The 72,089-nt window shown below is 56.0% G+C and overlaps 2 protein-coding genes across 2 annotated transcripts in view; both read right to left on the reverse strand.

Annotated features, from left to right (window-relative positions):
- Positions 1 to 27,132: 27,132 nt before the first annotated feature.
- Positions 27,133 to 37,167, reverse strand: LOC140717582 (glycoprotein hormone alpha-2-like). The gene is made up of 4 exons (XM_073031154.1): positions 37,036 to 37,167; positions 30,225 to 30,335; positions 28,917 to 29,101; positions 27,133 to 27,314 (listed from the first exon to the last, which is right to left on the reverse strand). Exons 2-4 carry the CDS (start codon positions 30,313 to 30,315, stop codon positions 27,216 to 27,218), a joined length of 375 nt encoding a protein of 124 aa, XP_072887255.1. The 5' UTR covers positions 30,316 to 30,335; positions 37,036 to 37,167; the 3' UTR covers positions 27,133 to 27,215.
- A 27,198-nt stretch (positions 37,168 to 64,365) lies between these two features.
- LOC140717874 (uncharacterized) overlaps positions 64,366 to 72,089 on the reverse strand; it is a 107,121-nt gene continuing 99,397 nt past the window's right edge. Inside the window, exons 10-11 of the mRNA XM_073031599.1 lie at positions 69,240 to 69,357; positions 64,366 to 65,012 (exon numbers count right to left, since the gene is read on the reverse strand). Coding sequence (XP_072887700.1) covers positions 64,964 to 65,012; positions 69,240 to 69,357 — 167 coding nt within the window. The 3' untranslated portion in view covers positions 64,366 to 64,963. The remainder of the gene's footprint in view (positions 65,013 to 69,239; positions 69,358 to 72,089) is intronic.

Raw genomic sequence — 72,089 nt, forward strand, 5'->3', positions numbered from 1 at the left:
CACCAGCGACAGACCCGTCCCCACCGGTACCACGTACCCCGGTGTCACACAGTGACGGACCCGTCCACACCGGTACCGTACCCCGGTGTCACACAGAGACGGACCCGTCCCCACCGGTACCCGTACCCCGGTGTCACTCAGCGACGGACCCCGTCCCCCCCGGTGTCACACAGCGACAGACCCGTCCCCACCGTAACCGTACCCCGGTGTCACACAGCGACGGACCCCGTCCCCACCGGTAACCCGTACCCCGGTGTCACACAGTGACAGACCCGTCCCCACCGGTACCGTACCCCCGGTGTTACACAGTGACGGACCCGTCCCCGCCGGTACCGTACCCCGGTGTCACACAGCGACAGACCCGTCCCCACCGGTACCGTACCCCGGTGTTACACAGTGACAGACCCCGTCCCCACCGGTACCGTACCCCGGAGTCACACAGTGACGGACCCGTCCCCCCCGGTACCGTACCCCGGTGTCACACAGTGACGGACCCGTCCCCATCGGTACCAGTACCCCGGTGTTACACAGCGACGGACCCGTCCCCCCCGGTGTCACACAGTGACAGACCCGTCCCCACCGGTACCGTACCCCGGTGTCACACAGTGACGGACCCGTCCACACCGGTACCGTAACCCCGGTGTCACACAGAGACGGACCCGTCCCCACCGGTACCGTACCCCGGTGTCACTCAGCGACGGACCCCGTCCCCCCCGGTGTCACACAGCGACAGACCCGTCCCCACCGGTACCGTACCCCGGTGTCACACAGCGACGGACCCGTCCCCACCGGTACCGTACCCCGGTGTCACACAGTGACAGACCCGTCCCCACCGGTACCGTACCCCGGTGTTACACAGTGACGGACCCGTCCCCGCCGGTACCGTACCCCGGTGTCACACAGCGACAGACCCGTCCCCACCGGTACCGTACCCCCGGTGTCAACACAGCGACGGACCCGTCCCCACCGGTACCCAGTACCCCGGTGTTATACAGTGCCAGACCCGTCCCCACCGGTACCGTACCCCGGTGTCACACAGCGCCCAACCAGTCCCCACGGTACCGTACCCCGGTGTCACACAGTACCCAGGACCCGTCCCCACCGGTACCGTACCCCGGTGTCACACAGCGCCCAACCCGTCCCCACTGGTACCGTACCCCGGTGTCACTCACCGCCCAACCCGTCCCCCCGGTACCGTACCCCGGTGTCACACAGCGACAGACCCATCCCCACCGGTACCAGTACCCCCGGTGTCACACAGCGACGGACCCGTCCCCCACCGGTACCCGTACCCCGGTGTCACACAGCGACGGACCCGTCCCCCTCCGTACTGTACCCCGGTGTGACATCAGCGCCCAACCCGTCCCCACCGGTACCGTACCCCCGGTGTTACACAGTGACGGACCCGTCCCCACCGGTACCCGTACCCCGGTGTGACACCGTGACGGACCCGTCCTCACCGGTACCGTACCCCGGTGTCACACAGTGACGGACCCGTCCCCACCGGTACCGTACCCCGGTGTTACACAGGGACGGACCCGTCCCCGCCGGTACCCGTACCCCGTGTCACACAGCGCCCAACCCGTCCCCACCGGTACCGTACCCCGGTGTCACACAGCGACGGACCCGTCCCCACCGGTACCGTACCCCGGTGTCACACAGCGACGGACCCCATCCCCGCCGATACCGTACCCCGGTGTTACACAGCGACGGACCCGTCCCCGCCAGTACTGTACCCCGGTGTCACACAGTGACGGACCCCTCCCCGCCGGTACCGTACCCCGGTGTTATACAGTGATGGACCCGTCCCCGCCGGTACCGTACCCCGGTGTCACACAGTGACAGACCCGTCCCCACTGGTACCGTACCCCCGGTGTCACACAGTGACGGACCCGTCCCCACTGGTACCGTACCCCGGTGTTATACAGTGACAGACCCATCCCCACCGGTACCGTACCCCGGTGTTATACAGTGACAGACCAGTCCCCACCGGTACCGTACCCCGGTGTCACACACTGACGGACCCGTCCCCGCCGGTACCGTACCCCGGTGTCACACAGCGACGGACCCGTTCCCGCCGGTACCGTACCCCGGTGTGACACAGTGACAGACCCGTCCCCACGGGTACCGTACCCCGGCGTTACACAGTGACGGACCCGTCTCCACCGGTACCGTACCCCGGTGTTACACAGTGACAGACCCGTCCCCACCGGTACCGTACCCCAGTGTCACACAGTGACGGACCCGTCCCCAGCGGTACCGTACCCCGGTGTCACACAGCGACGGACCCGTCCCCACCGGTACCGTACCCCAGTGTCACACAGTGACGGACCCGTCCCCACCGGTACCGTACCCCGGTGTCGCACAGCGACGGACCCATCCCCGCCGGTACCGTACCCAGGTGTTACACAGTGATGGACCCGTCCCCCGCCGGTACCGTACCCCGGTGTTATACAGTGACGGACCCCGTCTCCACCGGTACCAGTACCCCGGTGTTGTACAGACCCGTCCCCGCCGGTACCCGTACCCCGGTGGTTACACAGTGTCAGACCCGTCCCCGCCGGTATCGTACCCCGGTGTCACACAGCGACGGACCCGTCTCCACCGGTACCTGTACCCCGGTGTTACACAGTGACGGACCCGTCTCCACCGGTACCGTACCCCGGTGTCACACAGCGACGGACCCGTCCCCGTCGGTACCGGTACCCCGGTGTCACACAGTGACAGACCCGTCCACACCGGTACCGTACCCCGGTGTGACACAGTGACGGACCCCGTCCCCGCCGGTACCGTACCCCCGGTGTCACACAGCGACGGACCCGTCCCCCGCCGGTACCGTACCCCGGTGTCACACAGCGACGGACCCGTCCCCACCGGGTACCGTACCGTACCCCGGTGTCACACAGCGATGGACCCGTCCCCCCCCGGTACCGTACCCCGGTGTTACACAGCGACAGACCCGTCCCCACCGGTACCGTACCCCGGTGTCACACAGTGACGGACCCGTCCCCCCCTGGTACCGTACCCCGGTGTTACACAGCGACAGACCCGTCCCCACCGGTACCGTACCCCGGTGTCACAGTGACGGACCCGTCCCCACCGGTACCATACCCCGGTGTGACACAGTGACGGACCCGTCCCCCGCCGGTACCGTACCCCGGTGTCACACAGTGACGGGACCCGTCCCCCCCGGTACCGTACCCCGGTGTCACACAGTGACGGACCCGTCCCCGCCGGTACCGTACCCCGGTGTCACACAGTGACGGACCCGTCCCCGCCGGTACCCGTACCCCGGTGTTACACAGCGACGGACCCGTACCCGCCAGTACTGTACCCCGGTGTCACACAGTGACGGACCCGTCCCCGCCGGTACCGTACCCCGGTGTTATACAGTGATGGACCCGTCCCCGCCGGTACCGTACCCCGGTGTCACACAGTGACAGACCCGTCCCCACTGGTACCGTACCCCGGTGTCACACAGTGACGGACCCGTCCCCACTGGTACCGTACCCCGGTGTTATACAGTGACAGACCCATCCCCACCGGTACCGTACCCCGGTGTTATACAGTGACAGACCAGTCCCCACCGGTACCGTACCCCGGTGTCACACACTGACGGACCCGTCCCCGCCGGTACCGTACCCCGGTGTCACACAGCGACGGACCGGTTCCCGCGGTACCGTACCCCGGTGTGACACAGTGACAGACCCGTCCCCACGGGTACCGTACCCCGGTGTTACACAGTGACGGACCCGTCTCCACCGGTACCAGTACCCCGGTGTTACACAGTGACAGACCCGTCCCCCACCGGTACCGTACCCCAGTGTCACACAGTGACGGACCCGTCCCCAGCGGTACCGTACCCCGGTGTCACACAGCGACGGACCCGTCCCCACCGGTACCGTACCCCAGTGTCACACAGTGACGGACCCGTCCCCACCGGTACCGTACCCCGGTGTCCGCACAGCGACGGACCCATCCCCGCCGGTACCGTACCCAGGTGTTACACAGTGATGGACCCGTTCCCCGCCGGTACCGTACCCCGGTGTTATACAGTGACGGACCCGTCTCCACCGGTACCGTACCCCGGTGTTGTACAGACCCGTCCCCGCCGGTACCGTACCCCGGTGTTACACAGTGTCAGACCCGTCCCCCGCCGGTATCGTACCCCGGTGTCACACAGCGACGGACCCGTCTCCACCGGTACCGTACCCCGGTGTTACACAGTGACGGACCCGTCTCCACCGGTACCGTACCCCGGTGTCACACAGCGACGGACCCGTCCCCGTCGGTACCGTACCCCGGTGTCACACAGTGACAGACCCGTCCACACCGGTACCGTACCCCGGTGTGACACAGTGACGGACCCGTCCCCACCGGTACCGTACCCCGGTGTCACACAGTGAGAGACCCGTCCCCGCCGGTACCGTACCCCGGTGTCACACACGCGACGGACCCGTCCCCCGTCGGTACCGTACCCCGGTGTTACACAGTGACGGACCCTTACCCCCGGTGTCACACAGTGACGGACCCGTACCCCGGTGTCACACAGCGACGGACCCGTCCCCGCCGGTACCGTACCCCGGTGTCACACAGCGACGGACCCGTCCCCACCGGTACCGTACCCCGGTGTCACACAGTGACGGACCCGTCCCCACCGGTACCGTACCCCGGTGTCACACAGTGACGGACCCGTCCCCCGCCGGTACCGTACCCCGGTGTCACACAGCGACGGACCCGTCCCCGCCGGTACCGTACCCCGGTGTCACACAGCGACGGACCAGTCCCCGCCGGTACCGTACCCCGGTGTCACACAGCCGACGGACCCGTCCCCCGCCGGTACCGTACCCCGGTGTCACACAGCGACGGACCCGTCCCCGCCGGTACCGTACCCCGGTGTCACACAGCGACGGACCCGTCCCCGCCGGTACCGTACCCCGGTGTCACACAGTGACGGACCCGTCCCCGCCGGGTACCGTACCCCGGTGTCACACAGCGACGGACCCGTCCCCGCCGGTACCGTACCCCGGTGTCACACAGCGACGGACCCGTCCCCACCGGTACCGTACCCCGGTGTCACACAGCGATGGACCCGTCCCCCCCCGGTACCGTACCCCGGTGTTATACAGTGATGGACCCGTCCCCACCGGTACCGTACCCCGGTGTCACACAGTGACGGACCCGTCCCCCCCGGTACCGTACCCCGGTGTTACACAGCGACAGACCCGTCCCCACCGGTACCGTACCCCGGTGTCACACAGTGACGGACCCGTCCCCCCCGGTACCGTACCCCGGTGTTACACAGCGACAGACCCGTCCCCACCGGTACCGTACCCCGGTGTCACAGTGACGGACCCGTCCCCAGCCGGTACCGTACCCCGGTGTCACACAGCGACGGACCCGTCCCCGCCGGTACCGTACCCCGGTGTCACACAGCGACGGACCCCGTCCCCGCCGGTACCGTACCCCGGTGTCACACAGTGACGGACCCGTCCCCGCCGGTACCGTACCCCGGTGTCACACAGCGACGGACCCGTCCCCGCCGGTACCGTACCCCGGTGTCACACAGCGACGGACCCGTCCCCGCCGGTACCGTACCCCGGTGTCACACAGCGACGGACCCGTCCCCGCCGGTACCGTACCCCGGTGTCATACAGTGACAGACCCGTCCCCACCGGTACCGTACCCCGGTGTCAGACAGCGACGGACCCGTCCCCATCGGTACCGTACCCCGGTGTCACACAGCGACGGACCCGTCCCCACCGGTACCGTACCCCGGTGTCACACAGCGACGGACCCGTCCCCATCGGTACCGTACCCCGGTGTCACCACAGCGACGGACCCGTCCCCTCCGGTACCGTACCCCGGTGTCACACAGTGACGGACCTGTCCCCACCGGTACCGTACCCCGGTGTTACACAGCGACGGACCCGTCCCCACCGGTACCCGTACCCCGGTGTGACACAGCGACGGACCCGTCCCCACCGGTACCGTACCCCGGTGTCACACAGCGACGGACCCGTCCCCTACGGTACCGTACCCCGGTGTCACACAGTGACGGACCTGTCCCCACCGGTACCGTACCCCGGTGTCACACAGTGACAGACCCGTCCCCACCGGTACCGTACCCCGGTGTCACACAGTGACGGACCCGTCCCCGCCGGTACCGTACCCCGGTGTCGCACAGTGACGGACCCGTCTCCACCGGTACCGTACCCCGGTGTCACACAGCGACGGACCCGTCCCCGTCGGTACCGTACCCCGGTGTCACACAGTGACAGACCCGTCCACACCGGTACCGTACCCCGGTGTGACACAGTGACGGACCCGTCCCCACCGGTACCGTACCCCGGTGTCACACAGTGAGAGACCGTCCCCGCCGGTACCGTACCCCGGTGTCACACAGCGACGGACCCGTCCCCGTCGGTACCGTACCCCGGTGTTACACAGTGACGGACCCGTACCCGGTGTCACACAGCGACGGACCCGTCCCCGCCGGTACCGTACCCCGGTGTCACACAGCGACGGACCCGTCCCCACCGGTACCGTACCCCGGTGTCACACAGTGACGGACCCGTCCCCACCGGTACCGTACCCCGGTGTCACACAGTGACGGACCCGTCCCCGCCGGTACCGTACCCCGGTGTCACACAGCGACGGACCCGTCCCCGCCGGTACCGTACCCCGGTGTCACACAGCGACGGACCAGTCCCCGCCGGTACCCGTACCCCGGTGTCACACAGCGACGGACCCGTCCCCGCCGGTACCGTACCCCGGTGTTACACAGCGACGGACCCGTCCCCGTCGGTACCGTACCCCGGTGTCACACAGTGACGGACCCGTCCCCCGCCGGTACCGTACCCCGGTGTCACACAGTGACGGACCCGTCCCCGCCGGTACCGTACCCCGGTGTCACACAGCGACGGACCCGTCCCCACCGGTACCGTACCCCGGTGTCACACAGTGACGGACCCGTCCCCGCCGGTACCGTACCCCGGTGTTACACAGCGATGGACCCGTCCCCACCGGTACCGTACCCCGTGTCACACAGTGACAGACCCGTCCCCGCCGGTACCGTACCCCGGTGTCACACAGTGACGGTCCCGTCCCCCCGGTACCGTACCCCGGTGTTATACAGTGATGGACCCGTCCCCACCGGTACCTTACCCCGGTGTCACACAGTGACGGACCCGTCCCCCCCGGTACCGTACCCCGGTGTTACACAGCGACAGACCCGTCCCCACCGGTACCGTACCCCGGTGTCACACAGTGACGGACCCGTCCCCCCCGGTACCGTACCCCGGTGTTACACAGCGACAGACCCGTCCCCACCGGTACCGTACCCCGGTGTCACAGTGACGGACCCGTCCCCGCCGGTACCGTACCGACCCCGGTGTGACACAGTGACAGACCCGTCCCCACTGGTACCGTAACCCCGGTGTCACACAGTGACAGACCCGTCCCCACCGGTACCGTACCCCGGTGTGACACAGTGACGGACCCGTCCCCACCGGTACCATACCCCGGTGTTACACAGTGACGGACCCGTCCCCACCTGTACCGTACCCCGGTGTCACACAGTGACAGACCCGTCCCCACCGGTACCGTACCCCGGTGTCACACAGCGACGGACCCGTCCCCCCCCCAGTACCGTACCCCAGTGTTACACAGTGACAGACCCGTCCCCGCCGGTACCGTACCCCGGTGTCACACAGTGACAGACACGTCCCCCGCCGGTACCGTACCCCGGTGTCACACAGCGACGTACCCGTCCCCGCCGGTACCGTACCCCGGTGTCACACAGTGACGGACCCGTCCCCACCGGTACCTTACCCCGGTGTTATACAGTGACGGACCCGTCCCCACCGGTACCGTACCCCGGTGTTACACAGTGACGGACCCGTCCACACCGGTACCTTACCCCCGGTGTTATACAGTGACGGACCCGTCCCCACCGGTACCGTACCCCGGTGTCACACAGTGACGGACCCGTCCCCGCCGGTACCTTACCCCGGTGTAACACAGTGACGGACCCGTCCACACCGGTACCGTACCCCGGTGTCACACAGTGACAGACCCGTCCACACCGGTACCGTACCCCGGTGTCACACAGTGACAGACCCGTCCCACCGGTACCGTACCCCGGTGTCACACAGTGACAGACCCGTCCACACCGGTACCGTACCCCGGTGTTACACAGTGACGGACCCGTCCACACCGGTACCGTACCCCGGTGTTACCACAGTGACGGACCCGTCCACACCGTACCGTACCCCGGTGTTACACAGTGACCGACCCGTCCCCACCGGTACCTTACCCCGGTGTTACACAGTGACGGACCCGTCCACACCGGTACCGTACCCCGGTGTTACACAGTGACGGACCCGTCCACACCGGTACCGTACCCCGGTGTCACACAGTGACAGACCCGTCCACACCGGTACCGTACCCCGGTGTCACACAGTGACAGACCCGTCCCCACCGGTACCGTACCCCGGTGTCACACAGTGACAGACCCGTCCACACCGGTACCGTACCCCGGTGTCACACAGTGACAGACCCGTCCACATCGGTACCGTACCCCGGTGTCACACAGTGACAGACCCGTCCACACCGGTACCGTACCCCGGTGTCACACAGTGACAGACCCGTCCCCACCGGTACCGTACCCCGGTGTCACACAGTGACGGACCCGTCCACACCGGTACCGTACCCCGGTGTCACACAGTGACGGACCCATCCCCAGCGGTACCGTACCCCGGTGTCACACAGCGACGGACCCGTCCCCGCCGGTACCGTACCCCCGGTGTCACACAGCGACGGACCCGTCCCCCACCGGTACCGTACCCCGGTGTTACACAGTGACGGACCCGTCCCCACCGGTACCGTACCCCGGTGCAACACAGTGACAGACCCGTCCCTCCCGGTACCGTACCCCGATGTTACACAGTGACGGACCCATCCCCACCGGTACCGTACCCCGGTGTTATACAGTGACAGACCCGTCCCCACCGGTACCGTACCCCCGGTGTTATACAGCGACGGACCCGTCCCCGCCGGTACCGTACCCCAGTGTCACATAGCGACGGACCCGTCCCCACCGGTACCGTACCCCGGTGTTACACAGTGACGGACCCGTCCCCCCCGGTACCGTACCCCGGTGTCACACAGTGACGGACCCGTCCCCACCGGTACCGTACCCCGGTGTCACACAGTGACGGACCGTCCCCACCGGTACCGTACCCCGGTGCAACACAGTGACAGACCCGTCCCTCCCCGGTACCGTACCCCGATGTTACACAGTGACAGACCCATCCCCACCGGTACCGTACCCCGGTGTTATACAGTGACAGACCCATCCCCACCGGTACCGTACCCCGGTGTTATACAGCGACGGACCCGTCCCCGCCGGTACCGTACCCCGGTGTTACATAGCGACGGACCCGTCCCACCGGTACCGTACCCCGGTGTTACACAGTGACGGACCCGTCCCCCCCGGTACCGTACCCCGGTGTCACACAGTGACGGACCCGTCCCCACCGGTACCGTACCCCGGTGTCACACAGTGACAGACCCGTCCCCACCGGTACCGTACCCCCGGTGTGACACCGTGACGGACCCGTCCCCACCGGTACCGTACCCCGGTGTCACACAGTGACGGACCCGTCCCCACCGGTACCGTACCCCGGTGTCACACAGCGACGGACCCGTCCCCACCGGTACCGTACCCCGGTGTCCACAGCGACGGACCCGTCCCCGCCGGTACCGTACCCCGGTGTGACACAGTGACAGACCCGTCCCCACTGGTACCGTACCCCGGTGTCACACAGTGACAGACCCGTCCCCACCGGTACCGTACCCCGGTGTGACACAGTGACGGACCCGTCCCAACCGGTACCATACCCCGGTGTTACACAGTGACGGACCCGTCCCCACCTGTACCGTACCCCGGTGTCACACAGTGACAGACCCGTCCCCACCGGTACCGTACCCCGGTGTCACACAGCGACGGACCCGTCCCCCCCGGTACCGTACCCCGGTGTCACACAGTGACGGACCCGTCCCCATCGGTACCGTACCCCGGTGTCACACAGCGACAGACCCGTCCCCGCAGGTACCGTACCCGGTGTCACACAGCGACAGACCCGTCCCCGCCGGTACCGTACCCCGGTGTCACACAGTGACGGACCCGTCCACACCGGTACCGTACCCCGGTGTCACACAGAGACGGACCCGTCCCCACCGGTACCGTACCCCGGTGTCACTCAGCGACGGACCCGTCCCCCCCGGTGTCACACAGCGACAGACCCGTCCCCACCGGTACCGTACCCCGGTGTCACACAGCGACGGACCCGTCCCCACCGGTACCGTACCCCGGTGTCACACAGTGACAGACCCGTCCCCACCGGTACCGTACCCCGGTGTTACACAGTGACGGACCCGTCCCCCGCCGGTACCGTACCCCGTGTCACACAGCGACAGACCCGTCCCACCGGTACCGTACCCCGGTGTCACACAGTGACGGACCCGTCCACACCGGTACCGTACCCCGGTGTCACACAGAGACGGACCCGTCCCCACCGGTACCGTACCCCGGTGTCACTCAGCGACGGACCCGTCCCCCCCGGGTGTCACACAGCGACAGACCCGTCCCCAACCGGTACCGTACCCCGGTGTCACACAGCGACGGACCCGTCCCCACCGGTACCGTACCCCGGTGTCACACAGTGACAGACCCGTCCCCCACCGGTACCGTCACCCGGTGTTACACAGTGACGGGACCCGTCCCCGCCGGTACCGTACCCCGGTGTCACACAGCGACAGACCCGTCCCCACCGGTACCGTACCCCGGTGTCACACAGTGACAGACCCGTCCACACCGGTACCGTACCCCGGTGTCACACAGAGACGGACCCGTCCCCACCGGTACCGTACCCCGGTGTCACTCAGCGACGGACCCGTCCCCCCCGGTGTCACACAGCGACAGACCCGTCCCCACCGGTACCGTACCCCGGTGTCACACAGCGACGGACCCGTCCCCACCGGTACCGTACCCCGGTGTCACACAGTGACAGACCCGTCCCCACCGGTACCGTACCCCGGTGTAAACACAGTGACAGACCCGTCCCCACCGGTACCGTACACCGGTGTCACACAGAGACGGACCCGTCCCCACCGGTACCGTACCCCGTGTCACACAGTGACAGACCCGTCCCCACCGGTACCGTACCCCCGGTGACACACAGTGACAGACACGTCCCCACCGGTACCGTACCCCGGTGTCACACAGCGACGGACCCGTCCCCACCGGTACCGTACCCCGGTGTTACACAGTGACAGACCCGTCCCCGCAGGTACCGTACCCCGGTGTCACACAGCGACAGACCCGTCCCCGCCGGTACCGTACCCCGGTGTCACACAGTGACGGACCCGTCCACACCGGTACCGTACCCCGGTGTCACACAGAGACGGACCCGTCCCCACCGGTACCGTACCCCGGTGTCACTCAGCGACGGACCCGTCCCCCCCGGTGTCACACAGCGACAGACCCGTCCCCACCGGTACCGTACCCCGGTGTCACACAGCGACGGACCCGTCCCCACCGGTACCGTACCCCGGTGTCACACAGTGACAGACCCGTCCCCACCGGTACCGTACCCCGGTGTTACACAGTGACGGACCCGTCCCCGCCGGTACCGTACCCCGGTGTCACACAAGCGACAGACCCGTCCCCGCCGGTACCGTACCCCGGTGTCACACAGTGACGGACCCGTCCACACCGGTACCGTACCCCGGTGTCACACAGAGACGGACCCGTCCCCACCGGTACCGTACCCCGGTGTCACTCAGCGACGGACCCGTCCCCCCGGTGTCACACAGCGACAGACCCGTCCCCACCGGTACCGTACCCCGGTGTCACACAGCGACGGACCCGTCCCCACCGGTACCGTACCCCGGTGTCACACAGTGACAGACCCGTCCCCACCGGTACCGTACCCCGGTGTTACACAGTGACGGACCCGTCCCCGCCGGTACCGTACCCCGGTGTCACACAGCGACAGACCCGTCCCCACCGGTACCGTACCCCGGTGTCACACAGTGACGGACCCGTCCACACCGGTACCGTACCCCGGTGTCACACAGAGACGACCCGTCCCCACCGGTACCGTACCCCGGTGTCACTCAGCGACGGACCCGTCCCCCCCGGTGTCACACAGCGACAGACCCGTCCCCACCGTACCGTACCCCGGTGTCACACAGCGACGGACCCGTCCCCACCGGTACCGTACCCCGGTGTCACACAGTGACAGACCCGTCCCCACCGGTACCGTACCCCGGTGTTACACAGTGACGGACCCGTCCCCGCCGGTACCGTACCCCGGTGTCACACAGCGACAGACCCGTCCCCACCGGTACCGTACCCCGGTGTTACACAGTGACAGACCCGTCCCCACCCGGTACCGTACCCCGGAGTCACCAGTGACGGACCCGTCCCCCCGGTACCGTACCCCGGTGTCACACAGTGACGGACCCGTCCCCATCGGTACCGTACCCGGTGTTACACAGCGACGGACCCGTCCCCCCCGGTGTCACACAGTGACAGACCCGTCCCAACCGGTACCGTACCCCCGGTGTCACACAGTGACGGACCCGTCCACACCGGTACGTACCCCGGTGTCACACAGAGACGGACCCGTCCCCACCGGTACCGTACCCCGGTGTCACTCAGCGACGGACCCGTCCCCCCCGGTGTCACACAGCGACAGACCCGTCCCCACCGGTACCGACCCCGGTGTCACACAGCGACGGACCCGTCCCCACCGGTACCGTACCCCGGTGTCACACAGTGACAGACCCGTCCCCCACCGGTACCGTACCCCGGTGTTACACAGTGACGGACCCGTCCCCGCCGGTACCGTACCCCGGTGTCACACAGCGACAGACCCGTCCCCACCGGTACCGTACCCCGGTGTCACACAGCGACGGACCCGTCCCCACCGGTACCGTACCCCGGTGTTATACAGTGCCAGACCCGTCCCCACCGGTACCGTACCCCGGTGTCACACAGCGCCCAACCAGTCCCCACCGGTACCGTACCCGGTGTCACACAGTACCAGACCCCGTCCCCACCGGTACCGTACCCCGGTGTCACACAGCGCCCAACCCGTCCCCACTGGTACCGTACCCCGGTGTCACTCACCGCCCAACCCGTCCCCCCCGGTACCGTACCCCGGTGTCACACAGCGACAGACCCATCCCCACCGGTACCGTACCCCGGTGTTACACAGTGACGGACCCGTCCCCACCGGTACCGTACCCCCGGTGTCACACAGCGACGGACCCGTCCCCACCGGTACCGTACCCCGGTGTCACACAGCGACGGACCCGTCCCTCCGGTACTGTACCCCGGTGTGACACAGCGCCCAACCCGTCCCCACCGGTACCGTACCCCGGTGTTACACAGTGACGGACCCGTCCCCACCGGTACCGTACCCCGGTGTGACACCGTGACGGACCCGTCCTCACCGGTACCGTACCCCGGTGTCACACAGTGACGGACCCGTCCCCACCGGTACCGTACCCCGGTGTTACACAGGGACGGACCGTCCCCAGCCGGTACCGTACCCCGGTGTCACACAGCGCCCAACCCGTCCCCACCGGTACCGTACCCCGGTGTCACACAGCGACGGACCGTCCCCACCGGTACCGTACCCCGGTGTCACACAGCGACGGACCCATCCCCGCCGATACCGTACCCCGGTGTTACACAGCGACGGACCCGTCCCCGCCAGTACTGTACCCCGGTGTCACACAGTGACGGACCCCTCCCCGCCGGTACCCGTACCCCGGTGTTATACAGTGATGGACCCGTCCCCGCCGGTACCAGTACCCCGGTGTCACACAGTGACAGACCCGTCCCCACTGGTACCCGTACCCCGGTGTCACACAGTGACGGACCCGTCCCCACTGGTACCCGTACCCCGGTGTTATACAGTGACAGACCCATCCCCACCGGTACCGTACCCCGGTGTTATACAGTGACAGACCAGTCCCCACCGGTACCGTACCCCGGTGTCACACACTGACGGACCCGTCCCCGCCGGTACCGTACCCCGGTGTCACACAGCGACGGACCCGTTCCCGCCGGTACCGTACCCCGGTGTGACACAGTGACAGACCCGTCCCCACGGGTACCGTACCCCGGTGTTACACAGTGACGGACCGTCTCCACCGGTACCGTACCCCGGTGTTACACAGTGACAGACCCGTCCCCACCGGTACCGTACCCCAGTGTCACACAGTGACGGACCCGTCCCCAGCGGTACCGTACCCCGGTGTCACACAGCGACGGACCCGTCCCCACCGTACCGTACCCCAGTGTCACACAGTGACGGACCCGTCCCCACCGGTACCGTACCCCGGTGTCGCACAGCGACGGACCCATCCCCGCCGGTACCGTACCCAGGTGTTACACAGTGATGGACCCGTCCCCGCCGGTACCGTACCCCGGTGTTATACAGTGACGGACCCGTCTCCACCGGTACCGTACCCCGGTGTTGTACAGACCCGTCCCCGCCGGTACCGTACCCCGGTGTTACACAGTGTCAGACCCGTCCCGCCGGTATCGTACCCCGGTGTCACACAGCGACGGACCCGTCTCCACCGGTACCGTACCCCGGTGTTACAACAGTGACGGACCCGTCTCCACCGGTACCGTACCCCGGTGTCACACAGCGACGGACCCGTCCCCGTCGGTACCGTACCCCGGTGTCACACAGTGACAGACCCGTCCACACCGGTACCGTACCCCGGTGTGACACAGTGACGGACCCGTCCCCGCCGGTACCGTACCCCGGTGTCACACAGCGACGGACCCGTCCCCCGCCGGTACCGTACCCCCGGTGTCACACAGCGACGGACCCGTCCCCACCGGTACCGTACCCCGGTGTCACACAGTGACGGACCCGTCCCCGCCGGTACCGTACCCCGGTGTCACACAGTGACGGACCCGTCCCCGCCGGTACCGTACCCCGGTGTCACACAGCGACGGACCCGTCCCCGTCGGTACCGTACCCCGGTGTCACACAGCGACGGACCAGTCCCCGCCGGTACCTGTACCCCGGTGTCACACAGCGACGGACCCGTCCCCGCCGGTACCGTACCCCGGTGTCACACAGCGACGGACCCGTCCCCGCCGGTACCCGTACCCCGGTGTCACACAGCGACGGACCCGTCCCCGCCGGTACCGTACCCCGGTGTCACACAGCGACGGACCCGTCCCCGCCGGTACCGTACCCCGGTGTCACACAGCGACGGACCCGTCCCCGCCGGTACCGTACCCCGGTGTCACACAGCGACGGACCCGTCCCCACCGGTACCGTACCCCGGTGTCACACAGTGACGGACCCGTCCCCCCCGGTACCGTACCCCGGTGTTACACAGCGACAGACCCGTCCCCCACCGGTACCGTACCCCGGTGTCACACAGTGACGGACCCGTCCCCCCCGGTACCGTACCCGGTGTTACACAGCGACAGACCCGTCCCCACCGGTACCGTACCCCGGTGTCACAGTGACGGACCCGTCCCGCCGGTACCTGTACCCCGGTGTCACACAGCGACGGACCCGTCCCCGCCGGTACCGTACCCCGGTGTCACACAGCGACGGACCCGTCCCCGCCGGTACCGTACCCCGGTGTCACACAGTGACGGACCCGTCCCCGCCGGTACCGTACCCCGGTGTCACACAGCGACGGACCCGTCCCCGCCGGTACCGTACCCCGGTGTCACACAGCGACGGACCCGTCCCCCGCCGGTACCGTACCCCGGTGTCACACAGCGACGGACCCGTCCCCGCCGGTACCAGTACCCCGGTGTCATACAGTGACAGACCCGTCCCCACCGGTACCGTACCCCGGTGTCAGACAGCGACGGACCCGTCCCCATCGTACCGTACCCCGGTGTCACACAGCGACGGACCCGTCCCCACCGGTACCGTACCCCGGTGTCACACAGCGACGGACCCGTCCCCATCGGTACCGTACCCCGGTGTCACACAGCGACGGACCCGTCCCCTCCGGTACCGTACCCCGGTGTCACACAGCGACGGACCCGTCCCCACCGGTACCGTACCCCGGTGTCACACAGCGACGGACCCGTCCCCTCCGGTACCGTACCCCGGTGTCACACAGTGACGGACCCGTCCCCACCGGTGTACCCCGGTGTTACACAGCGACGGACCCGTCCCCACCGGTACCGTACCCCGGTGTGACACAGCGACGGACCCGTCCCCACCGGTACCGTACCCCGGTGTCACACAGCGACGGACCCGTCCCCTACGGTACCGTACCCCGGTGTCACACAGTGACGGACCTGTCCCCACCGGTACCGTACCCCGGTGTCACACAGTGACAGACCCGTCCCCACCGGTACCGTACCCCGGTGTCACACAGTGACGGACCCGTCCCCGCCGGTACCGTACCCCGGTGTCGCACAGTGACGGACCCGTCTCCACCGGTACCGTACCCCGGGTGTCACACAGCGACGGACCCGTCCCCGTCGGTACCGTACCCCGGTGTCACACAGTGACAGACCCGTCCACACCGGTACCGTACCCCGGTGTGACACAGTGACGGACCCGTCCCCACCGGTACCGTACCCCGGTGTCACACAGTGAGAGACCCGTCCCCGCCGGTACCGTACCCCGGTGTCACACAGCGACGGACCCGTCCCCGTCGGTACCGTACCCCGGTGTTACACAGTGACGGACCCGTACCCCGGTGTCACACAGCGACGGACCCGTCCCCGCCGGTACCGTACCCCGGTGTCACACAGCGACGGACCCGTCCCCACCGGTACCGTACCCCGGTGTCACACAGTGACGGACCCGTCCCCACCGGTACCGTACCCCGGTGTCACACAGTGACGGACCCGTCCCCACCGGTACCGTACCCCGGTGTCACACAGCGACGGACCCGTCCCCGCCGGTACCGTACCCCGGTGTCACACAGCGACGGACCAGTCCCCGCCGGTACCGTACCCCGGTGTCACACAGCGACGGACCCGTCCCCGCCGGTACCGTACCCCGGTGTTACACAGCGACGGACCCGTCCCCGTCGGTACCGTACCCCGGTGTCACACAGTGACGGACCCGTCCCCGCCGGTACCGTACCCCGGTGTCACACAGTGACGGACCCGTCCCCGCCGGTACCGTACCCCGGTGTCACACAGCGACGGACCCGTCCCCACCGGTACCGTACCCCGGTGTCACACAGTGACGGACCCGTCCCCGCCGGTACCGTACCCCGGTGTTACACAGCGATGGACCCGTCCCCACCGGTACCGTACCCCGGTGTCACACAGTGACAGACCCGTCCCCGCCGGTACCGTACCCCCGGTGTCACACAGTGACGGTCCCGTCCCCCCCGGTACCGTACCCCGGTGTTATACAGTGATGGACCCGTCCCCACCGGTACCTTACCCCGGTGTCACACAGTGACGGACCCGTCCCCCCCGGTACCGTACCCCGGTGTTACACAGCGACAGACCCGTCCCCACCGGTACCGTACCCCGGTGTCACACAGTGACGGACCCGTCCCCCCCCGGTACCGTACCCCGGTGTTACACAGCGACAGACCCGTCCCCACCGGTACCGTACCCCGGTGTCACAGTGACGGACCCGTCCCCGCCGGTACCGTACCCCGGTGTGACACAGTGACAGACCCGTCCCCACTGGTACCCGTACCCCGGTGTCACACAGTGACAGACCCCGTCCCCACCGGTACCGTACCCCGGTGTGACACAGTGACGGACCCGTCCCCACCGGTACCATACCCCGGTGTTACACAGTGACGGACCCGTCCCCACCTGTACCGTACCCCGGTGTCACACAGTGACAGACCCGTCCCCCACCGGTACCGTACCCCGGTGTCACACAGCGACGGACCCGTCCCCCCCCAGTACCGTACCCCAGTGTTACACAGTGACAGACCCGTCCCCGCGGCGTACCGTACCCCGGTGTCACACAGTGACAGACACGTCCCCCGCCGGTACCGTACCCCGGTGTCACACAGCGACGTACCCGTCCCCGCCGGTACCGTACCCCGGTGTCACACAGTGACGGACCCGTCCCCACCGGTACCTTACCCCGGTGTTATACAGTGACGGACCCGTCCCCACCGGTACCGTACCCCGGTGTTACACAGTGACGGACCCGTCCACACCGGTACCTTACCCCGGTGTTATACAGTGACGGACCCGTCCCCACCGGTACCGTACCCCGGTGTCACACAGTGACGGACCCGTCCCCGCCGGTACCTTACCCCGGTGTAACACAGTGACGGACCCGTCCACACCGGTACCGTACCCCGGTGTCACACAGTGACAGACCCGTCCACACCGGTACCGTACCCCGGTGTCACACAGTGACAGACCCGTCCACACCGGTACCGTACCCCGGTGTCACACAGTGACAGACCCGTCCACACCGGTACCGTACCCCGGTGTCACACAGTGACGGACCCGTCCACACCGGTACCGTACCCCGGTGTTACACAGTGACGGACCCGTCCACACCGGTACCGTACCCCCGGTGTTACACAGTGACAGACCCGTCCCCACCGGTACCTTACCCCGGTGTTACACAGTGACGGACCCGTCCACACCGGTACCGTACCCCGGTGTTACACAGTGACGGACCCGTCCACACCGGTACCGTACCCCGGTGTCACACAGTGACAGACCCGTCCACACCGGTACCGTACCCCGGTGTCACACAGTGACAGACCCGTCCCCACCGGTACCGTACCCCGGTGTCACACAGTGACAGACCCGTCCACACCGGTACCGTACCCCGGTGTCACACAGTGACAGACCCGTCCACATCGGTACCGTACCCCGGTGTCACACAGTGACAGACCCGTCCACACCGGTACCGTACCCCGGTGTCACACAGTGACAGACCCGTCCCCACCGGTACCGTACCCCGGTGTCACACAGTGACGGACCCGTCCACACCGGTACCGTACCCCGGTGTCACACAGTGACGGACCCATCCCCAGCGGTACCGTACCCCGGTGTCACACAGCGACGGACCCGTCCCCGCCGGTACCGTACCCCGGTGTCACACAGCGACGGACCCGTCCCCACCGGTACCGTACCCCGGTGTCACACAGTGACGGACCCGTCCCCACCGGTACCGTACCCCGGTGCAACACAGTGACAGACCCGTCCCTCCCGGTACCGTACCCCGATGTTACACAGTGACGGACCCATCCCCACCGGTACCGTACCCCGGTGTTATACAGTGACAGACCCGTCCCCACCGGTACCGTACCCCGGTGTTATACAGCGACGGACCCGTCCCCGCCGGTACCGTACCCCAGTGTCACATAGCGACGGACCCGTCCCCACCGGTACCGTACCCCGGTGTTACACAGTGACGGACCCGTCCCCCCCCGGTACCGTACCCCGGTGTCACACAGTGACGGACCCGTCCCCACCGGTACCGTACCCCGGTGTCACACAGTGACGGACCCGTCCCCACCGGTACCGTACCCCGGTGCAACACAGTGACAGACCCGTCCCTCCCGGTACCGTACCCCGATGTTACACAGTGACAGACCCATCCCCACCGGTACCGTACCCCGGTGTTATACAGTGACAGACCCATCCCCACCGGTACCGTACCCCGGTGTTATACAGCGACGGACCCGTCCCCGCCGGTACCGTACCCCGGTGTTACATAGCGACGGACCCGTCCCCACCGGTACCGTACCCCGGTGTTACACAGTGACGGACCCGTCCCCCCCGGTACCGTACCCCGGTGTCACACAGTGACGGACCCGTCCCCACCGGTACCGTACCCCGGTGTCACACAGTGACAGACCCGTCCCCACCGGTACCGTACCCCGGTGTGACACCGTGACGGACCCGTCCCCACCGGTACCGTACCCCGGTGTCACACAGTGACGGACCCGTCCCCACCGGTACCGTACCCCGGTGTCACACAGCGACGGACCCGTCCCCACCGGTACCGTACCCCGGTGTCACACAGCGACGGACCCGTCCCCCGCCGGTACCGTACCCCGGTGTGACACAGTGACAGACCCGTCCCCACTGGTACCGTACCCCGGTGTCACACAGTGACAGACCCGTCCCCACCGGTACCGTACCCCGGTGTGACACAGTGACGGACCCGTCCCCACCGGTACCATACCCCGGTGTTACACAGTGACGGACCCGTCCCCACCTGTACCGTACCCCGGTGTCACACAGTGACAGACCCGTCCCCACCGGTACCGTACCCCGGTGTCACACAGCGACGGACCCGTCCCCCCCCAGTACCGTACCCCAGTGTTACACAGTGACAGACCCCGTCCCCGCCGGTACCGTACCCCGGTGTCACACAGTGACAGACACGTCCCCGCCGGTACCGTACCCCGGTGTCACACAGCGACGTACCCGTCCCCGCCGGTACCGTACCCCGGTGTCACACAGTGACGGACCCGTCCCCACCGGTACCTTACCCCGGTGTTATACAGTGACGGACCCGTCCCCACCGGTACCGTACCCCGGTGTTACACAGTGACGGACCCGTCCACACCGGTACCTTACCCCCGGTGTTATACAGTGACGGACCCGTCCCCACCGGTACCGTACCCCGGTGTCACACAGTGACGGACCCGTCCCCCGCCGGTACCTTACCCCGGTGTAACACAGTGACGGACCCGTCCACACCGGTACCGTACCCCGGTGTCACACAGTGACAGACCCGTCCACACCGGTACCGTACCCCGGTGTCACACAGTGACAGACCCGTCCACACCGGTACCGTACCCCGGTGTTACACAGTGACGGACCCGTCCACACCGGTACCGTACCCCGGTGTTACACAGTGACGGACCCGTCCACACCGGTACCGTACCCCGGTGTTACACAGTGACAGACCCGTCCCCACCGGTACCTTACCCCGGTGTTACACAGTGACGGACCCGTCCACACCGGTACCGTACCCCGGTGTTACACAGTGACGGACCCGTCCACACCGGTACCGTACCCCGGTGTCACACAGTGACAGACCCGTCCACACCGGTACCGTACCCCGGTGTCACACAGTGACAGACCCGTCCCCACCGGTACCGTACCCCGGTGTCACACAGTGACAGACCCGTCCACACCGGTACCGTACCCCGGTGTCACACAGTGACAGACCCGTCCACATCGGTACCGTACCCCGGTGTCACACAGTGACAGACCCGTCCACACCGGTACCGTACCCCGGTGTCACACAGTGACAGACCCGTCCCCACCGGTACCGTACCCCGGTGTCACACAGTGACGGACCCGTCCACACCGGTACCGTACCCCGGTGTCACACAGTGACGGACCCATCCCCAGCGGTACCGTACCCCGGTGTCACACAGCGACGGACCCGTCCCCGCCGGTACCGTACCCCGGTGTCACACAGCGACGGACCCGTCCCCACCGGTACCGTACCCCGGTGTTACACAGTGACGGACCCGTCCCCACCGGTACCGTACCCCGGTGCAACACAGTGACAGACCCGTCCCTCCCGGTACCGTACCCCGATGTTACACAGTGACAGACCCATCCCCACCGGTACCGTACCCCGGTGTTATACAGTGACAGACCCATCCCCACCGGTACCGTACCCCGGTGTTATACAGCGACGGACCCGTCCCCGCCGGTACCGTACCCCAGTGTCACATAGCGACGGACCCGTCCCCACCGGTACCGTACCCCGGTGTTACACAGTGACGGACCCGTCCCCCCCGGTACCGTACCCCGGTGTCACACAGTGACGGACCCGTCCCCACCGGTACCGTACCCCGGTGTCACACAGTGACAGACCCGTCCCCACCGGTACCGTACCCCGGTGTGACACCGTGACGGACCCGTCCCCACCGGTACCGTACCCCGGTGTCACACAGTGACGGACCCGTCCCCACCGGTACCGTACCCCGGTGTCACACAGCGACGGACCCGTCCCCGCCGGTACCGTACCCCCGGTGTGACACAGTGACAGACCCGTCCCCACTGGTACCGTACCCCGGTGTCACACAGTGACAGACCCGTCCCCACCGGTACCGTACCCCGGTGTGACACAGTGACGGACCCGTCCCCACCGGTACCATACCCCGGTGTTACACAGTGACGGACCCGTCCCCACCTGTACCGTACCCCGGTGTCACACAGTGACAGACCCGTCCCCACCGGTACCGTACCCCGGTGTCACACAGTGACGGACCCGTCCCCCCCCCAGTACCGTACCCCCAGTGTTACACAGTGACAGACCCGTCCCCGCCGGTACCGTACCCCGGTGTCACACAGTGACAGACACGTCCCCCGCCGGTACCGTACCCCGGTGTCACACAGCGACGTACCCGTCCCCGCCGGTACCGTACCCCGGTGTCACACAGTGACGGACCCGTCCCCACCGGTACCTTACCCCGGTGTTATACAGTGACGGACCCGTCCCCACCGGTACCGTACCCCGGTGTTACACAGTGACGGACCCGTCCCCACCGGTACCGTACCCCGGTGTCACACAGTGACAGACCCGTCCCCAGCGGTACCGTACCCCGGTGTCACACAGCGACGGACCCGTCCCCGCCGGTACCGTACCCCGGTGTCACACAGCGACGGACCCGTCCCCAACGGTACTGTACCCCGATGTCACACAGTGACGGACCCGTCCCCGCCGGTACCGTACCCCGGTGTTACACAGTGACGGACCCGTCCCCGCCGGTACCGTACCCCGGTGTGACACAGTGACGGACCCGTCCCCGCCGGTACCGTACCCCGGTGTCACACAGCGCCGGACCCGTCCCCGCCGGTACTGTTCCCCGGTGTCACACAGTGACGGACCCGTCCCCGCCGGTACCGTACCCCGGTGTCACACAGTGACGGACCCGTCCCCCCCAGTACCGTACCCCGGTGTTACACAGTGACAGACACGTCCCCCGCCGGTACCGTACCCCGGTGTCACACAGCGATGTACCCGTCCCCGCCGGTACCGTACCCCGGTGTCACACAGTGACGGACCCGTCCCCACCGGTACCTTACCCCGGTGTTATACAGTGACGGACCCGTCCCCACCGGTACCGTACCCCGGTGTCACACAGCGACGGACCCGTCCCCGCCGGTACCCCGGTGTCACACAGTGACAGACCCGTCCCCACCGGTACCGTACCCCGGTGTTACACAGTGACGGACCCGTCCCCACCGGTACCGTACCCCGGTGTTACACAGCGACGGACCCGTCCCCACCGGTACCATACCCCGGTGTTACACAGTGACGGACCCGGCCCCACCGGTACCGTACCCCGGTGTTACACAGCGACGGACCCGTCCCCACCGGTACCGTACCCCGGTGTCACACAGCGACGGACCCGTCCCCGCCGGTACCGTACCCCGGTGTGACACAGTGACAGACCCGTCCCCACCGGTACCGTACCCCGGTGTTATACAGTGACGGACACGTCCCCACCGGTACCGTACCCCGGTGTCACACAGCGCCCAACCCGTCCCCACCGGTATCGTACCCCGGTGTTATACAGTGACGGACCCGTCCCCACCGGTACCGTACCCCGGTGTTATACAGTGATGGACCCGTCCCCACCGGTACCGTACCCCGATGTCACACAGTGACGGACCCGTCCCCACCGGTACCGTACCCCGGTGTTATACAGTGACAGACCCGTCCCCACCGGTACCGTACCCCGGTGTCACACAGTGACGGACCCGTCCCCACCGGTACCGTACCCCGGTGTCACACAGTGACAGACCCGTCCACACCGGTACCGTACCCCGGTGTCACACAGTGACAGACCCGTCCACACCGGTACCGTACCCCGGTGTCACACAGTGACAGACCCGTCCACACCGGTACCGTACCCCGGTGTCACACAGTGACAGACCCGTCCACACCGGTACCGTACCCCGGTGTCACACAGTGACGGACCCGTCCACACCGGTACCGTACCCCGGTGTCACACAGTGACAGACCCGTCCCCACCGGTACCGTACCCCGGTGTCACACAGTGACAGACCCGTCCCCAGCGGTACCGTACCCCGGTGTCACACAGCGACGGACCCGTCCCCGCCGGTACCGTACCCCGGTGTCACACAGCGACGGACCCGTCCCCAACGGTACTGTACCCCGATGTCACACAGTGACGGACCCGTCCCCGCCGGTACCGTACCCCGGTGTTACACAGTGACGGACCCGTCCCCGCCGGTACCGTACCCCGGTGTGACACAGTGACGGACCCGTCCCCGCCGGTACCCGTACCCCGGTGTCACACAGCGCCGGACCCGTCCCCGCCGGTACCGTTCCCCGGTGTCACACAGTGACGGACCCGTCCCCGCCGGTACCGTACCCCCGGTGTCACACAGTGACGGACCCGTCGCCACCGGTACCGTACCCCGGTGTCACACAGTGACGGACCCGTCCCCCCCAGTACCGTACCCCGGTGTTACACAGTGACAGACACGTCCCCCGCCGGTACCGTACCCCGGTGTCACACAGCGATGTACCCGTCCCCGCCGGTACCGTACCCCGGTGTCACACAGTGACGGACCCGTCCCCACCGGTACCTTACCCCCGGTGTTATACAGTGACGGACCCGTCCCCACCGGTACCGTACCCCGGTGTCACACAGCGACGGACCCGTCCCCGCCGGTACCCGGTGTCACACAGTGACAGACCCGTCCCCACCGGTACCGTACCCCGGTGTTACACAGTGACGGACCCGTCCCCACCGGTACCGTACCCCGGTGTTACACAGCGACGGACCCGTCCCCACCGGTACCATACCCCGGTGTTACACAGTGACGGACCCGGCCCCACCGGTACCGTACCCCGGTGTTACACAGCGACGGACCCGTCCCCACCGGTACCGTACCCCGGTGTCACACAGCGACGGACCCGTCCCCAGCCGGTACCGTACCCCGGTGTGACACAGTGACAGACCCGTCCCCACCGGTACCGTACCCCGGTGTTATACAGTGACGGACACGTCCCCCACCGGTACCGTACCCCGGTGTCACACAGCGCCCAACCCGTCCCCACCGGTACCGTACCCCGGTGTTATACAGTGACGGACCCGTCCCCACCGGTACCGTACCCCGGTGTTATACAGTGATGGACCCGTCCCCACCGGTACCGTACCCCGATGTCACACAGTGACGGACCCGTCCCCACCGGTACCGTACCCCGGTGTTATACAGTGACAGACCCGTCCCGACCGGTACCGTACCCCGGTGTGACACCGTGACGGACCCGTCCCCACCGGTACCGTACCCCGGTGTTATACAGTGACGGACCCGTCTCCACCGGTACCGTACCCCAGTGTTGATCAACCTCGTCACTTTGGGACTGTGAGTCTTCCCCTGGAATTTGGTGTCGACCCACTATCCTGGTCCCATTTTTGTCTCCGACATCTCACCCCAGTAAATCTCCCCCTGACCCACACACTGAGTCCGTGTGAGTGTGGGCAACAGGACTACCCCACCCTCGTGTGCAGTGAACAGACTCCTGGATGGTGGTAGTTTAATTGGGCTTCTTTATCAGACTTTGCAGAATTACAACTCTTAAATGCAGGGGGTGGGGGTCAGGCTGCTACAGAGGGTACACCTGGGCAATAGTTCCGTGGTCTTGGAGCACTGGGTGCCAAATGAGATGTGGCCAGTCACATCAAGGGACATCGGACTCACTCAGGCTTCACAGGACCTGGCCATAGTGCCCTTGGTCAGTCAGTGGTGACCCCGTGTCCCCTTGTCGGTCAGTGGTGACCCCGTGTCCCCGTGTGGGTCGGTCAGTGGTGACCCCGTGTCCCCGGGTGGGCCGGTGTGGTGACCCCGTGTCCCCGGGTGGGTCGGTCAGTGGTGACCCCGTGTCCCCGGGTGCGCCGGTCAGTGGTGACCCCGGGTCCCCGGGTGGGTCGGTCAGTGGTGACCCCGTGTCCCCGTGTGGGTCGGTCAGTGGTGACCCCGTGTCCCCGGGTGGGCCGGTGTGGTGACCCCGTGTCCCCGGGTGGGTCGGTCAGTGGTGACCCCGTGTCCCCGGGTGGGTCGGTCAGTGGTGACCCCGGGTGGGCCGGTGTGGTGACCCCCGTGTCCCCGGGTGGGTCGGTCAGTGGTGACCCCGTGTCCCCGGGTGGGCCGGTCAGTGGTGACCCCGTGTCCCCGGGTGGGCCGGTCAGTGGTGACCCCGTGTCCCCGGGTGGGCTGGTCAGTGGTGACCCCGTGTCCCCGGGTGGGTCGGTCAGTGGTGACCCCGTGTCCTCGGGTGGGTCGGTGTGGTGACCCCGTGTCCCCGGGTGGGCCGGTCAGTGGTGACCCCGTGTCCCCGGGTGGGTCGGTCAGTGGTGACCCCGGGTGGGCCGGTGTGGTGACCCCGTGTCCCCGGGTGGGCCGGTCAGTGGTGACCCCGTGTCCCCGTGTCGGTCAGTGGTGACCCCGTGTCCCCGGGTGGGCCGATGTGTCCCCGGGTGGGCCGGTGTGACCCCGTGTCCCCGGGTGGGCCGGTCAGTGGTGACCCCGTGTCCCCGTGTCGGTCAGTGGTGACCCCGTGTCCCCGGGTGGGCCGGTGTGGTGACCCCGTGTCCCCGGGTGGGCCGGTGTGACCCCGTGTCCCCGGGTGGGTCGGTCAGTGGTGACCCCGTGTCCCCGGGTGGGCCGGTCAGTGGTGACCCCGTGTCCCCGGGTGGGCCGGTGTGGTGACCCCGTGTCCCCCGGGTGGGCCGGTGTGGTGACCCCGTGTCCCCGGGTGGGCCGGTCAGTGGTGACCCCGTGTCCCCGGGTGGGTCGGTCAGTGGTGACCCCGTGTCCCCGGGTGGGCCGGTGTGGTGACCCCGTGTCCCCGGGTGGGCCGGTCAGTGGTGACCCCGTGTCCCCGGGTGGGCCGGTGTGGTGACCCCGTGTCCCCGGGTGGGCCGGTCAGTGGTGACCCCGTGTCCCCGGGTGGGCCGGTGTGGTGACCCCGTGTCCCCGGGTGGGCCGGTCAGTGGTGACCCCGTGTCCCCGGGTGGGCCGGTCAGTGGTGACCCCGTGTCCCCGGGTGGGTCGGTGTGGTGACCCCCGTGTCCCCGGGTGGGCCGGTGTGGTGACCCCGTGTCCCCGGGTGGGCCGGTGTGCTCCCCGTTTTCTCAGTTCGCATCAGCGCCGCCGGGGTCCTGTCCCGCTCCGAGCCTCAGTAGCGCGACTGGCGGCACATGTCACAGCGGCAGCTCCGGGCCGTGAAGATCTCCAGCTCCTCCGTCCTCTCGCCGCAGGACAGGCTCACCCGCACCTGGGGAGCGAGAAGCGAGACCGGGCCGTGAGACGGAATGGGGCAGGTGACCGGAGAGAGGGTGTTCGGGGGAGGAAGTGTGGAGAACCCGAGTTACGAGGAAAGATTGGGAGGGGGTTTGATGGAGGGATACAGAATTCCGAGGGGTACAGACAGGGTAAATGATGCAAGCAGGCCGAGGTTGGGTTGGACTATAACCACAGGTCGTGGGTTAAGGGTGGAAGGTGAGAAGTGTAATTGGGTGGGGGGGGCTTCACTCAGAGGGTGGGGGGGTGTAGAACGAGCTGCCAGGGCAAGTGGTTTCACCGTTTAAGGAGTTTGGAGAGGTACGTGGATGGTAGCGATGTGGCGGGATGGGAGGAGGCAGTTTAAATTCGGCATGGACTAGATGGGCCGAAGGGCTTGTTTCTGTGCAGACTCCGAGGGATGAAAGAAGAGGTGGGGGGTGGGGGTGGGATTCGCCTCGTCTACCTGACCGGTGACCATCTCAGTGCGTGATGGAGCAGAAGTGACGATGTCTGTTCCTGACGAGGTGTGGGGACAGAGTGAGGGGGTCTGCCTGGTCGTGGAGGCGTCAGCGAGGGAGTTTCCCCTGGGGTCTCACCGCCCTCGATCGTGGGAGCAGGTCCTGGTTAAGCGAGGCAGGCTTGGTAACGGAGGGGGTCACCCCGAACTGGGCGGGGACGTTCACAGGGACACACACAGAACGCTGGAGGAACTCGGCAGGGGCCGCGTTTCAAACCGAGCCCCTTCGGCAGGACCGGGTGGGAAAAGCGATGAGTGGATTTAGGGATGAGGAACACAAGAGGTCGGGAGGGTGAGTGATGAAGTAAAGAGCTGGGAAGTTGATACCCGGCTGGAGAGTGGGGAGGCGAATCAGGAAGAGATCCAGAAAGGGGGAAGAGGGAAAAGGAGATGAATGGTGAAGGGGTGCATTACTGGACAGACTTTATCGATCCCGGGGGAATTGGGCTTCGTTACAGCCGCAACAACCAAGAATAGTGTAGAAATATAGCAATATAAACTATAAATAATTCAATAAATCATGCCAAGTGGAAATTAGACCAGGACTGGCCTGTTGGCTCAGGGTGTCTGACACTCCGAGGGAGGAGTTGTAAAGTTTGATGGCCACGGGTAGGAATGACTTCCTATGACGCTCAGTGTTGGAGAAAGGTGAGGGAGGGCCTGCCCAGGGATGAGGGCAGATAGGGAGGGAGGTCGCGCTCAGAGATGAGGGAGGGGGAGGGAGGTCGCGTCCAGGGAAAGGGGACAGAGGGAGGGAGTGAGGGAGCACCCAGAGAAAGGGGAGGGATGGTCTGCCCAGGGATGAGGGGAGATAGGGAGGGAGGTCGCGCTCAGAGATGAGGGAGGTCGCGTCCAGGGAAAGGGGACAGAGGGAGGGAGTGAGGGGAGCACCCAGAGAAAGGGGAGGGATGGCCTGCCCAGGGCAACAGGAGGTCGCGCTCAGGAAGGACGTACCCAGAGATAGGGGAGGAAGGGCGCGTCCCCCAGGTAAAGAGGAGGGTCGGAAGGCGCGCCCAGAGAGTGAGGGACGGAGGACGGGCGGAAGGGAGGAGGGGAGGGCAGGCGAGGACCACGCACCTTCTCCAGCCGGCCGATAGTACAGCACTGAGAGACCGAGGTGGTGATGTGCCTGAACCCGCTGGCCCGGAGCACCGAGAACTTGGAGGGGAAGGCGCTGGACTCGCAGTGACCCACACACGCGTGGCTGGCGTGTCTCCCGCGGCAGCTGCCCGGCCCGTCGCTCCGGATGGTCACGTTAAACGCTGCGGCAGAGACCAGAGGCTCGGTGGTAGATCCGCCCTCCACCCCCGGTTCCCTCCCCTCTCTGCATCTCTCTTCCCTTCCATCCCTCCGTTCCTGGTCCCTGGACACCTTCCCTCGCTGCTCCCTCTCTCTATCCCCTCTCCACCTTTCCTTTCACTCCATTCCCTCTCTTCCCTCCTCCCCGCTCACCTCCCTCCCCGCTCACCTCTCTCCAGTTCCCCTCTCCACCTTTCCTTTCACTCCATTCCCTCTCTTCCCTCCTCCCCTCTCCACCGCCCTCCCCGCTCACCTCTCTCCCCGCTCACCTCTCTCCCGTTCCCCTCTCCACCTTTCCTTTCACTCCATTCCCTCTTCCCTCCTCCCCTCTCCACCACTCTCCCCACTCACCTCTCTCCAGTTCCCCTCTCCACCTTTCCTTTCACTCCATTCCCTCTTCCCTCCTCCCCTCTCCACCACTCTCCCCACTCACCTCTCTCCAGTTCCCCTCTCCACCTTTCCTTTCACTCCATTCTCTTCCCTCCTCCCCTCTCCACCGCCCTCCCCGATCACCTCTCTCCAGTTCCCTTCTCCACCTTTCCTTTCACTCCATTCCCTCTCTTCCCTCCTCCCCTCTCCACCGCCCTCCCCGCTCACCTCTCTCCCGTTCCCCCTCCACCTTTCCTTTCACTCCATTCCTTCTCTTCCCTCCTCCCCTCTCCACCGCCCTCCCCGCTCACCTCTCTCCAGTTCCCCTCTCCACCTTTCCTTTCACTCCATTCCCTCTCTTCCCCCTCCCCTCTCCACCACTCTCCCCGCTCACCTCTCTCCAGTTCCCCTCTCCACCTTTCCTTTCACTCCATTCCCTCTCTTCCCCCTCCCCTCTCCACCACTCTCCCCCACTCACCTCTCTCCCGTTCCCCCCTCCACCTTTCCTTTCACTCCATTCCCTCTCTTCCCCCTCCCCTCGCCGTCTCTCCCCTCTCCACCGCCCTCCCCACTCACCTCTCTCCAGTTCCCCTCTCCACCTTTCCTTTCACTCCATTCCCTCTCTTCCCTCCTCCCCTCTCCACCGCCCTCCCCACTCACCTCTCTCTCTACCCCCTCTAACCGTGCCCTCACCGGCCCCACTGATCGGACACTCACGGTAGAGCCGACAGCCGGCTGCGGGCTCCGGGCTCTGGGCGAAGGAACCGATAACGAGTCCAGTGAGGAAGAAAAGCCGAATTCCAGACATCACGGGCGTCCAGTGAAAGCCTGGGGAGGGCCGGGGAGAGAATAAACAACCGAGACACACAGACACATTGAGAATAAACACCCGAGACACAGGCGCATTGAGAATAAACACCCGAGACACAGACACATTGAGAATAAACACCCGAGACACAGGCACATTGAGAGTAAACACCCGAGACACAGGCGCATTGAGAATAAGCACCCGAGACACAGGCGCATTGAGAATAAACACCCGAGACACACAGACGCATTGAGAATAAACACCCGAGACACAGACACATTGAGAATAAACACCCGAGACACAGGCACATTGAGAGTAAACACCCGAGACACAGACACATTGAGAATAAACACCCGAGACACAGGCACATTGAGAATAAACACCTGAGACACACAGACACATTGAGAATAAACACCCGAGACACAGGCACATTGAGAATAAACACCTGAGACACACAGACACATTGAGAATAAACACCCGAGACACAGACACATTGAGAATAAACACCTGAGACACACAGACACATTGAGAATAAACACCCGAGACACAGGCGCATTGAGAATAAACACCCGAGACACACAGACGCATTGAGAATAAACACCCGAGACACAGGCGCATTGAGAATAAGCACCCGAGACACAGGCGCATTGAGAATAAGCACCCGAGACACAGGCGCATTGAGAATAAACACCCGAGACACACAGACGCATTGAGAATAAACACCCGAGACACAGACACATTGAGAATAAACACCTGAGACACACAGACACATTGAGAATAAACACCCGAGACACAGACACATTGAGAATAAACACCCGAGACACAGGCGCATTGAGAGTAAACACCCGGCACACAGGCACATTGAGAATAAACACCCGAGACACAGACACATTGAGAATAAACACCCGAGACACACAGACACATTGAGAATAAACACCCGAGACACAGACACATTGAGAATAAACACCCGAGACACAGGCACATTGAGAATAAACACCTGAGACACACAGACACATTGAGAATAAACACCCGAGACACAGGCACATTGAGAATAAACACCTGAGACACACAGACACATTGAGAATAAACACCCGAGACACAGACACATTGAGAATAAACACCTGAGACACACAGACACATTGAGAATAAACACCCGGCACACAGACACATTGAGAATAAACACCCGAGACACACAGACACATTGAGAATAAACACCCGAGACACAGACACATTGAGAATAAACACCCGAGACACAGACACATTGAGAATAAACACCCGAGACACAGGCACATTGAGAATAAACACCCGAGACACAGGCGCATTGAGAGTAAACACCCGGCACACAGGCACATTGAGAATAAACACCCGAGACACACAGACACATTGAGAATAAACACCCGAGACACAGACACATTGAGAATAAACACCCGAGACACAGGCACATTGAGAATAAACACCCGAGACACAGGCACATTGAGAATAAGCACCCGAGACACACAGACACATTGGGAATAAACACCCGAGACACAGGCACATTGAGAATAAACACCCGAGACACACAGACACATTGGGAATAAACACCCGAGACACACAGACACATTGAGAATAAACACCCGAGACACAGGCACATTGAGAATAAACACCCGAGACACAGTCTCATTGAGAATAAACACCCGAGACACACAGACGCATTGAGAATAAACACCCGAGACACAGGCACATTGAGAATAAACACCCGAGACACACAGACACATTGAGAATAAACACCCGAGACACACAGACACATTGAGAGTAAACACCCGAGACACAGGCACATTGAGAATAAACACCCGAGACACAGACACATTGAGAATAAACACCCGAGACACAGGCACATTGAGAAAAAACACCCGAGACACAGACACATTGAGAGTAAACACCCGAGACACAGGCACATTGAGAATAAACACCCGAGACACAGACACATTGAGAATAAACACCCGAGACACAGGCACATTGAGAATAAACACCCGAGACACACAGACGCATTGAGAATAAACACCCGAGACACAGGCACATTGAGAATAAACACCCGAGACACAGACTCATTGAGAATAAACACCCGAGACACACAGACGCATTGAGAATAAACACCCGAGACACAGGCACATTGAGAATAAACACCCGAGACACACAGACACATTGAGAATAAACACCCGAGACACAGGCACATTGAGAATAAACACCCGAGACACAGACTCATTGAGAATAAACACCCGAGACACACAGACGCATTGAGAATAAACACCCGAGACACAGGCACATTGAGAATAAACACCCGAGACACACAGACACATTGAGAATAAACACCCGAGACACAGGCACATTGAGAATAAACACCTGAGACACACAGACACATTGAGAATAAACACCCGAGACACAGACACATTGAGAATAAACACCTGAGACACACAGACACATTGAGAATAAACACCCGAGACACAGACACATTGAGAATAAACACCCGAGACACAGGCGCATTGAGAGTAAACACCCGGCACACAGGCACATTGAGAATAAACACCCGAGACACACAGACACATTGAGAATAAACACCTGAGACACAGGCACATTGAGAATAAACACCCGAGACACACAGACACATTGAGAATAAACACCCGAGACACAGGCACATTGAGAATAAACACCCGAGACACAGGCACATTGAGAATAAACACCTGAGACACACAGACACATTGAGAATAAACACCCGAGACACAGGCACATTGAGAATAAACACCTGAGACACACAGACACATTGAGAATAAACACCCGAGACACAGGCACATTGAGAATAAACACCTGAGACACACAGACACATTGAGAATAAACACCCGAGACACAGACACATTGAGAATAAACACCCGAGACACAGGCACATTGAGAATAAACACCCGAGACACAGACACATTGAGAATAAACACCTGAGACACACAGACACATTGAGAATAAACACCCGAGACACAGACACATTGAGAATAAACACCCGAGACACAGGCACATTGAGAATAAACACCCGAGACATAGACACATTGAGAATAAACACCCGGCACACAGGCACATTGAGAATAAACACCCGGCACACAGACACATTGAGAGTAAACACCCGAGACACAGGCGCATTGAGAGTAAACACCCGGCACACAGGCACATTGAGAATAAACACCCGAGACACACAGACACATTGAGAATAAACACCCGAGACACAGGCACATTGAGAATAAACACCTGAGACACACAGACACATTGAGAATAAACACCCGAGACACAGGCACATTGAGAATAAACACCTGAGACACACAGACACATTGAGAATAAACACCCGAGACACAGACACATTGAGAATAAACACCCGAGACACAGGCACATTGAGAATAAACACCCGAGACACAGACACATTGAGAATAAACACCTGAGACACACAGACACATTGAGAATAAACACCCGAGACACAGACACATTGAGAATAAACACCCGAGACACAGGCACATTGAGAATAAACACCCGAGACATAGACACATTGAGAATAAACACCCGGCACACAGGCACATTGAGAATAAACACCCGGCACACAGACACATTGAGAGTAAACACCCGAGACACAGGCGCATTGAGAGTAAACACCCGGCACACAGGCACATTGAGAATAAACACCCGAGACACACAGACACATTGAGAATAAACACCCGAGACACAGACACATTGAGAATAAACACCCGAGACACAGGCACATTGAGAATAAACACCCGGCACACAGGCACATTGAGAATAAACACCCGAGACACAGACTCATTGAGAATAAACACCTGAGACACACAGACACATTGAGAGTAAACACCCGAGACACAGGCACATTGAGAATAAACACCCGAGACACAGACACATTGAGAATAAACACCCGGCACACAGACACATTGAGAGTAAACACCCGGCACACAGGCAGATTGAGAATAAACACCCGAGACACACAGACGCATTGAGAATAAACACCCGAGACACAGGCAGATTGAGAATAAACACCCGAGACACACAGACACATTGAGAATAAACACCCGAGACACAGGCAGATTGAGAATAAACACCCGAGACACACAGACACATTGAGAGTAAACACCCGAGACACAGGCACATTGAGAATAAACACCCGAGACACAGGCAGATTGAGAATAAACACCCGAGACACACAGACACATTGAGAATAAACACCCGAGACACAGACACATTGAGAGTAAACACCCGAGACACAGGCACATTGAGAATAAACACCCGAGACACAGACACATTGAGAATAAACACCCGACACACAGGCAGATTGAGAATAAACACCCGAAACACAGACACATTGAGAATAAACACCCGAGACACAGACACATTGAGAATAAACACCCGAGACACAGACACATTGAGAATAAACACCCGAGACACAGGCGCATTGAGAATAAACACCCGAGACACAGACACATTGAGAATAAACACCCGAGACACAGGCGCATTGAGAATAAACACCCGAGACACACAGACGCATTGAGAATAAACACCCGAGACACAGGCGCATTGAGAATAAACACCCGAGACACAGACGCATTTAGAATAAACACCCGAGACACAGGCACATTGAGAATAAACACCCGAGACACAGGCACATTGAGAATAAACACCCGAGACACAGACACATTGAGAATAAACACCCGAGACACAGGCACATTGAGAATAAACACCCGGCACACAGGCGCATTGAGAATAAACACCCGAGACACAGACTCATTGAGAATAAACACCCGAGACACACAGACACATTGAGAGTAAACACCCGAGACACAGGCACATTGAGAATAAACACCCGAGACACAGACACATTGAGAATAAACACCCGAGACACAGGCAGATTGAGAATAAGCAGCCGAGACACAGACACATTGAGAGTAAACACCCGAGACACAGACACATTGAGAGTAAACACCCGAGACACAGGCACATTGAGAATAAACACCCGAGACACAGACACATTGAGAATAAACACCCGACACACAGGCAGATTGAGAATAAACACCCAAAACACAGACTCATTGAGAATAAACACCCGAGACACAGACACATTGAGAATAAACACCCGAGACACAGACACATTGAGAATAAACACCCGAAACACAGACACATTGAGAATAAACACCCGAGACACAGACACATTGAGAATAAACACCTGAGACACACAGACACATTGAGAATAAACACCCAAGACACAGACACATTGAGAATAAACACCCGAGACACAGACACATTGAGAATAAACACCCGGCACACAGACACATTGAGAATAAACACCCGAGACACAGACACATTGAGAATAAACACCTGAGACACAGGCACATTGAGAATAAACACCCGGCACACAGACACATTGAGAATAAACACCCGAGACACAGACACATTGAGAATAAACACCCGGCACACAGACACATTGAGAATAAACACCCGAGACACAGACACATTGAGAATAAACACCCGGCACACAGACACATTGAGAATAAACACCGGAGACACAGGCACATTGAGAATAAACACCCGGCACACAGACACATTGAGAAAAAACACCCGAGACACAGACACATTGAGAATAAACACCCGGCACACAGACACATTGAGAATAAACACCCGAGAGACAGGCGCATTGAGAATAAACACCTGAGACACACAGACACATTGAGAATAAACACCCGAGACACAGCCACATTGAGAATAAACACCCGGCACACAGACACATTGAGAATAAACACCCGGCACACAGGCGCATTGAGAATAAACACCCGGCACACAGACAGACAGACTGAGAACAAACACCCGGCACACAGACACATTGAGAATAAACACCCGAGACACAGGCAGATTGAGAATAAACACCCGAGACACACAGACACATTGAGAATAAACACCCGAGACACACAGACACATTGAGAATAAACACCCGGCACACAGACACATTGAGAATAAACACCCGAGACACAGACACATTGAGAATAAACACCCGGCACACAGACACATTGAGAATAAACACCCGAGACACAGACACATTGAGAATAAACACCTGAGACACAGGCACATTGAGAATAAACACCCGGCACACAGACACATTGAGAATAAACACCCGAGACACAGACACATTGAGAATAAACACCCGGCACACAGACACATTGAGAATAAACACCCGAGACACAGACACATTGAGAATAAACACCCGGCACACAGACACATTGAGAATAAACACCGGAGACACAGGCACATTGAGAATAAACACCCGGCACACAGACACATTGAGAATAAACACCCGAGACACAGACACATTGAGAATAAACACCCGGCACACAGACACATTGAGAATAAACACCCGAGAGACAGGCGCATTGAGAATAAACACCTGAGACACACAGACACATTGAGAATAAACACCCGAGACACAGCCACATTGAGAATAAACACCCGGCACACAGACACATTGAGAATAAACACCCGGCACACAGGCGCATTGAGAATAAACACCCGGCACACAGACAGACAGACTGAGAACAAACACCCCGCACACACACACAGACAGACAGACACACAGACTGAGAACAAACACCCCGCACACACGTTGAATCTAATCACACTGGCGTCCGCAATAGAGAATCAGGAGAAGCGTCCTACCCCCGACCCGGACGGGAACCCAGAGCCAGGGTAAAGCGCCCCTCTGCACTGCGAGCTCCGGTTTAAGTGGATCAGGGTCGGGACACTCCCTGCGCCGCTCCTCCCAACCTGTCAGGTCTTGGTCCGCGGAATCCCAGCCACTCCGGGTTTGGGCGACTCCTGGATCACCGGCTGAAGTGTTCTGGGGCCGTTCAGGACAGTTCCAGCTTTTACACACCGGACAACGCGGCTGGGAGAGTAATGAAACAACGGCCCGGGGGACCAGGGAGGCTTTCGGGTTCGAGGGCTACCGGGCAGGGGTTTTAGAAAGTGCTGGAAACCGTCAGCGGGTCTGTGAGAGAGAAGGAAGCAGTTCAGGGTTGAAACATTGTTTAGCTCTGGGAGAGATTAATATGCAGGTCGGCCCGGTTAGTGGACGCGATCGATTGCAGCTCCGCCGACTCGGGTTCAATTCGGTGAAGTTTCGTCCGGGTGCTCGGTGGCGTGGGTGGGATTGGGCAGTGCCAGCCGGTCGCGGCGGGAGGGCTACAGGGACAGGCCGGGCAAGGGGACCCTCTCTGACTGGGTGATGTACCGCTCAGCAGGTACATCTGCTGTTGGACACGTCCGGAGAGAAAGGAGGAGAAGTTGTGGAGCCGACACCCCCGGGACAGGTCTGAGGAACATACAGTGCCGATAGAAAGTGTTCACCACCCCGCCCAGGAAGTTTTCATGTTTTATTAGTTCTACAACATTGAATCACAGTGGATTTAATTTGGTTTTTCTGACACCCATCAACAGAAAATACTCCTTGGTGTCAAAGTGAAAACAAATTTCTCCAAAGTGATCTAAATTCATCGCAGTTATTAAACACATAACAATTGACTGCATAATTACTCACCCCGCCCAGGTCAATATGTAGTAGATGCACCTTTGGCAGCAATTACAGCCCTGAGTCTGTGTGGATGGGTTTCCATCAGCTTTGCACATCTGCAATTTCCCCCATTCTTCTTCACAAAACTGCTCACGCTCTGTCAGATTGCACGGGGATCGTGAGTGAACAGCCCGTTTCAAGTCCAGCCACAAATTCTCAATTGGATTGAGGTCTGGACTCTGACTTGGCCGATCCAGGACATTAACTTTGTTGTTTCTAATCCATTCCTGTGTAGTTTTGGCTTTATACTTGGGGTCATTGTCTTGCGGGAAAACAAGTCACAGTTCTCTTGCAGATTGCATCAGGTTTTCCTCCAGGATTTCCCTGTATTTTGCTGTATTCATTTTCCCCTCTACCTTCACAAGCCTTCCAGGGCCTGCTGCAGTGAAGCATCCCCACAGCATGATGCAGCCACCACCGTGCTTCACGGTAGGGATGCTGTGTTTTTGATGATCTGCAGTGTTTGGCTTACACCAATGTTTATTCTGATGGCCAAAAAGCTCAATTTTGATTTCATCAGACCACAGAACCTTCTTCCAGCTGACTTCAGAGTCTCCCACACGCCTTCTGGAAAACTCCAGCCGAACTTCATGGGAGTTCTTTTTCCACAGTGGCTTTCTCTCTGCCACTCTCCCATTAAGCTGCGACTGGTGAAGCACCCGGGCAACAGTTGTTGTATGTGCAGTCTCTCCCATCTCAGACACTGAAGCTTGTAACTCCTCCAGATTAGAAACATAGAAAACCTACAACACACTAAGGCCCTTTGGCCCACAAAGCTGTGCTGAACATGTCCTTACCTTAGAAATTACCTAGGGTTACCCATAGCCCTCTATTTTTCTAAGCTCCACGTACCTGTCCAGGAGCCTCTTAGAAGACCCTATCGTATCCGCTTCCACCACTGTTGCCGGCAGCCCGTTCCACGCACTCACCACTCTCTGTGTAAAATACTTACCCCTGACATAGGTTGATAGGTTTTTGATTAGTAAGAGCATGAAATGTTACAAGGAAAAGGCAGGAGACTGGGGTTGCTTCCTGCTCCCTTCCCCTTTTCCCAACCATGATTCCCCTCTCCCTGCCTCCTTCCCACTCTCAGTCCACAATAGAGACCCAAGACTTTAGCACAGTACTGTAGAGAGCTGCTAACTAATTTTTTTGGCACAGAGATTGTTAGGTAGGCAGAGTGGGCTGCCGGGGGGACAACTTTAAGACGGGCACGTGAACAAGCAGAGTCTGTAGGGATATGGACCTTTGTTCTACGATGAAATCCTGCAGGAAAATTCATCTCAGGGTGGTATATGGTGACAGATGGTTGAGTCGCTGGTGAGGAAGGCAAATGAGATGTTAGCATTCGTTTAGAGAGGACGAGAGATGTGATGCTGGTCAGACCTCACCTTGGAGTGTTGTGAGCAGATTTGCACCCCTGATCTGAGAGAGGAAGGTGCTTACACTGGAGACAGAGCAGAGGAGGTTCGTGTAAATAATTCCGGGAATGAAAGGTATCATATGAGGAGCGTTTGATGGTTGTGAGTCTGCACTCGCTGGAATTTAGAAGAATGGGGGGGGGGGGTGAATCTCGTTAAAATATTGAATGGAGTGGATGTGGAGAGGATAGTCACCAACAACATCCAAGATGGAAATGGACATGGAGAAGCCCAGATGGGAACAAGAATCAAATCGGTTAGAGAACAATCAATAACAGATTCAAAAATTCAACAACTCAATCGAAAAGCTACCCTGGAGCGGACTGTGCGAGCGACCACATACCAGTCATTTGCAAAATGAAAATAAAGATGAGAAAATTAAGGAAACCAAGAAAGTCAGAGCCACTGGATTATCAAAACAATCCTGAAAACAGAGTACACAATCAAGGAGTAAAAACCGTTCTCAGTTGCTGCAGGACGAAGGAGGCAGATCTTCCTGGGACATACTGATGGCATCCATGGTTGAAGCTGCAAGAGAAACCATCCCACGAAAAGGGCGGAAGAGTAAGAGGGAATGGATAACTGAAGATAAAATACAATTGACGCAACAAAAACGACCATCAAACCCAGAGACAGCGAAGAAGACAAACCGATCGACAAGACAATAAAATGAAAATGCAGAGAAGCTAGACAATAGGTGCAGAAGTAGACCATTCGGCCCTTCGAGCCTGCACCACCATTTTGAGATCATGGCTGATCATCTACTATCAATACCCGGTTCCTGCCTTGTCCCCATATCCCTTGATTCCCCTATCCATAAGATACCTATCTAGCTCCTTCTTGAAAGCATCCAGAGAATTGGCCTCCACTACCTTCCGAGGCAAGTGCATTCCAGACCCCCACAACTCTCTGGGAGAAGAAGTTTTTCCTTAACTCTGTCCTAAATGACCTACCCCTTCTTCTCAAACCATGCCCTCTGGTACTGGCCTCTCCCAGCATCTGGAACATATTAGACAGATGGCTAACTGAGAAATGCTCAGAGACAGAAATGCTACGAACCCATAACTCTGGAACAAAGCTGAGGCACAGTAAGATTAAAGAACTAACGGGGAAATTACCTTGCTCAGCAAGTGGATGCGTCAAGGCAAAAGACGGCAACTTAATTATGAGCAAAGAGGGAATCCCAAACAGGTGGACAATTACATATAACAGAACTTTGTGGAGACCAAAGAGGAGAAAAACCAAACGTAAAGAAGAATCTTGAAGGACCTAACATTCTAGAATCAGAAGTTCGAGCAGCCGTAAATAAAACAAAACGTACCAGAGCAACTGGTCCAGCCAACTTTGAAATGATACCGGCCCTAGAAGATTTGGGAATAGAGAAAATAACAGAAATAGCAAATGAAACCTATGATCATGGAGAGATACCTGATGATTTGGGTAAATCCGTGTTCATCACAGTTCCAGAGAAAGAGGAAGCACCAGAATGTGAGTTACATCGTACAATAGGCCCGATGGGCCACGTGGCAGAAATTATTCCCAGAGTAATCCTGCTGAGAGCAGGACGCTGTATAAAACCGGAAATCAGTAAAGAATAATGCGGCTTTGTGGAAAACACTGGAACCAGAAATGCAATTCTCAGGCTACGGATGATCTGTGAACGAGCCATCTAGCTACAAAAAGACATCGACCTATGTTTCATCGACTATACAAAAGCTTTTGACTCTGTCAGGAACCAAGATCTCCTGGAAATGCTTCAAGATCTTGACATAGATGGGAAAGATATACGTTTCTTAAGAAACTTATACTGGGACCAGACAGCATCCATCAGAATAGACAGAGAAGGGAGTGAGTATGTGAATATCATGAGAGGAGTCAGGCAGGGTTGTGTCTTTTCACCCGACTTATTCAACCTGTATAGTGAAAATATCTTGAGAAGTATCGAAGACATCAAAGGACTCACAATTGGAGGCCACAATATAAATAACATCAGATATGCTGATGACATCGTACTAATAGCCGACTCAGAAACAAAACTTCAAGAATTACTCACTACAGTGGCAGCAGAAAGTAATCGCAGACGCCTCTCAATCAACGCCAAGGAGACAGAAAGCACGGTCACCTCCCGAAAGAGAAACATCTCACAATATGTGATCAAGGTCGGAAATACAAACATCAAACAAGTCAACAAATTCAGCTATCTTGGCAGCCAAATAATAAGTGACAACAGGTGCGACACAGATATCAAATACAGAATAGCCATGGTGAAAGAAGCTTTCCAGAAGATGAAGACCATATTAACAGACAGAAAGATGAGCATGTACACTAAAAACAGAATACTCAGTGCTACGTTTATTCTATCCTGACTTATGGAAGTGAATGCTGGACCATTTCCACACCAATGGAAAGGAGACCAGAAGCAGCTGAATTGTGGTTCTACAGGAGAATATTAAAAATATCATGGACCACACACACAACAGATGAAGAAGTTCTCAGAGGAGCCCAAGCAGTTAGATCACTCATACCGACGATAAGAGAAAGACAACTCAGATTCCTAGGACACATCATGTGGAAAGATGAACTAGAAAACCTGACACTCTCTGGGAAGATCGAGTGGAGCAAACCTACAGGAAGATCTCGGCTTATGTACCATCAAAAGCCCAGCCGGGTGGATACACATCGCAGAAATGGAAGTCATCCAAAGAACGAGGATTAGATCTGTATGGAAAACATGGTTACCAACGTCCACATCGGATATGGTACCTAGACAGAGAGACAGTGGACAGGATGCTTCCTATAGTGGGGGAGTCTAGGACCAGAGGACACTGATAGAGTGGATGTGGAGAGGATGTTTCCTATAGTGTGTGAGTCTAGGACCAGAGGACACAGATAGAGTGGATGTGGATAGGATGTTTCCTATAGTGGGGGAGTCTAGGACCAGAGGACACAGATAGAGTGGATGTGGAGAGGATGTTTCCTATAGTGGGGGAGTCAAGGACCAGAGGACACAGATAGAGTGGATGTGGAGAGGATGTTTCCTATAGTGGGGGAGTCAAGGACCAGAGGACACAGATAGAGTGGATGTGGAGAGGATGTTTCCTATAGTGGGGGAGTCTAGGACCAGAGGACACAGATAGAGTGGATGTGGAGAGGATGTTTCCTATAGTGGGGGAGTCCAGGACCAGAGGACACAGATAGAGTGGATGTGGAGAGGATGTTTCCTATAGTGGGGGAGTCTAGGACCAGAGGACACAGATAGAGTGGATGTGGAGAGGATGTTTCCTATAGTGGGGGAGTCTAGGACCAGAGGACACAGATAGAGTGGATGTGGAGAGGATGTTTCCTATAGTGGGGGAGTCTAGGACCAGAGGGCACAGATAGAGTGGATGAGGAGAGGATGTTTCCTATAGTGGGGGAGTCTAGGACCAGAGGACACAGATAGAGTGGATGTGGAGAGGATGTTTCCTATAGTGGGGGAGTCTAGGACCAGAGGACACAGATAGAGTGGATGTGGAGAGGATGTTTCCTATAGTGGGGGAGTCTAGGACCAGAGGGCACAGATAGAGTGGATGAGGAGAGGATGTTTCCTATAGTGGGGGAGTCTGGGACCAGAGGACACAGATAGAGTGGATGTGGAGAGGATGTTTCCTATAGTGGGGGAGTCTAGGACCAGAGGACACAGATAGAGTGGATGTGGAGAGGATGTTTCCTATAGTGGGGGAGTCTAGGACCAGAGGACGCAGATAGAGTGGATGTGGAGAGGATGTTTCCTATAGTGGGGGAGTCTAGGACCAGAGGACACAGATAGAGTGGATGTGGAGAGGTTGTTTCCTATAGTGGAGGAGTCTAGGGCCAGAGGACACAGATAGAGTGGATGTGGAGAGGATGTTTCATATAGTGGGGGAGTGTAGGACCAGAGGGCACAGATAGAGTGGATGTGGAGAGGATGTTTCCTATAGTGGGGGAGTCTAGGACCAGAGGACACAGATAGAGTGGATGTGGAGAGGATGTTTCCTATAGTGGGGGAGTCTAGGACCAGAGGACACAGATAGAGTGGATGTGGAGAGGATGTTTCCTATAGTGGGGGAGTCTAGGACCAGAGGACACAGATAGAGTGGATGTGGAGAGGATGTTTCCTGTAGTGGGGGAGTCTAGGACCAGAGGACACAGATAGAGTGGATGTGGAGAGGATGTTTCCTATAGTGGGGGAGTCTAGGACCAGAGGGCACAGATAGAGTGGATGTGGAGAGGATGTTTCCTATAGTGGGGGTGTCTAGGACCAGAGGACACAGATAGAGTGGATGTGGAGAGGATGTTTCCTATAGTGGGGGAGTGTAGGACCAGAGGGCACAGATAGAGTGGATGTGGAGAGGATGTTTCCTATAGTGGGGGAGTGTAGGACCAGAGGGCACAGATAGAGTGGATGTGGAGAGGATGTTTCCTATAGTGGGGGAGTCTAGGACCAGAGGACACAGATAGAGTGGATGTGGAGAGGATGTTTCCTATAGTGGGGGAGTCTAGGACCAGAGGACACAGATAGAGTGGATGTGGAGAGGATGTTTCCTATAGTGGGGGAGTCTAGGACCAGAGGACACAGATAGAGTGGATGTGGAGAGGATGTTTCCTATAGTGGGGGAGTCTAGGACCAGAGGGCACAGATAGAGTGGATGAGGAGAGGATGTTTCCTATAGTGGGGGAGTCTGGGACCAGAGGACACAGATAGAGTGGATGTGGAGAGGATGTTTCCTATAGTGGGGGAGTCTAGGACCAGAGGACACAGATAGAGTGGATGTGGAGAGGATGTTTCCTATAGTGGGGGAGTCTAGGACCAGAGGACACAGATAGAGTGGATGTGGAGAGGATGTTTCCTATAGTGGGGGAGTCTAGGACCAGAGGGCACAGATAGAGTGGATGAGGAGAGGATGTTTCCTATAGTGGGGGAGTCTGGGACCAGAGGACACAGATAGAGTGGATGTGGAGAGGATGTTTCCTATAGTGGGGGAGTCTAGGACCAGAGGACACAGATAGAGTGGATGTGGAGAGGATGTTTCCTATAGTGGGGGAGTCTAGGACCAGAGGACGCAGATAGAGTGGATGTGGAGAGGATGTTTCCTATAGTGGGGGAGTCTAGGACCAGAGGACACAGATAGAGTGGATGTGGAGAGGTTGTTTCCTATAGTGGAGGAGTCTAGGGCCAGAGGACACAGATAGAGTGGATGTGGAGAGGATGTTTCATATAGTGGGGGAGTGTAGGACCAGAGGGCACAGATAGAGTGGATGTGGAGAGGATGTTTCCTATAGTGGGGGAGTCTAGGACCAGAGGACACAGATAGAGTGGATGTGGAGAGGATGTTTCCTATAGTGGGGGAGTCTAGGACCAGAGGACACAGATAGAGTGGATGTGGAGAGGATGTTTCCTATAGTGGGGGAGTCTAGGACCAGAGGACACAGATAGAGTGGATGTGGAGAGGATGTTTCCTGTAGTGGGGGAGTCTAGGACCAGAGGACACAGATAGAGTGGATGTGGAGAGGATGTTTCCTATAGTGGGGGAGTCTAGGACCAGAGGGCACAGATAGAGTGGATGTGGAGAGGATGTTTCCTATAGTGGGGGTGTCTAGGACCAGAGGACACAGATAGAGTGGATGTGGAGAGGATGTTTCCTATAGTGGGGGAGTGTAGGACCAGAGGGCACAGATAGAGTGGATGTGGAGAGGATGTTTCCTATAGTGGGGGAGTGTAGGACCAGAGGGCACAGATAGAGTGGATGTGGAGAGGATGTTTCCTATAGTGGGGGAGTCTAGGACCAGAGGACACAGATAGAGTGGATGTGGAGAGGATGTTTCCTATAGTGGGGGAGTCTAGGACCAGAGGACACAGATAGAGTGGATGTGGAGAGGATGTTTCCTATAGTGGGGGAGTCTAGGACCAGAGGACACAGATAGAGTGGATGTGGAGAGGATGTTTCCTGTAGTGGGGGAGTCTAGGACCAGAGGACACAGATAGAGTGGATGTGGAGAGGATGTTTCCTATAGTGGGGGAGTCTAGGACCAGAGGACACAGATAGAGTGGATGTGGAGAGGATGTTTCCTGTAGTGGGGGAGTCTAGGACCAGAGGACACAGATAGAGTGGATGTGGAGAGGATGTTTCCTATAGTGGAGGAGTCTAGGACCAGAGGACACAGATAGAGTGGATGTGGAGAGGATGTTTCCTGTAGTGGGGGAGTCTGGGACCAGAGGACACAGATAGAGTGGATGTGGAGAGGATGTTTCCTGTAGTGGGGGAGTCTAGGACCAGAGGACACAGATAGAGTGGATGTGGAGAGGATGTTTCCTGTAGTGGGGGAGTCTAGGACCAGAGGACACAGATAGAGTGGATGTGGAGAGGATGTTTCCTATAGTGGAGGAGTCTAGGACCAGAGGACACAGATAGAGTGGATGTGGAGAGGATGTTTCCTGTAGTGGGGGAGTCTAGGACCAGAGGACACAGATAGAGTGGATGTGGAGAGGATGTTTCCTATAGTGGAGGAGTCTAGGACCAGAGGACACAGATAGAGTGGATGTGGAGAGGATGTTTCCTGTAGTGGGGGAGTCTAGGACCAGAGGACACAGATAGAGTGGATGAGGAGAGGATGTTTCCTATAGTGGGGGAGTCTAGGACCAGAGGACACAGATAGAGTGTATGTGGAGAGGATGTTTCCTATAGTGGGGGAGTCTGGGACCAGAGGACACAGATAGAGTGGATGTGGAGAGGATGTTTCCTATAGTGGGGGAGTCTAGGACCAGAGGACACAGATAGAGTGGATGTGGAGAGGATGTTTCCTGTAGTGGGGGAGTCTGGGACCAGAGGACACAGCCTCAGAGTAGAACATCCATTTAGAACAGAGCTGGGGTGGAGTTTGTTTTGCCAGACGAGCCCGTTGCCATAGACAGTTGTGGAGGCCAGCTCACTGGGAGTATTTAAGGTGGAGGTTGACCGGTTCTTGATAGGTCAGGGCATGAAGGGATATGGGGAGAAGACAGAAGCATGGGGTTGAGAGGGAAAATGGATCAGCTGGGATGGAATGGCAGAGCAGACTTGATTCTGGACTAATTCTGTCCAATCTCTGATGGTCTTACATGTATTTTGGTAATAAATTTACTTTGAACTCTGACCCTGTGCAGGCAGGTGTGATTAACCAAATAACATATAACAATCACAGCACGGAAAGAGGCCATCTCGGCCCTTCTAATCCGTGCCGAACACTTACTCTCACCTAGTCCCACCGACCCGCACTCAGCCCATAACCCTCCATTCCTTTCCTGTCCATATACCTATCCAATTTTACTTTAAATGACAATATCAAACCTGCCTCTACCACTTCTCTGGAAGCTCGTTCCACACAGCTACCACTCTCTGAGTAAAGAAGTTCCCCCTCGTGTTACCCTTAAACTTTTGTCCCCTAACTCGCAACTCAGATTCTCAAATTAGATTAGCTTCACGGGCGGCACAAATATGATGGGCCGAAGGGTCTGCCTTGGTCCATGTTGATCAGCGGGAAAGCTGGGCTGACAGCTCCTTGCTGGAGGACTTTGGCAACTGTGGTGGTATCCATGGGAATCTTTGCTAATCCCCACCCAACAATCACGCCCGTGCCTGCTTACACAGGAACATAATCTTCAGTAAAGTTTAAAGAATCCTCAAACCCTTGGACTAGTTTTGGCGAGTCCCTGTTGAGTAATAGATTTGCACTGGATCATGATAATTCTTGTTTTGAGATTCCCCTCACACAATATCTGAGTGTCTTCTGAGAGAGGAGTAATGACAATCGGTTCCCCCACAAGGCCTTCTGTTGGGTTTATTACCAATCACTCCTCCTACCTGGAGCATACGTTACCTCTTGGGGGCACCAGGGTAGGGTAGCAGCGACAGCTCGGGGCAATCTGGAGTTCAGAGTTCAATCCCAGCAAGGAGTCTCTGCACGTGCTCAGTCCAAAGACGGACCGGGTGGGTGACTCGGTCATTATAATTAGGGTTAAATCGAAGGGTGGCCAGGCTCCAGGGGTCGGGAGGGCATACCCCGTGCTGTATCACTAGACAATAAATAATTTTTAAAAGCTACAGGTGTAAGACATCTCAAACCGAATATCTGAAGATTGAAGAACGTTGAAGATTAGTTTAGGTCTCACTTGTGGGGTGGTGGCTGAAACAAATGCATTAAAGGCATTTAATAAGCTCCACGTGGGTGGTAGAGAAGTGGAGGGTTATGCAGGAGGGAAGAATCTTTGATTTTGGAGCAGGTCGAAAGGCTGGTACAACATTGCGGGCCGAAGGGCCTGTACCGTGCTGTAATGTTCTACGTGCACAGCAATGACCAGCACAGGCCGAGGATTTGCCCGTCATTGTCACTATGCGTCCGGCACCAACATAGCACACCCGCAACTCACTAAGGACTGTGGGGAGAAACCAGGGCACGCGGAGGAAACGCCCGCGGTCATGGGGCGAACATACAGACGGTGGCGGGAATTGAACCCTGATCTCCCAATCGTAAAGCATTGCGCAAACTGCTATGCCAGGGTGCCAAGCAGAAACCCGAACAAAATAGCTAAAATAAACTTACTTCAGGTTATTATAACCAGGGGTGTTAACGGGGACGAGCTCCCACTACCTATTAGATCTCCCAACGGCGTGTGTCTCAAATCGCCTCTGGCAACCCAGTCCAGCTCTGGGTTTCGCGGGTGGCTTAGTTGCTAATCCCAGGGGAACCGTTTCCACTGACAGGAGACAGGGCAAAGGCAGATCACTGGTGCCTTAAAACCAGACACTTCGGGCAGAGGGGGCTCATGAGCCTTGGCTGGCAGCTTATCCGGAAGGAAAGCTCTGATCTCAAACCCCAGCTGCCTTGCAACACTGACTGGTAACTCCTGCTACGCCACTGACGCCAATCTGTATCGGTCTCTGCCGATCCTTTGGATTCATCAGACGGTGAGCTTGCTGCATGGGCAACAGTGTCTTCTCCATATTGTACTGCCCCGGACTACATATCTCATAGACAGCTAGGATGCAACGTCCAACGGTCAACCCCAACCAACGGAGGGCGTCACAGGGGAGGTGGCTGCCGAGTGTGTGACTCTGGGAGAGAGCCTGAGAGTCTCTTTAAAAATTAGTTTCCAGATTGGAACTGGGAATAACGAAAGAGTTTTGGGGTGTAGCTACAGTGGAAAAGAGGGGAAGAGAGCTGTGGTTTATTTGGTCATTCCAGACTTGGTGGTGTGGGTCAGGATCCCATTGCAGCCAAGGGGGAGTTCTGTTACTGGGGAGGATTGTCGAGTGACAGGGTTAGAGAAATGGGGAAGGGCCCATTCGAGGCCTTTTCCTACCCTGGAGCCAAATGAGGTCTCTGCTGTCCATGTGGAGTTTGCTTGTTCTCCCTGTGCTCCGTTTCCCTTTCACAAGTGGGATCGAAGGTTAACTTGCTCCTGGTTTGTAGGTGAGTGATCAAATCGTGTGGGGTTGGGGGGGAGGAGGTGTGGTTAATGTGACTGTGGGGAGGACAGAAAACTGGACATTGAATAGGTGGTGGATGATTGGCCTGAACTCGGAGGCCCCGTTTCCATTGCTCCATCCTGATTCTGTGGGAGGGTGATGGGGTGGAGTATGACTGTCTGGTGGATCCTCGTTCACGCCTGGGCACTTCAGTCCTCCAAAAATGCATCTCCCCACTTCTTTCCACCTGCTGTTTCTCTGTGCATCCAGCCAATCCTCAATCGTGCTCGTCATAATCAATGGCCCAACAACAGCTCGATCAACGACAGCAATTGCAAATTAGCTAATATCAATCCCAGAATTCTGAGGAATCCAGAAGAGCGACTGCTGAGGAGAAGAGGAGGCACGGGAAGGATCCTACTACCCAAGTTCCCGTGTCCCCACCGGTCCAGAGTCTGCAGATCCAGAATTGGCCTCTACAGTCACCGACCATCGTGCTGGTGCTCCTGAGGACCCTATTCCCCTCCTGATCTTCGCAAGCGAAGAACCAGCCATCAATACCAATTCCATTCACATCCAGATTATTATTGTCTATAATCAACAGAGAGCCCTATCACCAATCCTTAAACCATAGGTTTCCAATCGTAAAATCAATACTCTGCCTTCAGCATCTCCCTTCCATCACCAAAACCATTTCAGATCCAATTTGCTAGATTACCTGGATCACAAGGGCCTTTCAAGACGAGCCCCCCATGTGGGACTTTGTCAAAGGTAGTCACGTAGACTATGTTAACCACCGAGTCAATATGATTAAAGATCAATCTGATTAATCAAATGGAATCTTCCCTTACGATACTATTTTGAATATCCTAATCAAAAGGATTAATCTCCGAGCACAGATTAATCCTATCCCTCAAAAGGTAGCCAAAAAATTCCCTACCATAGGTATAACACTCACCAGTCTTTAATTCTATGGATTATTCTTGGGGCCCTTCTTGAACAAAGGTGCACACTTGTCCTGTAGATATCTAGGACCTGGGACCAGTGAAGGTTGCTGTCCCATGTGCCTCCCAAAGAGATGGAAAGGTGGGGTATCAGGCTGTTGGGACGGTGAATTGAGGAGGAGGAGGAGGGGCAAGGAGGTGTTATAGGAGATTGGCTGACTGAAAGAAAGCAAGGAATGGGAAGGACTAAAAGGACCTTTCCTGGTTGGCTGTCGGTGATTAGTGGTGTACCCTAGGGGTCAGTGTTAAACACTACTTTTCATGTTATATGTTAATGACCTGGGTGACAGAATTGATAGCAGGGGCAGGTAGTGTTGAGGAACAGAGAGTCTACGGAAGGACTTGGATAAAAGGTTGGGATAATTTAATTTTGTTTATTTAGAGATACAACACAGTAACAGGCCCTTCAGGCCCAAAAGGGCCTGTGCCACCCAAGTGACCCATTAACTTACTAACTCATGCATCTTTCAGATGTGGGAGGAAACGAGGGCCCCCAACGAAGACCCACACGGTCACAGGGAGAATGTACACGCTCCTTGATACACCATCAATAACTCTCGGAGACGGGAGGCAAACAATAGGCTTTTATTAGCTGCAAGAGACCACGATTAGTAGCAAGAGACCACCACAAAACATCTTGGAGACTGAGGGAGGAACAGTGCCTCCAATCGCCTTTATACAAGGGTCTGTGGGAGGAGCCACAGGAGCAGTCAGCAGAGGGGCATGTCCAGACAGGTATATGTACTTCACCACACTCCTTACAGACAGTGGTGGCAAATTAACCTGGGTTGGTACCTATGTTATTTTTTTTTGGTCTGTAGGGGCCAAGTATCTATTTCCTGTCCGTACTGCATTTTGTGGTCCAGTTATTACGGTAACAGCTTGGGATGTGGTAGAAGCAAATTACAGTTACACAATCACTCTTGCACTTAGCTGTTAGCCTGAGGGAGTGAGGCACGGGGAATGATGGTTTGTTAACCGCTTAAGTACACTAACTTCGCTGATTGGAACGCTAAGTTAGTTTGACTGCTAAATACACTTGGTATATATCTAGTTAGAATGCTTAGATTTGAATGCTATATCACTAATGTTAGCTTTTTATCGATACAGGTTCCTGATCAGCTTGCTCTCCGTATCGTCCTGCCCCGGCTTGTGTACAACTGGGATGCAACGGCCACGGTCGACCCTGACCGACGGAGGCCGCACAAGCTGCAGGTGCCGGAAATTTAAAACAAGACCATAGAACTGCTGACGTCTGGACACACAAGCTGCAGGTGCCGGAAATTTAAAACAAGACCATAGAACTGCTGACGTCTGGACACACAAGCTGCCGGAGAAGCTCTATGGAGAGAGGAGTAAACCGTCGAGGGTTCAGGCCGAGGCCTTTTGCCAGGTCTGCGGCAGGGAGACAGAAAGGTCTCCGAGCGGGCGTGAAAGCTCTTCAAGCTGGAACATTGGTGCTGTTTCTCTCCCCACAGAGGCTGCCTGACCTGCCGAGTGTCTTGGCATTGTCAGGGTTTGTCTTGCACTGACTGTGGCGAGAGAGACGCTGGCAACTGTCTCTCTGCGAGAGCCTGGGCAGTGCATTATTTCAGTGTGACCGGGTGGATTCCCAGGATGTGGACGTTCCCCACGTCTAGATACCCCTGTGAGGATAGTGTGAGGCACCTTGATCTGCTGAGGTAAGGATAGAGGTCCGGGACATGGACCCGAAGACAATGAAAGGAGAGGGTCACATTTCCAGCTTGTGATTAAAAAAATTAGCTTTATATCTCACACAGACATTGAAACATGCAGTGAAATGCATTGTTTGCTGTCAAATCAAATCAGCGAGGATCGAGTGGGGTGCATCATCTGCTACCAACACTCACAAACTCTAACCCATACGTGGGCAGAAACCGGATCATCACGAGGAAATCCATGCGGTCACGGGGAGAACGTACAAACTCCTTACAAACTCGGAGGAAGGCTGAAAAGCAGGACCTCCTGGGTGGTTATCTCTGGTTTGCTTCCAATTCCTCGTGCTGGTGAGGGCAGGATCAGGGAGATAAGGGATCTGAATGTGTGGCTGAGTTGCTGGTGTGGGAAGCAGGGATTTAGATTCTTAGACCACTGGGGTCTGTTTTGGGGTAAGGATGAATTGTACAAAAGGGACGGGTTGCACCTTAACGGGGGGGGGGGGGGGAGGAACCAGCATTCTGGTTTGCCACTGCTACATTGGTGTGTTTAAACTAATAAGTGGGGAGGGGGAGGAGACAAACTAGAAATATAAGGGTGGAGTTAAAGGGAAAGAGAGAATAAGAAAAGTTAAGAAAGACAACAGAATTGACGGGGCAGAAAGCTCAGGAAGGGATTGGAGAGTATGGCCAAGTGCAATAGGGACCGATGTGAGAGGTGAGGGGAGTAATGGATTAAAAGTATTATATATGAATGCAGGAAGTATAAGAAATAAAGTGGATGAGCTTGAGGCTCAGTTGGAAGTTGGTAAGTATGATGTTGTAGGAATAACAGAGACATGGCTGCAAGAGGACCAGGGCTGGGAAATAAATATTCAAGGTATACATCCTATCGAAAGGACAGACAGGTGGGCAGAGAGGGTGGGGTGGCTCTGCTGGTGAGGAATGAAATTCAGTCCCTTGTGAGGGGTGACATAGAATCAGGAGATGTGGAGTCAGTATGGATGGAACTGAGAAATTCTAAGGGTAGAAAGACCCTAATGGGAGTTATCCAAATAGTAGCCTGGATATAGGGTGTAAGTTGAATGAAGAGTTAAAATTGGCATGTCGCAAAGGTAATGATACAGTTATAATGGGGGATTTCAACATGCAGGTAGACTGGGAAAATCAGGTTGGTACTGGACCCCAAGAAAGGGAGTTTGTGGAGTGCCTCTGAGATGGATTCTTAGAACAGCTTGTACTGGAGCCTACCAGGGAGAAGGCAATTCTGGATTTAGTGTTGTGTAATGAACCGGATTTGATAAGGGAACTCGAGGTAAAGGAGCCATTAGGAGGTGGTGACCATAATATGATAAGTTTTAACCTACAATTTGAGAGGGAGAAGGGAAAATCGGAAGTGTGAGTATTACAGTTGAACAAAGCAGATTATGGAGCCTTGAGGAAGGAGCTGGCCAAAGTTGACTGGAACAATACCCTAGCAGGGATCACAGTGGAACAACAATGGCAGGTATTTCTGGGAATAATACAGAAGGTGCAGGATCAGTTCATTCCAAAGAGGAAGAAAGATTCTAAGGAGAGTAGGGGACGACCGTGGCTGACAAGGGTATTCAAGGACAGTATAAAAATAAAAGAGAAGAAGTATAACATAGCAAAGATGAGTGGGAAGCCGGAGGAATGGGCAACTTTTAAAGAGCAACAGAAGATAACTAAAAAGGCAATACAGGGAGAAAATATGAGGTACGAAGGTAAGCTAGCCAAGAATATAACTGAGGATAGTAAAAGCTTCTTTAGGTATGTAAAGAGGAAAAAAATTAATTAAGACCAAAGTTGGGCCCTTGAAGACAGAAACGGGTGAATTTATTATGGGGAAAAAGGAAATGGCAGACGAGTTGAACAGGTACTTTGGATCTGTCTTCACTAGGGAAGACACAAACAATCCCCCAGATGTAATAGTGGCCAGAGGACCTAGGGTAACGGAGGAACTGAAGGAAATTCACATTAGGCAGAAAATGGTGTTGGGTAGACTGATGGGACTGAAGACCAATAAATCCCCAGGGCCTGATGGTCTGCATTCCGGGGTACTTAAGGAGCTGGCTCTAGAAGTCGTAGACGCATTGGTAATCATTTCCCAATGTTCTATAGATTCAGGAACAGTTCCTGAGGATTGGAAGATAGCTAATGTTATCCCACTTTTTAAGAAAAGAGGGAGAGAGAAAACAGGGAATTATAGACCAGTTAGCCTGACATCAGTGGTTGGGAAGATGCTGGAGCCGATTATAAAAGATGAAATAGTGACACATTTGGATAGCAGTAACAAGATCGGTCCGAGTCAGCATGGATTTACGAAGGGGAAATCATGCTTGATTAATCTTCTGGAATTTTTTCAGGATGTAACTATGAAAATGGACAAGGGCGAGCCAGTGGATGTAGTGTACCTGGACTTGCAGAAAGCCTTTGATAAGGTCCCACATAGGAGATTAGTGGGCAAAATTAGACCACATGGTATTGGGGGTAGGGTACTGACATGGATAGAAAATTGGTTGGCAGACAGGAAACAGAGTAGAGATTAACGGGTCCCTTTCAGAACCGCAGGCAGTGACTAGTGGGGTACCACAAGGCTTGGTGCTGGGACTGCAGCTGTTTACAATATACATTAATGATTTAGATGAAGGGATTAAAAGTAACATTAGCAAATTTGCAGATGACACAAGGCTGGGTGGGAGTGTGAAATATGAGGATGTTAGGAGAATGCAGGGTGACTTGGACAGGTTGGGTGAGTGGGCAGATGCATGGCAGATGCAGTTTAATGTGGATAAATGTGAGGTTATCCACTTTGGTGGCAAGAACAGGAAGACAGATTACTATCTGAATGGTGTCCAGTTAGGAAAAGGGGAAGTACAATGAGATCTAGGTGTCCTTGTTCATCAGTCACTGAAAGTAAGCATACAGGTACAGCAGACAGTGAAGAAAGCTAACGGCATGTTGGCCTTCATAACAAGGGGAGTTGAGTATAGGAGCAAAGAGGTCCTTCTGCAATTGTACAGGGCCCTGGTGAGACCACACCTGGAGTATTGTGTGCAGTTTTGGTCTCCAAATTTGAGGAAGGACATTCTTGCTATTGAGGGAGTGCAGGTAGGTTTACGAGGTTAATTCCCAGGATGGCAAGACTGTCATATGTGGAAAGATTGGAGTGACTGGGCTTGTATACACTGGAATTTAGAAGGATGAGAGGGGATCTGATTGAAACATATAAGATTATCAAGGGAAAATAATAAAAACACAAAATGCTGGCAGAACTCAGCACGCCAGACAGCATCTATGGGAGGAGGTAGTGATGATGTTTCGGGCCAAAACCCTTCATCAGGAGTGAAGTAACATGGGATGGTCGAGGGGGGATAAGAAGTGGGGGGAGGGATAAAGTAGAGAGCTAGGAAGTGATAGGCTGGAGGGAAATGGGCTGGGGGAAGGTGGAGAATTATGGGAAATAAAAGAGAAAGAAAGGTAGGGCTGGGGGGAGATTGTAGTGGGGGGGGGAAGAGAGAGAAAGAGAACCAGACTGAAATAATAGATAGGGATGGGGGTAAGGGGGGGGCAGGGGTATCAACGGAGGTCTGTGAGTTGGATGTTCATGCCGGCAGGTAGGAGGCTACCCAGGCGGGAGATAAGGTATTGCTCCATCGACCTGTGTATGGCCTCATCTTGACGGTAGAGGAGGCCATGAACAGACATGTCGGAGTGGGAGTGGTCTGTGGAACTGAAGTGTGTGGCCACAGGGAGATCCCGCCACTGCTGGAGGACTGAGCGCCGGTGTTCGGCGAAACGGTCTCCCAGTCTGCGGCGGGTCTCCCCAAATTATCAAGGGATTGGACACACTAGAGGCAGGAAACATGTTCCCGATGCTGGGGGAGTCCAGAACCAGAGGCCACAATTTAAGAATAAGGGGCAGGCCATTTAGAATGGAGCTGAGGAAAAACTTTTTCACCCAGAGAGCTGTGGATCTGTGGAATGCTCTGCCTCAGAAGGCAGTGGAGACCAATTCTCTGGATGCTTTCAAGAAAGAGTTAGATAGAGCTCTTAAAGATAGCGGAGTCAAGGGATATGGGGAGAAGGCAGGAACGGGGTACTGATTGTAGATGATCAGCCATGAGCACAGTGAATGGTGGTGCTGGCTCATAGGGCCGAATGGCCTACTGCTGTACCTACTGTCTATTGAGATCATGGGCAGAGTGCACTGGTGTTGGAGGGAGAGAGAGTCTGGTCACATGCATGGGCTATTGGTCAAAGGAGACCACTCTGTCATAGAGTCAGAGAGAGATATGGCATGGGATCAGGCCCTTCGGCCCATCACATCCGTGCTGAACATTGACACGAGGTTTGGTTTAGGAAAGTACAAGCCACAGTGCATCAAATCATCAGGGTGGCCCCTGTGTGTGGATTAGGCACCATTCGCTCATGGAGGACAGTTCTCAATACCATGCACTGATGTTAAGATGCTCTTGGAGGCTACCTCTGGTTCAAGGGCCTGATGGTTGAGGGTAATAACTGTTCCTGAACCTGGTGGTGTGGGACCTGAGGCTCCTGTACCTCCTTCCCGATGGAATCAGTTCAGAGTTGAGGTTATCCTCACTGGTCCAGGAGCCTGATGGTTGAGGGGTAATAACTGTTCCTGAACCTGGTGGTGTGGGACCTGAGGCTCCTGTATCTCCTTCCCGATGGAATCAGTTCAGAGTTGAGGTTATCCCCTCTGGTTCAAGGGCCTGATGGTTGAGGGTAATAACTGTTCCTGAACCTGGTGGTGTGGGACCTGAGGCTCCTGTACCTCCTTCCCGATGGAATCAGTTCAGAGTTGAGGTTATCCTCACTGGTTCAGGAGCCTGATGGTTGAGGGGTAATAACTGTTCCTGAACCTGGTGGTGTGGGTCCTGAGGCTCCCGTACCTCCTTCCCGATGGAATCAGTTCAGAGTTGAGGTTATCCTCACTGGTTCAGGAGCCTGATGGTTGAGGGTAATAACTGTTCCTGAACCTGGTGGTGTGAGTCCTGAGGCTCCTGTACCTCCTTCCCAATGGAATCAGTTCAGAGTTGAGGTTATCCCCTCTGGTTCAAGGGCCTGATGGTTGAGGGTAATAACTGTTCCTGAACCTGGTGGAGTGAGTCCTGAGGCTCCTGTACCTCCTTCCCGATGGGATCAGTTCAGAGTTGAGGTTATCCTCACTGGTTCAGAAGCCTGATGGTTGAGGGGTAATAACTGTTCCTGAACCTGGTGGTGTGGGACCTGAGGCTCCTGTACCTCCTTCCCGATGGAATCAGTTCAGAGTTGAGGTTATCCTCACTGGTTCAGAAGCCTGATGGTTGAGGGGTAATAACTGTTCCTGAACCCGGTGGTGTGGGACCTGAGGCTCCTGTACCTCCTTCCCGATGGAATCAGTTCAGAGTTGAGGTTATCCTCACTGGTTCAGGAGCCTGATGGCTGAGGGGTAATAACTGTTCCTGAACCTGGTGGTGTGGGACCTGAGGCTCCTGTACCTCTTTCCTGATGGCAGCAGCGAGAAGAGAGCAGGTCCTGGGTGGTGGGGTCTCTGATGATGGACGCTGCCATCCTGTGACATGTAGTGTTTCATGTAGATGTGCTCAATGTGGGGAGGGTTTTACCCGTGATGGACTGGGCTGAATCCACTACTTTTTGCAGGATTTTCCATTCAAAGGAGGTACAGGAGCCTCCAGTTTGTGATGCAGCCATTCAGTATACTCTCCACCACACATCCATAGAAGTTCGTCAAAGTTTTAGTTTGACCAACTTCTACAGATGAAGGATGGATGCTAGTTTTGAAACTCAGGCAGCATACTTCACTCTCAATGCCACGTTACCCTGTTTCAGTTAACCACCTGGATAAAGACACACTAACCCATCCACTTCAGCTGGTTACAAGCATACAGTGGAGATGTCTAAGGAGATTTTCCGTGCATTTTGTGTCCTGGGGTTGTTCTGAGGAACATCTCCAACTGACCAATTCTATTTTAACCGTCCTTTTTTAATCATGGGAAAGGAAGCAAACAGTTTGTAGAAAATTGGAGAGATTAGTTTTATTTCTCATGATGAAGTTTCTCATCCCAAAACGTTGACCATTTATTTCCCTCTATAGATGCTGCCTGACGCACAATTCGTACGTGTTGCTCTGGATTTCCAGCCTCTGCAGAACCTCTCATGTTTATTTTTCACATATTCATTGAAACAGCCAGTGAAGTGTGTCGCTTGTGTCAAATCAAATCAGTGAGGATTGTGCTGAGCGTAATTATCAAGTGTTGCCACATCTCCAGCACCAACTCACTAACTGTAACCCTTCGGGATGTGGGAGGAAACCCACAGGAAAAATGCACAAGCTCCTTATAGACAGGGACAGGAATCTAATCCCACTGGGTCATTCCTGTAAAGCATTGTGCTAACCACTATGCTTCTGTGTCACCTGTACGGTTTGGGAAAGGGGGCCTAGCTTGTGTGGGGGCTCATGAACTGTCTCCTGGTGGCAGGACTTCCAGGAATGAAAGGGTTACCATATGAGGAATGTCTGGCAGCTCTTGGGCTGTATTCCCTGGAGTTCAGGAGAACGAGGGATCTCATAGAAACATTCCAAATGTTAAAAGGACTGAAGAGATTAGATATGGCAAAGTTATTTCCCATGGTAGGGGATTCTAGGACAAGAAGGCACAACTTCAGGATTGAACGACGCCCATTTAGAACAGAGATACGAAGAAATTACTTTAGTCAGAGGGTGGTAAATCTGTGGAATTTGTTGCCATGAGCGGCTGTGGAGGCCAAGTCATTGGGTGCATTTAAGACAGAGATAGATAGGTTCTTGATTAACCAGGGCATCAAAGGGTATGGGGAGAAGGCAGGGGAGTGTGGATGATGGGAAGAATTGGATCAGCCCATGATTGAATGGCAGAGCAGACTTTAATGGGCCGAATGGCCTACTTCTGCTCCAATATCTTATGGTCTTATGGGTTTGGGAGGTAGTGCCAAAGCCTTGACTTACTAACCTAAACCTTAGGATGTGGGAGGAAAATGGAGCACATGGTCATGGAGAGAACATACAAACTCCGTACAGACAGTGGTCGGAATTGAATCCGATCGGTAAAGTGACTGTAATCTGCCACGTTATCAAAGTTAAGGAATTGCAAGCACTGACAGGGTGGTGGAGAGTTACCAGAGAACACTTGGATCGGGAGAAGTGTCTCATGGACCAGTTTGGAAACAGCCTTACCATCACATCCATCATCTGATATGGGTGCATACCGCACTTAGGGCAAGGTTCTTGGGGCATGAAAAACGTATGAACATCCCTCTTGTTGATCACTGCCTGCTCTACCCCAGTGATCAACACTGGGAATAACACCTCGACCAGCAGGGGTCTTGCATGTCCACCACCGAGGCTGGGTAAGTAGTGTCACCGCAGAACCCGTAAGATGTACAGTATTGTGCAACACTCTGAGACACCAGGCAAGGTCATCTGATTCCAGACAATTGGTTCATTGATCATTACAGAATGTCTCTCTGGTGCTTCCCACTCCCTCCCCTCTCCCTTCCCCTTTACCCAACCATGATTCCCCTCTCCCTGCCTCCTTCCCACTCCCAGTCCACAATAGAGACCCCGATCAGAATCAGGTTTATCATCACTCACACACGTCAGGAAATTTGTTTTGATTTTTTGCAGCAGCAGTGTTGTTTCCTCTAAGGTGTGCATGTGTGCACACATCTTTTGCTACTAATGCACAAAGGAGTTTAAACGGTGAAGTCTGAATGAGTTCCAGCACTGGAAAGTCTTTGCTTTCTTAGGAGGTTAAGGACAAACCAGGGTAGGAAAATAAATGAGAGGAATCTGAGAATACAGGTCATGTCACAGGCAGATAAGAGCTTTTGGCACATTGGGCTTCATAAATCAAAGTATTGAGTACAGGAGACGGGGTGTTATGTTGAGGTTGCATAAGACGTTGGTGAGTATTGTCACCTACCTACAGGAGAGATATCAATAAGATTGAAAGAGTGCAGAGTAAAGTTACAAGGATATTGCTGGGATTTGAGGACATGAGTTACAGGAAAAGGATGAATAGCTACTGATACGCATTTTGGTAACCACTACGCTACCTTGCTGCAACAATCTTCTATGATATTGATGCGCAATTTATTCCCGTTCCATCCTTTAACCTCTAACTTTATTCTTATATCATTTTTTATTCTTTATAAATGTTGAATGCTGTTACTTTCTTTTGCACGTCACACTAACACACCAGAATCAGAATCAGGTTTATTATCACTGGCATGTGATGTGAAATTTGTTAACTTAGCAGCAGTTTAAAAGAAAGTTCAGAGAAAAAAATTAATAATAAATAAAACATCATAATAATAAATAAACAAGTAAATCAAATACGTATATTGAATAGATTAAAAATATGTGCAAAAACAGAAATACTGCATATTTTAAAAAAGTGAGGTAGTGTCCAAGGGTTCAATGTCCATTTAAGAATCAGATGGCAGAGGGGAAGAAGCTGTTCCTGAATCGTTGAGTGTGTGTCTTCAGGCTCCTGTACCTCCTCCCTGATGGCGGAGGGGAAGGAGCTGTTCCTGAATCGTTGAGTGTGTGTCTTCAGGCTCCTGTACCTCCTCCCTGATAGCAGAGGGGAAGAAGCTGTTCCTGAATCGCTGAGTGTGTGTCTTCAGGCTCCTGTACCTCCTCCCTGATGGCAGAGGGGAAGAAGCTGTTCCTGAACCGTTGAGTGTGTGCCTTCAGGCTCCTGTACCTCCTCCCTGATGGCGGAGGGGAAGAAGCTGTTCCTGAATCGCTGAGTGTGTGTCTTCAGGCTCCTGTACCTCCTCCCTGATGGCAGAGGGGAAGAAGCTGTTCCTGAATCACTGAGTGTGTGTCTTCAGGCTCCTGTACCTCCTCCCTGATGGCAGAGGGGGAGAAGCTGTTCCTGAATTGCTGAGTGTGTGCCTTCAGGCTCCTGTACCTCCTACCTGATGGTAACAGTGAGAAAAGGACATGCCCTGGGTGCTGAAGGTCCTCAATAATGGACGCTGCCTTTCTGAGACACCGCTCCCTGAAGGTGTCCTGGGTACTTTGTAGGCTAGTACCCAAGATGGAGCCGACTAGATTTACAACCCTCTGCAGCTTCTTTCGGTCCTGTGCAGTAGCTCCTCCGTACCAGACAGTGATACAGCCTGTCAGGATGCAGTAGCCCCTCCGTACCAGACAGTGACGCAGCCTGTCAGGATGCAGTAGCCCCTCCGTACCAGACAGTGATGCAGCCTGTCAGAATGCAGTAGCCCCTCCGTACCAGACAGTGAAATGCAGCCTGTCAGAATGCAGTAGCCCCTCCGTACCAGACAGTGACGCAGCCTGTCAGAATGCAGTAGCCCCTCCGTACCAGACAGTGACGCAGCCGGTCAGAATGCAGTAGCCCCTCCGTACCAGACAGTGATGCAGCCTGTCAGGATGCAGTAGCCCCTCCGTACCAGACAGTGATGCAGCCTGTCAGGATGCAGTAGCCCCTCCGTACCAGACAGTGACGCAGCCGGTCAGAATGCAGTAGCCCCTCCGTACCAGACAGTGACGCAGCCTGTCAGAATGCAGTAGCCCCTCCGTACCAGACAGTGACGCAGCCGGTCAGAATGCAGTAGCCCCTCCGTACCAGACAGTGACGCAGCCTGTCAGAATGCAGTAGCCCCTCCGTACCAGACAGTGACGCAGCCGGTCAGAATGCAGTAGCCCCTCCGTACCAGACAGTGATGCAGCCTGTCAGAATGCAGTAGCCCCTCCATACCAGACAGTGATGCAGCCTGTCAGAATGCAGTAGCCCCTCCGTACCAGACAGTGACGCAGCCGGTCAGAATGCAGTAGCCCCTCCGTACCAGTGACACAGCCTGTCAGAATGCAGTAGCCCCTCCGTACCAGACAGTGACGCAGCCTGTCAGAATGCAGTAGCCCCTCCGTACCAGACAGTGATGCAGCCTGTCAGAATGCAGTAGCCCCTCCGTACCAGACAGTGACGCAGCCTGTCAGAATGCAGTAGCCCCTCCGTACCAGACAGTGACGCAGCCTGTCAGAATGCAGTAGCCCCTCCGTACCAGACAGTGACGCAGCCTGTCAGAATGCAGTAGCCCCTCCGTACCAGACAGTGACGCAGCCTGTCAGAATGCAGTAGCCCCTCCGTACCAGACAGTGACGCAGCCTGTCAGAATGCAGTAGCCCCTCCGTACCAGACAGTGACGCAGCCTGTCAGAATGCAGTAGCCCCTCCGTACCAGACAGTGACGCAGCCTGTCAGAATGCAGTAGCCCCTCCGTACCAGACAGTGACGCAGCCTGTCAGAATGCAGTAGCCCCTCCGTACCAGACAGTGACGCAGCCTGTCAGAATGCAGTAGCCCCTCCGTACCAGACAGTGACGCAGCCTGTCAGAATGCAGTAGCCCCTCCGTACCAGACAGTGACGCAGCCTGTCAGAATGCAGTAGCCCCTCCGTACCAGACAGTGACGGAGCCTGTCAGAATGCAGTAGCCCCTCCGTACCAGACAGTGACGCAGCCTGTCAGAATGCAGTAGCCCCTCCGTACCAGACAGTGACGCAGCCTGTCAGAATGCAGTAGCCCCTCCGTACCAGACAGTGACGCAGCCTGTCAGAATGCAGTAGCCCCTCCGTACCAGACAGTGACGCAGCCTGTCAGAATGCAGTGGCCCCTCCGTACCAGACAGTGATGCAGCCGGTCAGAATGCAGTAGCCCCTCCGTACCAGACTGTGATGCAGCCTGTCAGAATGCAGTAGCCCCTCCGTACCAGACAGTGACGCAGCCTGTCAGAATGCAGTAGCCCCTCCGTACCAGACAGTGACGCAGCCTGTCAGAATGCTCTCCACGGTACATCTATAGTAGGTTCTGAGTGTATTTGTTGACATGCCAAATCTCCTCAAACTCCTAATAAAGTATAGCCATTGTCTTGTCTTCTTTATGACTACATCGATAGGTTGGGACCAGGTTAGATCCTCAGAGATCTTGACACCCAAGAAGTTGAAACTGCTCGCTCTCTCCACTCTATGAGGATTGGTTTGTGTTCCTTCATCTTACCATTCCTGAAGTCCACAAACAGTTCTTTCGTCTTACAGACATTGAGTGCCAGGTTGTTGCTGCGGCACCATTCCACTAGTTGGCATATCTCACTCCTGTACACCCTCTCGTCACCACCTGAGATTCTACCAACAATGATTGTATCGTCAGCTAATTTATAGATGGTATTTGAGCTATGCCTAGCCACACAGTCATGTGTGAGTAGAGCAGTGGGCTAAGCACACACCCCTGACGTGCACCAGTGTTGATCGTCAGCAAAGAGGAGATGTTATCACCAACCCGCACAGATTGTGGTCTTCCGGTTAGGAAGTGGAGGATACAAATGCAGAGGGAGTTACAGAGGCCCAGGTTCTGCAACTTCTCAATCAGTATTGTGGGAATGATGGTATTAAATGCTGAGCTACAGTTGATGAACAGCATCCTGATGTAGGTGTTTGTGTTGTCCAGGTGGTCTAAAGCCATGTGGAGAGACATTGAGATTGCGTCTGCCATTGACCTATTGTGGTGATAGAGGAATTGCAATGGGTCCAGGTCCTTGCTGAGGCAGGAGTTCAGTCTAGTTATGACCAACCTCTCAAAGCATTTCATCACTGTCGTGAGTGCTACCAGGCAATAGTGCTACCACACCAAATTCCCAATAAATATACCTCTTGTACTCGAAACAGTGGCTGCTGAGTGTATGTTCGTGGCCCTCTGCTGCTATAGCCCGTCCACTCCGAGGTTCGATGTTCAGAGATGCTCTTCTGCACACCTTTGTTGTAACGTGTGGTTACCTGAGTTACTGTCAAGCTTGAACCAGTCTGGCCATTCTCCTCTGAACAAGGCATTTTTGCCCACAAAACTGCCACACATGGGATTTTTTTTTTTGTGTTTAGAAACTCTATTTTCTCTGTAAACTCTAGAGACTGTTGTGTGTGAAAATCCCAGGAGATCAGCAGTTTCTGAGATACTCAAACCACCCCATCTGGCACCAACAATTATTGCACGGTCAGTCTCTTAGATCACATTTCTTCCCCGTTCTGATGTTTGGTCTGAGCAACTGAACCTCGTGACCACGTCGGCATGCTTTTATGCATTGAGTTGGCTGGTTCAATATTTTCATGAACGATCAGGTGGATACTATAGAGAGGGTGCAGAGGAGATTTACAAGGATGTTGCCTGGATTGGAAGGCGTACCTTATAGGTTGAGTGAACTTGGCCTTTTCTCCTTGGAGTGATGGAGGATGAGAGGTGACCTGATAGAGGTGTATAAGATGATGAGAGGCATTGATCATGTGGATAGTCAGAGGCTAACATGAGAGGGCATGGTTTTAAGGTGCTTGGAAGTAGATACTGAGGGGATGTCAGGGTAAGTTTTCCACACAGAGTGGTGGGTGCGTGGAATGCACTGCCCAGCGATAGTGGTGAAAGCGGATACAATAGGGTCTTTTAAGAGCCTCTTAGATAGGTTCATGTAGCACAGAAAAATAGAGGGCTATACATTAGGGAAATTCTACGCCATCTCTAGAGTGGGGTACGTGGTCGGCACAACATTGTGGGCTGAAGGGCCTGTAACGTGCTGTTAATCACACTCAGATGAGGTGCAGCTACTAAAGTGACTGCTGAGTGACGTTGCTCCTTGTGGTTTTGTGCATATGACAGTGAACGTGACTTTGCAGCTCTGTGTGAAGTCAGGGGGTGGAGTGCTTTGGTAGTTCAGGAGGGAGGGCTGAGATACGAGTGTCCTCCAAGCAGGTTTATTTATTATACAACAAACGACACAGAAGGCAACACCAGCTTTATATCAGCCACATACTTCACCAAAACGACATTTTAACAAGATGGGAAACTCTCTCAGCATGAAATGAACAGTGAAAACACAGGTTCGATCAGAGCTAGGGCACCGACAGGACCTCTAGCGTAGTCGTCTAGACCTAAGCACCCCTAGGTCAAAGAAAGGAGGGGGTCAACCAGCCTCTAGCCACGGAAGCAGTGGGGGAGGTGGATCAGAATAGGTTCCTGACCGGTACCATGGTTGCAAAGGGACATAGGTGCCAGGGAAGGGGGTGCTGGAAGAGAGCTGGGTTTAACTATACTCATCTGTTTGACAGTCACAGCAAAACTATTCCTCAAATACACTCACAAAAAAATAACAAAGACGGACAGAGATCACTTCTGCCCACAGTAACGTTCCAATTCAATAACCCTGAATCATACTTACAATATTTCCAAATGCATTTTGAAAGAAACCTGGCTGAGCTAACTGTCCTGAAACAATGCAAACAGTCAGTGTTGAAGCAGACATCTGAACCCTGTTTCGGTTGCACCTCGATCCTCACGCCTCGGAGGTGGCAGCTGCTATTGTGGTCGCTTTGTGCCAAAAATCACACGGAATGGGAGGAAGGCGCTGCAAGTAGAAAAGCAGCAAACAGAACTGTTAACGTTCACTGTTAACTGTCAACGTATAATCCTCCGTAACTTCCGCCACCTCCTACGTGATCCCACCACCAGCCACATCTTCTCCTCCCCTCCACTCTTGGCTTTCCACAGGGATCGCTCCCTACGTGACTCCCTTGTCCATTAACCCCCCCCCCCCATCCCTCCCCACCGACCTCCCTCCGGGCACTCATCCCTGCAAACGGAAGAAGTGCTACACCTGCCCCCACACTTCTTCCCTCACCACCATCCCAGGCCCCAGACAGTCCTTTCAGGTGAGGCACCACTTCACCTGTGACTCAGCTGGGGTGATATACTGTATCCGGTGCTCCCGATGTGGCCATTTATACATTGGGGAGACCCGCCGCAGACTGGGAGACCGTTTCGCCGAACACCGGCACTCGGTCCTCCAGCAGTGGCGGGATCTCCCTGTGGCCACACACTTCAGTTCCACAGACCACTCCCACTCCAACATGTCTGTCCATGGCCTCCTCTACCGTCAAGATGAGGCCATACACAGGTTGATGGAGCAACACCTTATCTCCTGATTATTTCAGTCTGGTTCTCTTTCTCTCTCTTTTATCCCCCCTCACTACAATCTCCACCCAGCCCTACCTTTCTTTCTCTTTTATTTCCCATAATTCTCCACCTTCCCCCTAGCCCATTTCCCTCCAGCCTATCACTTCCCAGCTCTCTACTTCATCCCTCCCCCCACTTCTTATCCCCCCCTCCACCATCCCATGTTGCTTCACTCCTGATGAAGGGTTTCGGCCCGAAGTCGTCACTACCTCCTCCCATAGATGCTGTCTGGCCTGCTCAGTTCTGCCAGCATTTTGTGTTTTCATTTATTTCCAGCATCTGCAGATTCAATCGTGTTACTGTTAACGTTTGTTGGTTCATTACGTGTCATGTCGTATGACGTGGGTGATCGTGGTCTTTCCATGATTGTTCTTGGCAATTTTTTCTACAGGAATGGTTCTCCATTGCCTTCTCGGCAGTGTCTTTACAAGATGGGTGACCCCAGCCGTTATCAATACTCGTCAGAGATTGTCTGCCTGGTGTCAGTGGTCACATAACCAAGACTTGTGATCTGCACCGGCTGCTCGTATGACCGTCCACCACCTGCTCCCATGGCTTCACGTCACCCTGATCGGGGGCTAAGCAGGAGCTACACCTTGCCTAAGGGTGACCTGCTAGCAGAGAGAAGGAGTGCCTTGCACCTCCTTTGGTAGAGAGGCATCTCCACCCTGCCAAACCAAACAATTGCCCCTCTGTGTGTGGGGGAAGGGTAGAATCTGGGGAGCGTTCATGGGAAATACACACAAAATGCCGGAGGAGCTCAGCAGGTCAGGCAGCATCTGTGGAAATGAATAAACAGTCGATGCTTCGAGGAACCTTAGGCAGGAGAGAAGAGGTAAGAGGCTTCAGTGGGGGAGGGGGAGAAATCGATATTCATCCCATCAGGTTGGAGGGAATATGAGGAGTTGTCCCTCCACCCTGAGAGAGGCCTCATCGTGGCAAAACAGGAAGCCACGGACCAACATGTCGGAACCAGAACGCAGAGAGGAATTAACATGGTTGGCCACGGGAAAATTCAGCTTTTGCTGGATGGAGCAGAGGTGCTTGACAAAGCCGTCCCCCAATTTACAAATAAAGCCATAAAACATAAGAGCAAAACTAGGGCACTCCATTTCATCATGGCTGATCCATTTCCCTCTCAGTCCTATTCTCCCCGTAACCATTCACGCCGGGACTTATCACAGACATGGTTGACATGGTTGTCAACCTCCTCGGTGGGAATGAGGGGAGAATAAAGCAGGATGAGTGCAAATGACTGCGCCCCACCTTTAACCTGCCTAGTCTCATTGACCTGAACCCGGGCCATACCCTTTCCCATCCAAACTTCTCTTAAATGTTGAAATCGATTCCACATCCACCAGCTCATTCCACATTCTCACCAGTGAAGAAGATCCCCCGCAGGTTCCCCTTAAATATTTCACCTTTCACCCTTAATCCATGACCTCTAGTTGTAAGCCTGAGTGGAAAGAGCCTGGTTGCAGTTACCCAGTCTATTCCCTCATTCTCCTACGTCCCAGGGAACAAAGTCCTAACCTATTCAACTCTTCCCTGCAGCTCAGGTCCTTAATATCGCTGCAAATTTCCTCTGCGTGAACTGAGAATAAATAAACAAATAAGCAATAAATATTGAGAACATGAGTCCTTGAAAGTGAGTCCCTAGGTTGTGGGAACATTTCAGTGATGGGGCAAGTGAAGTTGAGTGAAGTTATCCCCTTTGGTTCAGGATCCTGATGGTCGAGGGGTAATAACTGTTCCTGAACCTGGTGGTGTGGGACCTGAGGCTCCTGTACCTCCTTCCCGATGGAATCAGTTCAGAGTTGAGGTTATCCTCACTGGTTCAGGAGCTTGATGGTTGAGGGGTAATAACTGTTCCTGAACCTGGTGGTGTGGGACCTGAGGCTCCTGTACCTCCTTCCCGATGGTAGCAGTGAGAAGAGAGCATGTCCTGTGTCGTGGGGGTCCCTGATGATGGATGCTGCTTTCCTGTGACAGTGTTTCATGCAGATGTGCTCAATGGTGGGGAGCGCTTTGCCTGATTCTGATCTGGGTCTCTATTGTGGACTGAGAGTGGGAAGGGGGCAGGGAGAGGGGGATCATGGTTGGGAAAAGGGGAAGGGAGAGGGAAGCACCAGAGAGACACTGCAGGAGGTGTGGGACAGGTGGTAGTGAAGGTGTGTCAAGGGCGGGGTGGGGGGGGGGGAGGACACAGGTGCAGACACACCCAGCCCTGAGAAACCAGGCAAGATAATTGGTTTACTGATCATTACAGAATGTCTCTCTGGTGCTTCCCGCTCCGTTCCCTCTCCCTTCCCCTTTTCCCAACCATGATTCCCCTGTCCCATGGAGGGATTGTTGACACGGAGTCTCTGTGGGTGGAGGTTAGGAACAGGAAGGAGTCAATAACTTTACTGGGTGTTTTTTATGGGCCGCCTAATAGTAACAGGGATATCGAGGAGCTGATAGGAAACAGATCCTGGAACGGTGTAATAATAAGAGTTGTTGTGATGGGGGTTTTAATTTCCCAAATATCGATTGGCATCTCCCTAGAGCGAGGGGTTTAGATGGGGTGAAGTTTGTTAGGTGTGTTCAGGAAGGTTTCTTGACACAATATGTAGATAAGCCTACAAGAGGAGAGGCTGTACTCAATTTGGTATTGGAAATGAACCTGGTCAGGTGTCAGATCTCTCAGTGGGAGAGTATTTTGGAGATGTGGATCATAATTCTGTCTCCTTTACAATAGCATTGGAGAGAGATAGGAACAGACAAGTTAGAAAAGCGTTTAATTGGAGTAAGGGGAATTATGAGGCTATCAGGCAGGAAATTGGCTTAAATTGGAAACAGATGTTCTCAGGGAAATGTACAGAAGAAATGTGGCAAATGTTCAGGGGATATTTGTGTAGAGCTCTGTATAGGTACGTTCCAATGAGACAGGGAAGTTATGGTAGGGTACAGGAACCGTGGTGTACAAAGGCTGTAATAAATCTAGTCAAGAAGAAAAGAAAAGCTTACTAAAGGTTCAGAGAGCTTGGTAATGTTAGAAATCTAGAAGATTATAAGGCTAACAGGAAGGAGCTTAAAAAGGACATTAGGAGAGCCAAAAGGGGCCATGAGAAGGCCTTGGCTGGCAGAATTAAGGAAAACTCCAAGGAATTCTACAAGTATGTGAAGAGCAAGAATAAAGGACGTGAAAGAATAGGACCTATCAAGTGTGACAGTTTCTTTGTCCCTGCCCCCTCCCCTTCCCAATCCCAGTCCACAATAGAGACCCAGACCAGAATCAGATTTTTCATCACTCACATATGTCATGAAATTTGTTTTTTTTCCAGCAGCATTACAGTGCAATACATAAAATTACAACAGTACTGTGCAAAAGTCTTAGGCGCGCGCGCACACACACACACACACACACACACACACACACAGACACACACACATATATATATAAACCCTAGCCTAACATGATGTCATGATGTATGTGTATGTATTTGTGTGTTTTGTGTGTGTGTATTTATATGAAATGGGTGCCTCAGAATCTTGCAGAGTACTGTAGCTCCCAATAAACAATTGAAGAGTTTAAAACACCAGGAATAACTAAACAGCGACGGCATTAGTTGGTCACCTGCTTAAAAGCCTGAGGATTCCTACCACGATGGTCTTCAGTGGGTCGGGCTTTGGCTGCTGCTGGCAACTGGTTGGCTCCCTGCAGTCTCTGTCATTGGAAAGGACCACGGCACCATCTGGGGGAGAAAGGGAAAGGCCGCCTGGTTTGCTGAAAGGTAAGCCTCCCCACACGGATATATCGGTGCATAATGCATGGCCCCACAGTAGCAGAGCAGTTAGCGGGGACACTACCACAGCTTGGTGAAGGGGGGAGGTGTTGGAGCTCGAAGTTCAGTTCTAACGTCCTCTGTAAGGGGTCTCTGGACGTCCGCCCCATGGAATGCCCGGGTTTTCTCCCACAGTCCAAAGACGGACTGGGCCCTTAGTTAGCCATGATGAAATGGCAGGGCAGGCATGATGGGCCAAATGGCCCTTTTCTGCTCCTGTCTCTCATGTCCTGTAATCAGGGCGAGGGTTAAATTGGGGGTTGCTGACAGCGCAGCTGAAAGGCCAAAAGGGTCAATTCTCTGCTCTATCTCTAAATAAAATCATCTAATCAAGATATGCTACCTCACACCACAACAGCCCAGGCCTCTCAATGCTCTCCCCGCAAATGCCTGGAGTGGGGTGCAAGGGGCTGATAGAATTGCTCTGACAGCCAGCATAGTTGTGATGTCCCAGCCGGCTTCCATGTGATTTGGTGTGGAATATGAAGTAAAGATTCTCGGGATTCAGCACGTGCCTGGCAGGAGGCAGCCTCAAGGTGCACCCAGCGTTTTAGAATCAGGTTTAGTATCGCTGACGCACAGCACTATGCTGTCTTAGGCATACAGTATACGTATAGCTGGGTAGAGCGGAGGGCGAGTTTGTGAATCTGGCAGGAGCAAAGGATGTTGGAAATGGGGAGGGTGCAGCGCCGCAGGAGGTGTGTGGGACAGGGGGCAGAGGAGGAGTGTCAGGAACAGGGTGGGGGGGGGTGGGTACAGGTACAGACACACACAGCCCTGAGACACAGAACGTCTCTCTGGTGCTTCCCGCTCCCTCCCCTCTCCCTTCCCCTTTTCCCAACCATGATTCCCCTCTCCCTGCCCCCTTCCCACTCTCAGTCCACAATAGAGACCCGGATCAGAAACAGGTTTATCATCACTCACACATGTCATGAAATTTGTTTTTTTTGCGACAGCAGTACAGTGCGATACATAAAATTACTACAGGACTGTGCAAAACCCAACTACATAAATGTGTCTGAGACTTTTGCATGGTACTGCATGTTGTGAAATTTGTGGATTTGTGGCAGCAGTACAGTGCAAGGCATACAAATTACAAAATAAACAAAGATAAAGTAATAGATGATAGATAGATAGAGCAAAAGAGGAATAGTGAGGACCTTTCAGAAGTCTGAGTGTGTGGCGGATAGCTTGCAGGTATTTCCCCCAGGTCTGGTATAGTTCCCAGCTGCCTTGAGAGCCTCTGACTGGCCCATAGAAGGTCCGGTGGGACAACTGCCTGCCCAGCTGTCATCGGCTGCTCCTTGGTCATGACCAATTTGATCCCAGTCAGAAATTCTGCCCTTTCTTTTAACCCTCTCTACCCCACTGCACAGGGTGTACCCAGATGTAGGGAAGCCTGTCTTGCGTTCTGTTCACACAGATCAGACGGTGCAGAACCGTAACAGAATGCAGAATAAATTCTGCAGAGAATTCTGCACTCTACAGAGAGAGTGCGGTGCAGGTAGACAATGAGCTGTAGTGCTGTGCGAAAGTCTTAGGCACACGCACACACACAGCTAGTGTGTCTGAGAATTTTGCACACTACTGTAGTAAATTCATGTATTACACTGTACTGCTGTCCAACGTTCCCTCTAATTTCTAATGACCAGTGTGCACAGTATTTTACCCGGTGACTACAACACGTGCACACTGAATAACTTCTTCAATAAAAACAGTGTAAATAAGCCAGTTCTAAAACCTGCAGACAGATCATCACAAACTCCACGTTGTCAACACTGTCCACATCAGAAACCGGAAAAGGAAACGTGATGGTGTACGATTGTGAAATATACTTAACACGCCAACAAGGTAGAGGGTGATAACCTTTCATGTGCAGTTTAAATTCCTTTGTGCACTAGTTACAAAAGATGTGTGCACACACATACGTACACACCTTAGAGGGAACACTGCTATCACCACAAAAAAAATCAAAATTGTGATATATGTGAGTGATGATAAACTTGATTCTGATCTGGGTCTCTATTGTGGACCGAGAGTGGGAAGGGGGCAGGGAGAGGGGAATCATGGTTGGGAAAAGGGGAAGGGAGAGGGGAGGGAGCGGGAAGCACCAGAGAGACATTCTGTAATGATCAATAAACCAATCAAATAACCCTGCCTGGTGCTTCCCCACCCCAACACTCCTTCTCTGCCCCCTGTCCCACACCCCTCCCGCGGCGCCCCACCCTCACCATTCCCAACATCCTTTGCTCCCCCCAGATTTACAAACTCACTCTCTGCTCCACGTTGACAAATACAGTACTGTGCAAATGTCTCAGGCATCCCAGTGATGCCTATGTGCCTGCGACTTTTGTACAGTACTGTAGATTGTGAGGTTAAGAATCTATTTTATCATACTGAGGTCTGTTCAACGTCATAACAGTGGGAAAGAGGTACTGCACTGTACAATTTAGTACCGAGTGGTTTGGTCGCAAGGATACTTTAATACCTTTTGTGTATAATAAATTAGTAGCAGCCAACAATTTGCAACAGAGATACTTCAAAAGAGACAGATAACTCTTTACCCTCTGCACTGTTCTGCCTTATTTAGACACTGTTTGAAACTTTCTCAGAAAGGATTCAATCTCCTCGAAGTTAATTTT

The sequence above is a fragment of the Hemitrygon akajei genome, chromosome 28 (assembly GCF_048418815.1).
Source record: "Hemitrygon akajei chromosome 28, sHemAka1.3, whole genome shotgun sequence".
NCBI classification, from domain to species: domain Eukaryota; kingdom Metazoa; phylum Chordata; class Chondrichthyes; order Myliobatiformes; family Dasyatidae; genus Hemitrygon; species Hemitrygon akajei.

Bases quoted from the DNA above. Each gene is read 5' to 3' on its own strand.
- LOC140717582 (XM_073031154.1), bottom strand. From the start codon at position 30,315: ATGTCTGGAATTCGGCTTTTCTTCCTCACTGGACTCGTTATCGGTTCC. The intron at 29,102-30,224 runs GTGAGTGTCCGA...TCTCTGCCGCAG, and splicing joins AGCCGGCTGTCGGCTCTACC to CGTTTAACGTGACCATCCGG. The intron at 27,315-28,916 runs GTGCGTGGTCCT...CTCGCTCCCCAG, and splicing joins CTATCGGCCGGCTGGAGAAG to GTGCGGGTGAGCCTGTCCTG.